The 72089-nt window shown below is 39.0% G+C and overlaps 1 protein-coding gene, 1 long non-coding RNA gene and 1 pseudogene across 3 annotated transcripts; all 3 read left to right on the top strand.

Moving 5' to 3' along the window:
• Positions 1-22677: 22677 nt before the first annotated feature.
• LOC100733665 (granzyme B-like) lies at positions 22678-25852 on the top strand. Of its 2 annotated transcripts, XM_063246136.1 has the most exons (6): positions 22704-22827; positions 22911-22970; positions 23844-23982; positions 24443-24578; positions 24733-24990; positions 25596-25852. In XM_063246136.1, exons 1-6 carry the CDS (start codon positions 22719-22721, stop codon positions 25737-25739), a joined length of 846 nt encoding a protein of 281 aa, XP_063102206.1. In that variant the 5' UTR covers positions 22704-22718; the 3' UTR covers positions 25740-25852. The 2 variants fall into 2 exon arrangements, with proteins under 2 accessions (XP_003464798.2, XP_063102206.1); XM_003464750.5 differs by lacking the exon at positions 22911-22970 and having other exon boundaries at positions 22678-22827.
• Positions 25853-34996: 9144 nt separating this feature from the next.
• LOC100716052 (granzyme B-like) lies at positions 34997-45665 on the top strand (annotated as a pseudogene).
• Positions 45666-53402: 7737 nt separating this feature from the next.
• On the top strand, positions 53403-56790 carry LOC134470858 (uncharacterized). Its single transcript, XR_010040050.1, has 3 exons — positions 53403-54836; positions 55502-55559; positions 56470-56790. It is a non-coding gene; the product is annotated as an uncharacterized LOC134470858 (long non-coding RNA).
• Positions 56791-72089: the final 15299 nt, after the last annotated feature.

Genomic DNA, 72089 nt, shown 5'->3' with positions numbered 1-72089 from the left:
TAGCAAAAATTGCCAAAGAGGATTGCATTGATTTTCGTTCACAAAGGAATCTACAGAGTGAAGAGTAACATTCATCAAATTTTGGGAGAAAATTTTGGTGAGCTAGTCTTATAGCAGAGGGTTGATAGTCAAATGTACAAAACTTCATAAAAGTTAATACCAGGAAAGAATTAAACTGGGTGTGGTGGTTCATCTTTGTAATCTAAGCACTCAGAAAGTTTAGAAAGTGTAGGCAAGAGAATTGCTGTGAGTCTGAGGCCAGTGTAGGCTATATAGTGAGTTCAAAGCTAGCCTGAGCTAGATAGCAGGACCCCCATCTCAAAAAAAAAAAATAATGCAAAACCAAACAAAACAAAAAGCCCGGTGGGTAATTGTGTACAAAATGGATACTTCCCCGAAAAGTACATACAAATGATGAAGAAGCACCAAAATTGGTTTCAATATCTTTAGACATGAGAGAACTAACACAAAACTACATTAAGAGTCCATTTTACTCCAGTCAATGATAATGAAACAATAAATGCTTGTAAGCACTGGGTAAGAATATAAATTGGCACTATCACCATGGAAATACATATTGTAGCTCATCCAAAAAGAAAAGTATAATATACTGTAGAGATAATATAGATCGAGCATACTCTAGAGGTACTTGTGCACTAGGCTTATTTCAGTGCAATTCACAAGAGGTAAGCCACAGAAATAGCCTTGGCCCTCATATGCTGATTAATGGATAAACACAATGTGGCATATATATATATATATATATATATATATATATATATACACACACACACACTGGAATATCACTATATCACTGAGGCACAATGTCATGAGAAATGATTTCCTGAAACTGTAGATCATCATGTTAAGGAAAATAAGTCAGAGTCAGAATGACAAACATAGATGTCTACTCTTAAATGTGGAAAATAAATAAGATGACATAAAAGTAGAGGAGAGATGATTAAAGAAGAATATAGTCAAGAGGAAGGGGAATTAGTGGAGGAGGGAAATATTCAAAGTACTCTACATGTATGTACCCATCAAGATAATACATGCAATAATAAAAAGGTAGGTGTATCTCTGTTCACCATGGTAAGTTGCATGTTGGAGTTAAGGCTGACATGTCTCTTCTTTATCTTTGAATTTATCCTATATTCCTAGCATTATAATTATTAAAGTTCTTAAAAATATTTTGTCAAAAAGATGCATTAAGTAAGATGATACATGGTAATATACTGCTGTGTTCTGTCAGAGATAAATGTTTACAGATAAGATTTAACCCACTTGTTTAAAATATTCCCCCACAGTGTAAAATGAGTGTTTTTGATGAGCAGATTTCCCCTTGCACACTCAATTATCCTGCTTTACACAATAAATTACACAGTAACCCTTAAGGAATGCAGGCTCCATTCCCCAAAAGATGGATTCCAAGTTTCCCAATTTACCTGATAGAGGGCTTGTTGTTTGAGCTGAGTCTGTAGGATCAGGCATGGGAGAATGCAATGGTTCAGGTCTGGAAGGTACCTGCATCTTTTTTACTCGCATGCATTTCCTACATAAGTCTCACAGCATGTCTAACCTCAAAGGAGGCTAGGCAGGGCTGCACCTGCCTGAGAGAGGCTGGACAGTGTAGACATGTAGTTCACCTGTGTCCCTTAGAAAAAAAGGAAATGATTTTTTCTAAGCTTCTAACATTTCTCTGTCACAGTGGTCCATAGTATTTGTCAATTATAAAAGATGATGCCCTTCCTTTTTATTCTTCTGAAGTGAATGCATTCTCATTATAGAAAATTTAAGTAATAAAAAGGTGAAAATGAGACACAAATTCTTGTACATATTTCCCTTTCACCCAACACACACACACGTGCACACACACACACACACACACACACACACACACACACACTTAATATCAACTTATACACATAGTATTGCAGTGTACATATTCCTCCTAACATGAAAGGCTACAAATTTATCCAGGCCTTTAAATAACCTTCTAAAACACCACATTTAGTGACCTGAGAGGGCATTATCGCATGAATGTATCATCATTTGGCTGAATACTACAACAAATTTAGAGAAGATTTAAAGCTAAAAATCCTCAAATGCATTAATGAAACTGAAAGGGAAGCAATCTGCCCTACCTAATTCTGGGAGGCAAGTATTACTCTGATACTAAAACCAGAGAAAAACTCAACCAAAAAGAACTATAGTCCAGTCTCACAAATGAACGTTGATGCAAAGATTCTCAGTAAAATACAGTGCAAATAGAAGGCAGAAAATTATCAAGAAGATTATACATTATGACAAAGTGGGGTTTATCCCAAGAATGCAGGGATGGTTTAACATATGCAAGTCAATTAATGTAATACACCACATCAACAGAGCCAAAAACAAAATTTAAATGATTATCTCTATAGATGCAGAAAAAGCTTTCAATAAAATCCAACACTTGTTCTTGATAAAAAAAAAACTCAGAAGAGATGGTGTCTACCTCAATCTGAAAAAGGACATCTATGACAAACCATCAGCCCACATTTTTCTAAATGGACAAAGACTGAAAGCTTTTACTCTAAAAACAGTAACAAGACAAGGATGTCCATTGTCAGCACTCCTATTCTAAATAGTCATGGAAATACTAGCCACAACAATCAGACAAGAGAGAGAAACTAAAAGGAATAAAGACAGGAAGTGAAGAAGTTAAATTATCACTATTTGCAGAAAACATGATACTCTACATAGAAGACCCAAAGAACTCCATTAAAAGACTACTAGAGGTAATAAATTATTTTAGCAATATGGATGGATACAAAGTCAATGCACAAAAATCAATAGCATTTTTCCACACACAAAAAAACTCAGAGAGATAAACTATGAAAATATTAACTTTCACAATAGCATCTAAAAAAATGGAATACTTAGGAGTCACAAGTGAGAATGTAAAAGACCTATGTGCTGAAAATTATTACCACTCTTAAAAAGGAGATGGAAAAGGGTAATAGAAAATGGAAGAAATTCCTTGGCCTTAGGAAGAACCAACATTGTGAAAATGGCCTTACTCCCTTAGCTATGATACAGATTTATTGCAATCCCAATCAAAATACCATAAACATACTTCATAGATATAGAGAAAACACTCCTAAAATTCATTTGATAATATAAGAAATCTAGAATAGCAATGGCAATTCTGGACAACAAAGGCAAGGCAGGAGGCATCTAAATTGCTGACTTGAATCTATACTACAATGCCACAATGAAAATATTATCATAGTACTGGCAAAGAAATAAACCTGAGGATCAGTAGAACAGATTAGAAGATGCAAACACAACTACCAAAACCCTCAGCCATTTGATGTTTGACCAAGGTACTAAGCATGCTCACTGAAAGGACAGCCTCTTTAATGAGTGTCCTTGAAAAAATTGGCTCTCCACATGCCAAAGACTGAAACTAGACACATGCTTATCATCATGTACAAAACTAAAGTCAAAATGGATAAACTATCTAAATATTAAAACAGAAATAAGAAATCTACTGGAAGACAAGACAGGTAGAAGTCTTGGAGACATAGGGATAAGCAGAGTATTCATGAACAAAATAAACCTACATAGGAAATACTTCAAAAAATCAACAACTGGGATCTCATATTATTGAAAAGTTGCTGCACTTTGAAAGAAATCACCAACAGGGTGAAAAGAAAACCCACAGAATGGGGAAGAATTTTATCCAGCAACTCCTCAGACAAATGACTTATATCCAGAACATATAAAGAATTATATTAAGGCTCTAAATTCAAAGCTCCTCTAAAAATGGGCTTCTGAGATGAACACACAGTTCTCAAATGAAGATACACAAGTGGCACATAAATACATGCAGAAATGTTCACTATCACTGGTCATTCAAGACATGCACATTAAAACAGCACTGAGATCTCATCTCACTCCATAAAGAATAGCTGCCATCCACAAAGCAACTGATAATAAATGTTGGCTAGGATGTGGGGAAAAATGAACACTGCTCCACTGTAGGTGGGCGTGTAGATTGGTGTAGTCACTGTGGAAATCCATATGGAGATTTCTCAGACGACTAGATTTGGAAGTTCCATTCAATCCAGCTACTGTCCCCGTGGGTATTTTCCCAGAAAAAATGAAAAGTTCATAGCACAGTGATATATGTGCACCATTGTTCATAGCAGCACAGTTTGTAATAGCTAAATCTTGGTAACAACCAAAATGCCCATCAAACACAGAGTGGATGAAAATGATGTGGTATTCATACTAATCAGCTATAAAAAAGGATGATCTCGAGACATTCACAGGTAAATGGAGACAACTTGACTCTATCCTTATAAGTGAAATAAATAAAAATCATATTTATAAAAAACACATTGTGTCTCTAGTGTGAAATGTATTTAAAAAAGTAGGAGTAATAAAACCCCAAATGTGTAATTGCTACTGTAAAGCAGACAGGAAAAGAAAATGCTCTAAGTGATATGACTGCAGGTATGGTTAAGTGTGTAGGATTGATAACCATATTACTAAGTTTTTCTTGGATCATTGGGCAGAAAAATTTGCAGTCTGATTTTTTAATGTCTACTTTGAACGTTTTAATTTTGTAACTTAAACAACTATTTCTAAGACAATGAACTGTAATTTATCAACTAGTATTTAATGTTTAGTTTTTTTTTTTCTGAAATTCTGTATTTTTACCCTTTGATTGGTTCTTTAATTTTCTCTTCAAATAAAATTTTAAATAAATAAACAAAAAAATTTTACTAGCAAAGAAATGCCTAGAAAAGCCCACTGCAGAATTCCACCAAAATGGAAAGGAGACTTAATGCCGACATTCCTCAAACTCTTCAATGAACTTGAAAGGGAAGCGATTCTCCCTAACTCATTTGTGGAAGTGAGTATTACTCTAAAACCAAAACCACAGAAAGACCACCCCAAAAAAGAGAACTACAGGTCAACCTTCTTAATGAACATACATGCAAAAATTTCTCAATGAAATACTGAGAAACAGAATAAAGGTAGACCCATGCTTATTACCATGTACTAAAGTCAAAATGGAAAACATATCTAAATATTAAAATAAAAAAATAAAACTGAATTTTCTGAAAGACAAAGTAGGTAGAAATCTTGAAGAGTTAAGTGGTAGGGTAGATAGAGAATTCATGAACAAAAATCAAACTGCACGGGATGCTTCCCAGAATCAAAAACTGGATTTGTGTCTTATTAAAAAGTTTTTTGTGTTGAAAGAAATCTTCAGCAGAGTAAAGAGGAAACCCATGAGTTTTAGAAATTCTTAGTCAACTCTCTCTCAAAGAACATCAGTCCAGGACATATAAAGAATTTTAAAATTTCTGTCCCCTGACATTCAAATTCCCTATCCAAAAATGGGCATCTGAGATGAATACACAGTTGTCTGATAAAGAAATGCAAATGGCAAATAAATACATGAAAAAATGTTCATCATCATTTTTGTTAGACTAATGAACATTCAAACCACATTGAGGTTGCATATCACTCCAGAAACAATGGCCAGGATCAAGAAAACTACAAACAACAAATCCTGGAGAGTCTGTGGGTAAAAGGTGTAGGAGAGTGGGACACCCATTATGGGTTTCAGTCTAGAGGTCCCCCTAAAAGCTGTGGTTAGAAGTCCCATTTTACCCAAATATTCCACATCTGGGCACCTTTCCAGAAGAAGTGAAAACATCAGGTCGCACTGATATGTGTGCACCCATGTTTATAGCAGCACAATCTGTGTTAGCCAGATCTTGGAAACAACCTAAATGCCGATCAACTGAGGAATGGATAAAAAAGATGTGGTACTTTTATATGAGGAATACTACTCAGCTGTAAAGAATGATCACACTGAGATATTTATAGGTAAACGAATGCAATTTGACACAATACTCACATGAAACAAATCAAACTCACATGTGTAAATACTGTACTATCTCTCTAGTGTAAGAGATGATTAGAGTATAAGAGATACAAAATCCTCAATAAATACAGTGATGGAGAAAGTATCTGCTCTAAGGAGAAAAAAGAGTATCTCAGAGAAAAGGAGGAAAAAGAAATGGGAAGGTAAAGTAAAAAATATCTAAATTTGTATAAACACACAGGATAGCTAAGATGATTGTGATAAAAATTCTAGTAGTTCTTTGAACAAAACAGTTAACATTAGTAGGAATGGAACAATTAGGCATGTTTGGGTCTGGTGATCTGAGGAACTCTTGTGAAGATCACAATACAAAGTAACAACCCTGATTATGCTCCTGTCACTTTGATATGCAGGCCTATATCATCATTGTTTTGGGCACTTAGCTATCATCATTTAATTGCATTTTTGTGTCTTTATATTCTTGTAATTTGTTTTGTTTTGTTTTTCCTGCTAACACAGAAAGAATAGTTGTACATCTAGAGGCTGATGGATGTCTAGAATTTCTCCTAAACTGTTTAAGAGAATCAATTATAATATGCAAGAAAGGATGAACAGATACTGCAGAAAAATAGACATGATGAAATCCAATGCTGACACCATACCATCATGCTGTGAAATCCAGTAAAGCTTTTGTTCTTTGTTCAGAGTGCTTTTAGTCTGTTTTTTGTTATTGAATTTCAACATAGGTGAAGGGATGGACAGCTCTATTTTGAAGAGAACAAGAGACATTATGGCAGTTATTGTTGATTTTCTGTTGTCTGGTTTTGAAGGCCTGTAATGCCTAGATTACTCTTTTTCTATACGATTTATACTACATTATTTTGTATGAATACATTGTGATTGAAGATCTGGACAACAATTTATAATGAAACAAGAGACATGCTAGCCATGGTAGATCTCCTACTGTCTTGCATTGAAATCTATTTCACTTACATTGTTTTCTTCTGATCTGCTTTGTTCTGTTTTGTTATGTTTTCTATTTCCATTTTCAAAGAAAAGAACAATAATAATAATAATAATAATAATAATAATAATAAATTGTGGTGTATATGTACAATGGTATATTATTTGGCCATTAAGAGAACCAAATCACGTTTTTGAAAAATGATGAAACTGAAGGTGATCAAGTTAAATGAAAGTATACATTTCAGAAAGACAAATATTGTATGTTTTCCCTAATATATGGAATGTAAAACATGACATGAAAGGAGTGGGAAGACTATTATTTGACCACAGACAAGAAAGAAAGAGGAGGAAGAGAAAGTTTTAATCGAGGCACTATTTTGAATGGAAAAAGTTATTAAGTGTGTCATTAAGTTATTATGATGCTCACATGAATTTATTGAGGTAACAATGTATCCAGTACACTTCATTAAGTGAAAAATCAGCATGCAAAATCCTATACAGGAACATGATAAATTGTTTTATTTTCAAAAATGTATTAATATAGAAATATGAAATCTTTGAGAATGGTATTCACTAACTGTTTAATGACTCTGAAAAGGAGATGCCTAACACATTTTCTTTTTGGTTAAAAGTAGTTCTGACCTGTGCTATTATAAAATGTTTTAAGCAGAAGGAGACAAAATGTGATGTTTTTTGATGTGCTTGTAGCAATGTTTCATAGAGCATAGCTATCGCAAAACATGATGCTGTGCAACTTAAGTAAATTTGATTTTGTCAATTATACTCAACAAAATGAATTAAAGTGAGTATATCTTCCAAAGGGACTAAATGGATATTCCTCATGGAAGGACTGTACATGTCCTTCAAATGCTATTTTCTTAAAAATCCGTACTATCTGTTACTTTTCCACCAATACTCGTATTCTGTGTGTATTTGTATTTTCATTCTACTTTTAACTTTTGCAATGTATTAAACATAGCATGTGTTTATATTTTGCTTTTATCCCCACTCTGATTATCTGGACTTTCACTGATTTATGAATTATTCTGGATTATGATTTATATAGTTATTGATATGATTATTTTTACATGCACTCTTACTTTACTTATATCAACTGTTCTATAAATTTTGACTGGCTTGTTTATTCCTTGGGGCTTATGTTTGTTTAAAAGAGCCTTTTTAATATTACAGCAAACACTTCAATATTTAAAAGCAATTTTAAGTTTATAGAAAACTGGAGAGGTAAATACAGAGATTTCCCTCAAATCCCTGTTCCCACCCATGTGCAATCTCCCTCATTACCAACATTTTCCCCTGGTGCAACATTAGTGACAATTGACAGTAATACAGTACAGTAATTCTACTATTGGGAGAACATCCTGCAAACTGAAATGAAAGTGCAGGCACAGGAGCACACACACACACAACAATACACACAGCATACACTGAGCTCTCAGCATAAAGATTATAGTTTTAATACTGCTTAATATTATCAGAAATTAGAAACAGTTTGAATAATAACAAATTAGGAAGCTAGAGCCATGATGTATCAACATAATATAATATTAAAAACGCCAGGCAGTATTTTTAGGAGCCCTAGGGAAAATGAGGCTAAAAACACTAAGCCGTTATTTCCTACCTCACTCTTCCCAAAGAAAATCACTAATTATAAAGAAAATAATTTAACTTCATAGGCTGGCAGTGATTTATCAAAAATCACGTAATTAAACAGCTTGCATGTGAATAAACATCTATCCAGACTTATCAGATACCAATGAGAAATACATACAGTAAGTGCAAATTAAAAGGACACAATAAGATAGCAAACCTATTTCAATTGCATTTTCTCAGAAGACTGAGACAACTATTAATTGATATTCCTGAGAGCATTGTATGCACTAGGGCAAAACTGAGCAACCCACCAAGACACAAAAGCGAAATCACTGAAGTAAATGTGTTCAAAGGCTACCTGTAAGGGACAAAAGGAAAGCAGTCACCTGAAATGATGATAGAAGTTACTACATCATGATACCCATTTATGGGTAAACAAGAAAAGAGCTTAAAAACTCTTGTGTGAAACAGGACCTCCTTTATTTTTTTTTCTGTCTCCTCTGCAATGAGGATAAATAAAAGCCCAGGCAGGGTGCACATGGTTTCCCCTGATAAGGACAGTTAGGAATGCTGGAGAGCTAGGAAGCTAACGCACTGCTTATTTCCCCCATGCCCAACTGTCTTTTAAGTCCATGGTCTTTCCTAAACCAGTATGAAAATTTGGACCATTTACAGCAAAGCATTTTGTTTTTACTTTTTGGTCTACAGTATGTAAAGAGAAATGGCCATGTGTTACACTTTAAAACTACAATGTAGCTAATGTATATGAATATCCAAACATTTATATTTTTCTTTTCACTGTTTTAAGGGGGAAAATGCAAACAAAAATCTAATGGTATCTTTGGCCTGATTCGTGAAACTAATACATCAATTAATGGTTCACTGAAAGAGGTTACAATTTTTAGTGAGTTTTCAGGAGGCTTCTCAGAAAATTTTGACATATTTTTATGCTATCTGTTCTTCATCCTTGTAAATAGCAGTTCATGAATGCACTGTGTGTGGTGAGCATGGAGGGTAGAGTTAACAGTGCTCTGTGCACAGGCCAAGAGAGTTCCACTGTCACACAGTCTGTGCAAGGGCACTGTACAGTCAAATTGTAAAAAAATAGTGCTGAAAATCACAGGAAATTTCTAAAAGTGTGTGATCTTGTGGGGCTGCTTTTGAGTGACATGTACAGCCCTCAGGCAATGTGTGGAAGACACCTGCTTTACAAGCTCTCTCAGCATAGTACTTCAGTTTCAAATGACCTTGACCTGACCCAGTGTCTATATTCATTAGCGTGTCTTTGTCTAATGAGATTTTCAAATGGACTAACAGGGACTTTTATTCAGGTAGGTCTTCTTCCTGTCTCAAATTTTCTGAGAGTGATTCTAATAAATCGGTATTTGCTGGTCCCAGGATAGTCTTAGAGAAAAATCAGGCAAGAACTCTCCACAGAGCACTCAGTTACATTTTGTGGTTATGCAAACAAAACTCTCATACCTGGTCCAACAACCTTCATGAACTCAGGATGCACTGAGAAAGAACTAGTTCAATAGCTTCAGCCCTGCTTCACCAATACCAACATAGCCTCTGCTCTCAGACCTTAGGTGCTTCCCCAGGTTGTAGCTATCTTTAGAATACCTACAAGATTTTTCTTCAGAAGGACTGAAAGCACCCATTTGTTATTCATCAGCAAACAGATGTAAAGCAGGTGACAGGTGCTGGAGGTTCAAAAGCAAGCTTGTTGGGAGACCTCCAAACCTTCACAAACTTCAGCCATATGAACTTGTACCAATGCCTTGTTTCTTCACTCAGGTTAATTTGATGAGCCTTAATCTGTCTGAGAAATAGACATGTTTCTTATACTAAAAATCTTCATGAGTGTAATAACTCACACGCTGGTATAAAGTCCAAGGAAGCAAGAGACTGAAATTAGGGAAACCAAGGCTTTATTTCCAGGCCTGCTGATGGGTCTTTGGGAGCCAATTTCGAGACTGTGTGCCAGAAGCTGAAGGAAGGATTTTAAAAAGAGGCTGGAGGAAATGGTGAGAGGGGGAGATACAAAGAAACCTGCAGAGCCATCAAACTTGTTGACTCAAATCTGGTAACTGGAACTAACTGGTATAAAGTTCACTTAGTTCTGACAGCCTTGGGAGCTTCTGGTGCCTTCTGAGTTACTCCCATCCTGCAGATAAGAATTATTGGCAATAACATTTGCAGAAGCAAGTATAAAGCCAATTATCTCAGGACAGCTCGTTAACACTAACAGAAGGGGAAGGGGTTGAAAGTTATAAGAAACTGAAATGTAATCCTTCACAATTATTTGGAACTTAACCCTTTTGGTGCATTAAGGTTAAGCCACAACATTTTCTTGTAATTTCCTTGAAGCTAAGGCATATTTTATGACAGACCACCACCAGGTCGGGAAGAGGTCACCAGAAACCCAAAATCTTTATGGCCTAGCCTAGATAGATAGGTAAGGGAAGAGGGGAGGCAATAAGGCACCATACAGAGGAGAAAATGGTGACTATGTTTTTCTTTCTTTCTGGGGAGGGGGATCAAGGTCAGGTAAAGGGTTATGCTAATAAGCAAATCTCCCTGCACACAGGCAAGTAAGTTCAAACAAGGGTAAATTAGAGGGCCATCCTAGTTTTCTTTAGCTCTTTAGGGGAGAATAAAGGCACCTAACAGTGATTAATAACCTTTGTTAGCTTGTTTTAGCACAACGTCTGTTGTTTTTAGAGGGCAACAATGGTTAACATATCAATTAGGTAAGGTTTTACAATTCTTTACAGAGAAGAGCATTGAATAACATATCAATTAGGTAATCCAAAGACATAAGAAGAAAAACACATACAGTAAGCCCGTGTTACAGGTTTTGTTATAATACACATATAATGAAGCTATATTCTTAGAGTACAACATTCCCCACTGATTTTAGTCAGTGAGTCAAATCATTGACTCATTGGCATCTGTTTATAACCATGCATGTGTCTTTAAAATCATAAGCTTTTAAGATCTTTGACATAGTTTATCAAATTTTTTATAATACAAGGCCCAGTAGGAGGATTAAAAAAGGTCTTGCAGCTGTCTTTAAAGCTGTTAATCAAAAGGAGAAAGAAAACAAACATTTAAATTTACTCTGTTTTATCATACAAGTAACAATTTTTAAGTCAGACAGAGGCCTCCTCGGGGCCTCTACAAAGGAGAACAAAGATTATCAGTTACATTAGGCATTCTTAAGTTTTAAAGAGTCCTTGGAAGAAATGACAGTTCACTTATCTGCAGGGTGATTGTCTTTTGAAGCTTGGACCTGCTTGCAGTAGGAACAATGAATCCAGGTAGGCTTTCAGATACTTTGACAGTCCACTGTGGCTCAAGAGATTTACGGTGAGGTCACTTGTCCAGATGCCTAGGCTCTCCAGCTTGCAGTGGGCAGCAGTGAAATAACCAGTGGATGGAAGTCAGAGCTAGCTGAAAAGTCTGGGGGGACTTAATAAGATCAGCTAATTTTTAGAAAACTATAAGGATAAGAGGATGGTCTCTCACATAAAACCTCAAAAGAGGAAATACCTGCAACATACGGGGTGCATCATGCATGCAAAGGGGCAAAAGTTAAAGAGACTCACCCCGTATTTGCCAGTTTTTAAGGCCATTAGTAATTATGGTCTTTAAAATCTGACTTATCTTTCTACCTCTCCTGAACTCTGAGGCCGGTAAGCCCAATGGAGTTTTTAATTGATCTTCAAAGCTTAGGTTAATTTGAGTAACTAAGCTATAAAAGCCAGGCCATTGTCGGACCCCACGGATATAAAGGGAGACCAAATCAGGGAAACTGCTATCAGAGCTGACTAAGACTAAGTAGAAAATGCTTTTGCCCATCTAGTGAAAAAATCAACCATCATAAGTAAACACTTATATCCTTGAAATTCAGGCCTTTTATTTTTGTAAAATCTATTTTCCAGTGTTTTCTAGACATAGTCCCACAATAACAAGTGGTTTCTATTTGTTGCAGTACTTTTGGATTTACCAATTGGCACTGAGGGCATCTGAAGCTCACGGACTAGGCTAGCTTGATATTATCCCCCAAGGATCTCTCCAAAGTTGACCTACCAGATGCTGGCCTTTTCAAGGGCAAATGGGCTCTGACTAAGAAAGTAGGTGGGATCAGCAGTAATGTCAAGCTTATCTCAGTCCCCACTGATTTTGGGGCTTTCTTGCTGACTTTTGGAAGGTGGCATTTGCCAAATTATTTTCCCGTATAACAAGATCATCTTCTGCCCAATGGCTTATACAGAAGATAGTAGCCACTCTACTTGGCATCTAGATGGCAAACAACAAGTCAAAATTTGGGGAGCATTTTTAACCTTTTGACCCCAGAAGACAATAAACACCATTTTTGATAAAGACAACTTGGGACCTCAGTGTGGGCAATGAGTTTAGCCCACTATTCTGACATCTCTGGCTCTAAGATTTGTTCCCATAGAATTTGAAAGTGTATAACAGCAGTTCCTGTGACCCGCTTACCTTGATAGACAGGTAACTGCTTCTATTGCAGAAGTACGATGGAACTCCAGATAGTGACTTATTTGCTAGATCAGGTCGAAGTCCCATGAAGTGATCAATGACCTCAGTACAATTGTGGTGAGGCAATGAGGGGTCATCCTCAGGCAGAAAAGTAGCCGAGTTTGAAGCCGATGTTTCCAGAAATAGTGCCTGACAATGTATGGCTCAGGAGTTAGACATCCATCGGTCTGGTGGTCCCTTGATGAGATTCTCCAGTGAATAGGGGAAACAATTAAGAGTTTTTGTGTAAAATTCAATTTTTAAGCCTCCTTTATGATGGGGCTACCGAGGAAATCATTGCAGACAGGGTGGCCATTAGGCTGCCACAGAATTAAGTCTCTTGGAAAGATAGGCAACAGGCTTCTGCCAGGGTCCCAGACTCTGGACCGGTCCTGTGGCTCCTAGAAATTTTGCACTTGCCTTTTAGTCACAGGAACTGGAATCTGTTGGATGGCTTGCAACAACCAGTGCAGTTTTTCTTTGTATAGACAGGTTCTGACAAGGTTGGAGGGACTAGCATCAGAGCAGTTACTTTTTCGGTTCGCACCTCTGATATGGTTGCTACTTTTTGAGCAGCCTGATCTGCCAAATTGTTTCCTAGGTTGAATAACAGCAACCTGCTGAGCAACCCAGACTGCTGCCAGAAAATCTATGAGCTGTGGAGCATTTTTTTTTATCTTAGTCCCAACTGAGTTTAAGAGACCTTGCTCCTAATAGATGGCTCCATGTACATGTATAGTAGCAAAAGCATATCTTCTATCAGTATAGATGTTTACCCTTTTTCCCTTGGCTAGTTTTAGCACCTCAGTCAAAGCAATGAGCTCCACCTTTTGGGCAGAGATGCTTAACCCAGAGTACCTCCTTTTCGGTGGTCACTGCTTCCCCGGCCTCTCATCTGCCGATCTGGATGAAGCTGCTTCCATCTGTGAAATTCCACCATTGGTCATCAGGCAAAGGGTGGCTGGGTTTAAAGCTGAAGAAGTCTTGAAAACTACCAACCCTGGGTCTAGGAGCAGGGCCTAATAGTGTGGAAATCTGGCATTCTAAAGCCATTTTTCAGGAGGGGTTTTGATAACAGTCTCTAAACTGTTGGAGTTCACTACAGAAATCTTATGTTCAAAAGTGAGTTTCTGAGCCTCTTTTAGTAGCATTGCCACAGTGGCCAGAATTTTTAGGCATGGAGGCCACCCTCCTGTTACTGGATTGAGACTTTTGGAAAGACAGGCTATAGGTCTCTTCCGAGGGCCAATGTCCTGAGTTAGGACTCCTTTGGCAATGCCCCTGAGTTTATCGATGAACAAGGTGAATGGCTTGGTAACATCAGGGAGTCCCAGGGCTGGGGCCTCTGTCAAGGCCCACTTGAGCTGCTATAAGGTCCATTCACATTTATCAGTCCAGTTCAGTGAGTTTTTACCTTAAGGGAGTCATATAGGGGGTAAGCTGTTTCAGTAAAATTTAGAATCAACAGCCTGGAGTATCTGACAGCTCCCAGAAATTCGTGTACCTGTTTCTTAGTTTCTGGGAATGAGATCTGCAACATAGCCTGGACTCTTTCTTTAGACAAACCACCCCCCCCCTTTTTTCCTGCAATTTGTAGCCCAGATGAGTCACAGCCTGACTGCAAATTTGGGCGTTTTTAACCGAGAATTTATAGCCCATTTGCTCCAAACTCCTTAACAGTTCCTCAGTTGCCTCTCAACAAGCTTACAAGCTTCTAGGTGGGTTGAGGCTATTTACAAGTCACCCACGAACTGGAGGAGCACTATCTCACAGTGTTCTTTCCAAAATTCCAAAAGATCTCTTGCTAATGCCTCATCAAAAAGAGGGGAAGGGTTCTTGTAACCTATAGGTAAATGTGTCCAGATCAGCTGTTCTTTTACCCCTGTATCTGGGTCAGTACATTCGAAGGCAAAAATGGGTTGACCCACCAGAGTAAGAGGCAAAGTGAAGAAATCATCTTTCAGGTCCAGAACAGAGTACCAGGTGTTTTTAGAATTTGGCACTGTTGGGTATAGACTCAGAATTCGTCTATTAACCTCTCTGAGATCCTGTACAGGGTGATAGTCATTTGTCCCTGGCTTCCGAACTGGAAGCAAGGGCATGTTCCAGGGAGAGACACAAGGAATGTGAATATCATTGTCTCTTAGCCTCTGTATATGGACTTTAATCCCTTTCCGGGCCTCCAGGCTTATTGGGTATTGCCACAAGCAGATGGGGCATGCTTGGGGTAAGAGTTCCACCACAAGGGGACCCTGGGTAATTGCTAGCCCTGGAAGATTGTTTTTTGCCCAGACTTTTGGAAATTCTTGTTTCTATTTACTTAACAGTTTTAACTTTAAGTCAGTTTGTGACAACTCAGGTACATGGGACAAATTTCCCAGTAGACAGTAATTATTTCCTGTTTTAAAAGACCTTTTGTGCTATATCTATTAACTGGATGAGGGGCATTTTCTCAAAACTCTCAAACCTTTGTAATTTTTGTCTAACATGTGGGGCCGGCTGAGTTGCAAAGAGAACAACTGACAATACTAGGGTAACCTCCTTACCTCTGTTTGTCCAATCGGGGTGGGACAAAAGGAAAGCATGGTTTTGGCATTCCAGATCAGGGAGGAGGCTTCATCTAGATGGCAAACCACCATTTGTCCCAGGGTGCCACGTGGCAGGCCATCATTTTACTGAAATTACACACTTAACAAAAAGAGGCTTTTTCATAGGTAACAAAATTATGCCATATAATCTCCCAGATGTTCATAGCACATGCAAGAACTTATATCTTATCTCTATTATCACCTATAATCTCATTTTAATGGAAACATTTTGCAACAAAGTTTTACCAATCTTATAAATAAATCTACCAAAACTGATCTAATACTGTCAAATTTTGAACACATTTACTTCTTGTCAAACCTGTTATTTTCATTACTATAAACCAAGACAAATAAAATTCACATCATCTCAAGCTTTCTATAACTTACAAAATACTCCCAAGTTTTATCTTCTTTCACATTCTGGCACAGCCAGATATTTTTACTTGAAGACAAACCACTTTCTTTGTCCCTTTTTTTTACTATTACCAGTCAATTATCTTTCCTCTTGCTTCTCAGACAACATTAAACCTCTCAACAAAACACTTGAAGTCACCTTTTAGTAGTTTAAAACATATTTAATTATTTTATGTCTTTCTACCACATTAAAATGCTGTATTTTTTTTAAAAAAATGAAACCTTTTAACTGGCTCAATTACAGTATGACCTGGTTTTTACATGGTAAAGGTGATATGATCCTTAAAAACCATAAATATACACATATATGTGCACATATGTTTACATTTTAACCAGAAAGAGAAATACTCCTTTTAAAAGGCATGCCACTGTTGCAAGCAATCAATTGAGGACTACAATATTAAACAAGGCACCACAACATTAAAGACGCAAACAAGGGGCTGGGAATTTAGCTCAACGGCATTAGCACCTGCCTTTAAGCAGGCAGTCGTGAGTTCGATCCTTGGTACCAATAAAAAAGGACAAAAATGAAAAGATTAAAAAAAAAGACACAAACGAAGGATGCTTTTTGCACAGTTTGGTGAGTTAAAGAAAATAATGTATTTTTAATATGAACCTTGCATCTAATAAGCCATTCAGATCCTACAACAGAAATGGGTAGCAAGCTCCTAAGTTAGTAACAAATTTAAAGAAGCAAACAATTCTAACGTACAAAAACACTGCACATCAATATCTAAATCCCTTTGTCCATTATGGGCTCATAGAAGTGGTTCCTAGGAGAGAATGTTCTGTTAGATTTGGGGTAACCAAAATGAGAACAATTAGAACAAATGGACACACAAACAGACATACAAGACAAGACAAGCTGCAGCAAAATGGCCTTTGCTTAAAAATTAGTCAAATTTTGGGATGTGGAGGAATTAACAAATTAACGAACAGAGAGGTTCCCCACCATGGGGAAGAGTCAGAAATGGAAGAAAGTTCTTCCCAAAACCAAAAAACAATTGACTCTGTCTTCGCCCCCCAAATGGAGGGCATCCCCTTCCCAATGGAGTGATTCCGCACCCGAGGCAGAGTCACAAAGGGATGGAATTCATTCGAATAACCAATTGACTCTGTCCTTGGGAGGTTCTCACTCCCAAATTGAGGGCATCCCCTCAACATTACAAATTGACCACAGCCCAAACAAACCCTCCAGAGTACTTACTTTCAAATGTTCAGAAATGAATCTAGGGTCTTGCTCCCATCCAGGGCGGCCCCCAAATGTAATAACTCAGACAGCAGTGTATAATAAAAGGAAGCAAGAGACTGAAATGTGGGAAACAAAGGCTTTATTTCCAGGTCAGGTAATGAGTCTCCAGGAGCTAATTTGGAGACTGCGTGCCAGAGACTGAAGGGAGGACTTTAAAAAGAGGCTGGAGGAAAAGGGCGGGGGGACAAAGAAACCTGCAGAGCCATTAAACTTGTTGACCCAAATTTGGAAACTGTATAGTTGTCCACTTAGTTCTGACAACCTTGGGAGCTTCTGGCGCCTTCTGAGTTACTCCCATCCTGCAGATAAGAATTACCTGCAAAAACATATGCAGAAGCAAGTATAAAGCTAATTATCTCAGGACAGCTAGTTAACACTAACAGGGGGGAAGGGGTCAAATGTTATAAGAAGCTAAAACTTAATCCTTCACAATGATTTGGAACTTAACCCTTTTGGTGCATTAGTGTTAAGCCACAACATTTTCCTGTAATTTCCTGCAAGCTAAGGCACATTTTATGACAGACCACCACTGGGTCAGGAAGAGGTCACCAGAAACCCAAAATCTTTATGGCCTAGCCTAGATAGATAGGTAAGGGAAGAGGGGAGGCAATAAGGTGCCATACAGAATGGAAAAAATGGCAGTTATGTTTTTCTCTCTCTCTGTGGAGGGGCATCAAGGTCAGGTAAAGGGTTATGCTAATAAGCATATCTCCCTGCACATAGGCAAGTTACTTCAAAGAAGTTTTAATTAGAGCGCCATCCTAGTTTTCTTTATCTCTTTAGGGGAGAATAGAGGCACCAAACAGTGATTAACAACACTTGTTAGGTTGTTTTAGCACAACTTCTGTTGTTTTTAGAGGGCAACAATGGTTAAAATATCAATTCGTTAAGGTTTTACAATTCCGTACAGAGAAGAGCATTGATTGATATATCAATTAGGTAATCCAAAGACATAAGAAGGAAAACACATACAGTAAGCCCATGTTACAGGTTTTGTTATAATACACATATAACAAAGCTATTTTCTTAGAGTACAGCAAGGAGCATTGTCACATTTTAAGTTAGTACAGCAAATAGGAAATTAGAAAGACTGGGTAGAACTTCTAGGCAACAGGTTTCCAAATGCATACGCACTGTGAGATGCAGGCATACAGGGAGTAAAACCAAAAAAAGAGCAGTCACATTTTATGGTTTACCTAAAAGTGTAGTGTAAACTCAAACACGGAAGTCACACCATGTACCATACATATTTAAAAGAACATTAGATTCAAAGAATCTCACGTAGCACCAGAAAATTGAACAACAGCCCGAACCCACAAACCATAATGGTTAATGCTACATATTTGCTTTCCAAGCCCACAGTTACCCATCAAATTCAGACAGCGTTTAATGTACAGACCACACTTGTGCTATGAGACAAACTGTTGACACTGTATCCATGTTTTTAGGCTGTTCTTGGCTCAAGTATAGTGAGCAATCTTTCTCTGTCATCCTAATGCCAACTGGAGGGTTGTCTAGTTACGCTTGTCCACAAGGACCCCTCATCCAATATACTCACAAACAACCAGTATAAAACTCATTTTCACATTGGGATAATGTCATCTTTTAGGTACCTGCCACCTGCCTTCTTTTTGTTCATGGAGAATATGGTAGCAGAATATCTTAATGATCCAGGTCATCTTCATAATCAGGGTGAAGCAGCTGACTTCAAAAATTCTGAGTGAAAAAATGTCTCCTGCAACACAGGTGTTCTAGGCTATGATTGAAAAGGTAAAAATGAAGACATACAAGAAACAAAACCATATAGAATGATGTACATGAACACACAGAAAAAAAATCTAGATGTACTTTCTGCATAAGTAACCACACACAAAAACATATATTTAATATGCATATAGGTATGGCAATGTATATGAAAATGTATAGAAACACAGAGAGAAGTATTGCATATAGAAAGTTAGAGATAGATAGAGATTCACATAGCCGTGATGAGAATCACATTTCCCATTGTAACTGACATTATAGTTAAAAATAATTTAAAGGCCTTTTATGTAGCCTATATTGTCTCTGTCAAATTAGATCATAAAATCCAGAAATAGGCAACTGAGCCATGTAACTGAAACAAAGTCCAGAATTCTAAACCTCAGACTCTTTCAACTGACAGATAAACTCAGAGCCCCATTGAAACCTTTCTAGTGATCTTTCTCCCCAAAACCCACTGGAAACTGCCAGCATTCTAAGATATACTCCTGCCTCTATTGCAAGAACTTCCTGAAAAGAAAATATCTAGACTTACTAGAGTGACCATTCGAAACACAATTCTAATTATGAAATCACTTCCTTTTGCTGACCTGAAATCTGTACAGTGTTGTTTTGACGACTTCTAAGAGTGATAGACAGTTTTCAGAATAGTAAGCATGCATCTTCGGTGTGTGTTTTGTGTTTGTGTGAGGTTTTTTTTTTTTTTTTTTTTTTTTTGTGTGTGTGTGTGTGTGTGTGTGCATGAAACTCTCAGCAACCATTTGACTATTGGTACATCACTTAATATCTCTGACTGCTTCATCTTAGAATGTTTAAATGTAAGTCCAGTGCAGGATATGAAAACTGCAGTTGGATAAACTAAATAAATCCCTGTTAAAACACGGTAAAGTATGTATTAATAATGATGCCTTTTATATTTTTGGTTGTTTCATACATTCTGCTACTAAGTAATAGTCACACATTATTTCAGGATTGCTATGATGTACCTTTACCTTACTTCTTCAGATTTTTATGGTTGAGCTAGCAGTTGACAGTGCCATAAATATCCTTCCTTCAGAAACATTTTACAGCACCCAGGCTGGGAAACCTCTCACAACTAACTAATTCCTGTTCATTTAACCCATTATAAAATATAGGGAAAAATGAAGCCCTTGTCTTACTGATTCTGTGATGACTAGAGCAACAGTGAGATTTCTGGAGAGAAAGAACCTAACACAACCATTTGAACTGATACCAGTCCCTCTAATTCCAGTTCCCATTATGTCCTCAGGAGATCTTAAGGACCACTTACGATCTGTGCGTATGTAGTTAAGAACTCATACCTGCAAATTCAGAGTCTTAACATGACACAAAAAGCAAGTAGCACATTGTCATAAAAAACCCTTCATTATAAGTAATCCTTTTAAATGTAAATAGTTTAAACTTTCCAAAGATTTAAAGAATGATTTTAGAAACATGATCCAGCCATGCAATATTCAAAATAGACAAGTGCAGAGAGAAAAAAATTAGCATTGCAGTGAGCAGGACGAAGAGGTAAAGGTTAATGGGGAGCAGTCATTTTCTATTTATACAACGTTCAAGGTGCTAGAAATATTTTGAATTTTGAAATGCACATTTTGAATGCCATAAATTCTACTGAATTGTATGCTTGGAAATAGTTACACATGTAACTTGTTAACTTCCCCTCAGTTTTAAAAATGAGACAAAAATGTGTTTATCATCATCCCTTGTTAAATTTTTCAATGCAAATATAACATGACAAAAGTATTAGATCATACTTCAAAACGTTAAAGCTAAGTATTAATCAGTGAAGAAAATCAGGTAATTTTTTTATGTAACTGAGCCAAGTTCTGGAAGAGTTTAATAATTTAAACTTTATGTTTATTTTTTAGTGTAAAACTTTAGACATTTATTGTATATTAAATTTTTTTAATAAGACTATGAAAAATTATTAAGGTAATACTGAGTAATTGGATATTTTAAATGTGTTTAAAATGTTTACATTGTAAGATTAATTATGAATGAGTACAATAGGAAGTAAATTGCAGTGTATATGCAGCATTGCACTGAGTTAACGTGCTCACAGCATAAGTTTAATGGGCTGTATATGTGACTATAGAAATCAGTACAGTGATTCCTCAGAAAACTAAAACTTCTATTCAGCCCAGTCGCCTCCCTTCTAAAGATAGCAGTTTCCCTATCTTCCTAAAAGAATGAGAAACGTTATTACTGTAATATACTCATATCCATGTTCATAGTAGCACAATTCATAGCAGCTATAACTTAGAAGCACACTGTTTGTCTATCCAGGATTAGATGAATTTTTAAAAACATGGCATTGAACACAAAGGAGTACTTCTCTTCTATAAGCAGGACAAACATGAGTCATTTGTAAAAATGGTTGTACTTAGGACCATGATGTTAAGTAATCAATCAACACAACATTAAAGATCACATGGTTTCTCTTTTATAAGAAACCTAAAGTATAAATAAAGAGCCAAATAAAAGATACATAACAAGAAACAGTGATAGATTTTTTTCAGATAAGAAGAGGACTAAGAGTTGTAAGGAGGGGAAAGAGAAGAGACAAGAGGACAAGAAGAAATAAAATGCATTACACAAAAAATTCTCACAATAAGTATGATCATTATGTAACACAAATATGTATAATAAAATTTTCAATTGTCTGGGGGAATGCTATGCTATTTTTCCTTCCTGCTCTCTAAATATTCTTAATGAATATGTATTATAATTACAGTAAGAAAGAAAATTTTGCCTTCTAATTGCTTACTACTGGGAAAGTTCAGTTAAAAACAAGCTGAACTTTGATAAATTGTGATGGTCCTCTATTGAGAAGGAAGATACACCAGAATGTTTTCTTCTCAAGTGTAATACTCCTAATAGAAAAACATGTAAAACATGAACAGGAAACTTAAATTACTAAATCAAATTTTTCTACTGGGATCCACAACAGCACAACCAATGCAAAGGGAGTAACCTATGTCAAGACACAGACTGAATTGCAAGGACCCACAGCAATTTGCTAATTTAGACTAAAAATGCCAAGTGCAGACATTTTGTTGAAAAAATATTGAGAAGAGAGGCCTACTCTGTCACACTCAATGTTTACAATTAAATAAGAAATGTTTAGGATTCCCATAGAAGGAGGCAATGATGATATCAGAGGCACCAGATTGATTGAGTGGATGCTGGCCACACTTTGGTATTCCTAAGTACATTGCTCCACTGTGGCCTTCCTGAAATTGTGTTACTGGGTTTCTGTCTCTTTCATCAGATGGGCAGCTCACTCTCCAGCATGCTTGCTCCTAGCACAAGAGATGGTCATAATACTCAAATGCTTCTAAAACTACCCTGATGAAACCTGGCATTGATAATTCTGTCACTGGGAACCCAGGTTTATGAGAATGTCCTGGCCAATAACACATCCTGCAGACCCACCTTGCTCGCCTGGGTTTCTGGTGAGGACAGGAACATATGATTTGATCTGACTCATCAGCTGTGGTCATTGTATGGGTCTCATACACTTGAAAGGTGTCATGATGACCGGAGACAGTGGCAGCAGTGTGTTGTTTTAGAAAGCTTCTCAGGGTAAAGCACCACAAAACCAGTGTTAAACATGTGGTCACTGTGCAAACTCCTCCCCTTTCCTCTGTTGGGGATAAAAGACAACATGGAAAAATCTTCAGAAGCTCTGACTTGGAGTCGCTTCTTGCTTCTTGGGAAGATGCAGCTGCTCCTGCTCCTGTTGGCCTTTTTTCTGCTCCCCAGAGCAGAGGCAGGTGAGTAACCATCTCCACCCTCCAGAGGTCCAATCTTATTGCACAGAGACTGTAAATCTCCTGTCCCTATGCAATACCCCCAGAGTCTTCTGTCTGCCAGCATTGCTCTGAAACTGAACTCCAATCCCGCCAGAAGGAACCAGGTAGGACACTGCATAAGCTACTGGAGTTTGTTTTCAAGAAGAGCCAGTGGATACTGTACCCTCAGTAAGGCTCAGCTTGCACATCTAGAGAGTCTTTCTTCAAAGTTCGTGCAGATGAGAAGTAAAAAGAAGAAAATATCAAGCACTCCTAAACAGGGCAGAATAAGCCGGTCTTCCAGGTCAGGGGAGGGGAAAGGCTTTGTATTCATCTGCCTAGCAGAGATGCCCAGAGTTCCCCAGAATGCATGGAGTCTCTCTCCTCAGAACACTCTTTGTGCCTCTCCTCACTGTTACTAACTTTCTCCTGCTCTACTTACCTCCTCTGGACTTCAGTGGCTCCTCTGCTTTCCAGTAGGAGCCACAGAGGCAGAGTCACACTTCTTTGCTTTCCAGAATTCCATCTGCACTGCTCTACTCACCGGACACTAACTGCAGCTCTTTCTTCATGCTGCCAGGGAACAGATCTGAGACACCCTCTAAATGTCAGGCCTTAGGAAAGAGGATAAGACCACATCTACAGTACACCTAGAGGGCTGCCAGAAGTAAGCATCACCCTCCTAGACATCACAGGACTCAGAAAGGTTTTATTTACTCAAGGGATGTAAAAATTTAGCAGAGCAATGATGAAAAGCTTCAGAGATTTTATTTTCTCCTGATACATATAGTCATCTCCAATCAAACAAAAGAAAAGGACAAGTAGAACAAGACTCAATTTCCTGCACTTTGGAGAACAAGTTGAGTCATTTTCCTGTAGGTTCCTGTCCACTTCAAGAAATTGCAGGCTCCCAAATGCCCAATTGCAGGTTCACAGACTGTGAGTAGATACTTGTTCAAGGACTCAGTGGCTGCACCCAGTCTTCTCCTTGTTTTCAGGAGAGATCATCGGGGGACATGAAGCCAAACCCCACTCCCACCCCTACATGGCTTACCTTAAGATTAATTCTAGTGAAATATGTGGTGGCTTCCTGATTCAAGAGGACTTTGTGCTGACAGCTGCTCACTGTTTGGGGAGGTGAGAAAGGAAAAACTGTCCACAGTCTACAGGAAACACTTTCAGAGCCCTTTTTCTAGGGAGCTCGCTGAGCTCATGGACATAACCATGAGGAGGTCTGGTAAGACTGAGAAAAGTTCATCATATACCAAGGGGAGAGAAGCAAGGTGGCACCAAAGAATTCCTGATATAAGGAAAACCAGGGCAGTCAAACCTGATTACATGTAGACCCAGGACCATACTTTTGCATAACCATGCAAGGAAAAGCAGTTTCATGTCCTTTCCTGGAGGCACTGACCACTGAGAACCTCTGGTGCCCAAGGTGTCCACCCTCAGTACTAAGAAGGAGGCACAGCCATTGAGGCAGGTTGCCCTCTGTGCTCTACAGCTATGCCCTGTTTCAGCTGTGGCCTGCTTTTACAGATCCTGGGTTGTGTCTTTTGTCCCTCCCCATCCACCAATCCACTTGTCTCTTGTACAGCCAAATAGAGGTCACCTTGGGGGCCCACAACATAGAGGAACAAGAGGATACCCAGCAGGTCTTCCGTGTACAAAACGCATTTCCCCACCCAGACTATAATCGGAAAAAACACATCAACGACATCATGCTGCTGAAGGTAAGGCACATGTCCTTGTCACTCTTGCTCTCCTCAAGAATGGTTGCCACTTCCACTGTCACCCTGCCCCTGCCCTCTTTGCCATCATGTCCATCACACTGTGCATACCCAGGAGCATACACTGAACTGGACTTCCTTACTTATTTTCCACCAGCTGGAGAAAAGGGCCAAGCTGACTAAAGCTGTGCAGCTCCTCCACCTGCCCGAGCGCAGGACAGAGGTGAATCCAGGTGCCCGGTGCCAGGTGGCTGGATGGGGAAATTTTACTCCAGAGGAAACACATTCAAGAACACTGCAGGAAGTGGAGATGATAGTGCAGAAGGACCAGATGTGTGAGGAGCGCTTTAAAATGTATAATCGTGCTACTCAGATTTGTGTGGGAGACCCAAATATTAAAAATACTTCGAATAAGGTAAGAGGAGCCATATGTCACAATTGGCTTTGTGGGAAAGAGTGTTTGGGACAGATCTAATACCATGAGACTCAAGCATCATGGATTCCTTCATCCCATAGGCTGTTATGTTTCTCCCAGAAAAGAGAAGAAGGGAGCAGTCTGAGCTGGGAGGTTCTAAGCTGATACCTTTTTACTAATGGGCCTCTGATGAAGGAAACCCCACTGGAAGCTTCAGTTTGCAACACATGACATGAGCTCATGGCACAGGCATGAGAATAACTTTTCCCTGGTATGCAGGAAATATAACCTCCTAGGAGACTGAAGCCCTCGTTGTCAATGAGCTCATCATCTGTGCTCATTGTCAGACTTGGTCATCAGCCACCCTGGCCAGTAATGAATGGTCCTCACAACTCTACAGGGGTGAGGTCCAGACCTGGGGATGAAGACAAAGGCTGGATCCAAGAGTGAAAAGGTCCATAGTCAGAGCTCAGCAGCTAAGAGCCTATAGTTCCCTCTAACCTCTCACAAGCACACCTTACAATCAATACTGCATGAGACAGTTTGGGATAATGGAAGTGAGAAGTGAAGTGGTGCCATGGTTCACAGACTCTCTCTATTTACAGGGTGACGCCGGAGCCCCCCTGGTGTGTAATAATGTGGCAATTGGCATTGTCTGCTATGGACGTAAAAATGGAATGACACCAAGTATCTTTACCAAAGTCTCATGTTTTCTACACTGGATAAAGAAAACCATGAAACAGAGCTGACAACTCACAGCAAAGTAAATCCCCTCTATCAGCAATTGTCTTACCTGAATCTGCGTCTAGAATCACTCTAGAACAGATACCAGCAACTAAATAAATGTTTCATCTCAGTGGAAGGCTAGTTTTTGTTTGCTCACTTACATTGGTTCATGGGGACCAACTCTGTGGTAAGCAGGACAGTGACACAGTTCTGATGATTTCTGCCTTCTCCACTCCTTCTCCACTCAATACCTTTCCAAATCCCCTCTCAAAACTCTTAGCAATCTCCTCCTTATACACTTTAGCTTCTCTACAGCCTCTCTTTTTGCAAGGGCTAAAGTTAAGCACCAACTGAAGAAAAAGGGAACATCTTTCTTCCTAGGGCTCCAGTGGAACATGTGACTTCCTTTGTGTCACATGTAGAGGGTAAGGGTATGATTTCATGGGTCCTGGAGTTCAGCCAGGAACCACAGAGGTCACAACTGGACCCCATCAGGCTTGGTAGAGGAATGGTATTCCTGAGCAGGACATTTCTCTCCCACAGCTTTAGGGATGCACATGGAGTGCAGGGTAACCTGACTGACTCTTCACCTTCACCTGAAATTTTCTTCTCCATTCTGCTCTAAGATCAAGGCTTATCTTAGCTTACAGCCACCTGGCTGCCCATTTTTATTCCCCCAAGAGTTGTCACTGTTGACCAACTACTCTCCTTAGGAGGCCACACTGATTTGATAATGTAACCTCTTCAAACCTCCCAATCCAGGACCTGTCTCTCCTCACAAGTTAATAAAACCTTGGTTCAGAACTGGGTGGTGGCCTTTATTCTGCTTAGCTATTGTTCTGACTGGAATTAGGATAACCTTCATGCGCCACAACTACATATACTGGTTTAACACTTTATTCATGACATGAGTTTCACTGGAGTTGGTAGACTGAAATTTCTTTATTAGAATTCCAAGAGCCTTTCCTGGCTTTAAAAATATAATCTCCTCCTGACTGTGACAAGACTGGAATGGTTTCTGTAGTAGTGTGTACAATGTGCTAGGCCAGAGCCTGGGATTATCTCATCTGGCAAGGGACTTGCCAGGCAATCACAAGGTACTGAGTTCAGTCCTAAGTACAAAACAAAAAATAGTTCTAGGTTTTAGGTTCTATGATGAACATAATCATAGATCCCAGTGAAGATGGAATGGTCACAGGCTTTCCAAATAAACTCCCTCTCCATCCTCCAGATTGCCCCATGAGGCCTGTGTGGAAAATCTGTGAAATAAAATATCTTCTTTATATTTCTTCTTACAGTTTCTATCAACATTATCACATGATACATCAAAATTGTATGAGATTTAAAAATGACCTTAGTCACACACTTTTCAGATAGGAAGTTGCTAATTGATTCAAAAGAGGACTCCTAGGTGATAAGATAATGAGGCAGGCTTATTTTCATTTGTTTGAAAAGAATCAGATATACATGTTATCATACAAAATCCAATTACAGGAAACACACATACCCAGTAAACCTGCTGGGAACCATAATCCCTGACAGTACTACAGTGCCCTCCTCTTAAGAATCAAACTTGAGTCTGGGAGGCCACCACAGAAGAAAATGGGGAAATATCTATAATATTTAAGTCATCATGGTTATTGATACATCCATTATATCTAATATTATCCAAGCTTCACTTTGTTGAGAAGTGCATAGCTTAGAGAACACAAAGTGCATGGCATTTTGTCCTTTGGGTGCTGGGTTTACCTTTCTGAACATTCTCTTCACCTGGAACTGCCAGTCAGGTCACTAATACTCCACAGTGCCTGGCAGAATTCGGCTCAATCTTAATGCCTCTATGTCCCAAATACACAAAATACTACATTCTTTTGTGGCACAGAGTTAAATTTCACTCTGACACCATGTAATTCTCAAAGGCATGCCTTCTCCCATCTTGTTTAGAAAGCATGCTACATCATAGTCTCATAATTGTCTTGTGTAGTTTACAAGGAAAAATCAGCTTCTGACTTGAGCCTGAAAACCAAAATTCCTGCCCCTAATACCTACTGATGTTCTGGCTCCTTCCTCAGGAAAAAAAAATGAAAATCCACAAAGCAAAAAATAAATAAATAAATAAATAAACAAACAAACAATATTTAAAATGTTTCCCAGTCATATACATGAATACTTCTGGGTTTTATTTACTTTGGGGAAATGGGTTTGTAGTTTAAACTCCTTTGAAATGGATTAATGTAGATTGGTCCCAATGCTACTCTAAAAGAAGAGAAAGAAACAGAGTCCCAGGAAAAGATAGTGATGACCAAATGTAATGCAAAAGTTAGGAGAGAGCTTGGACTGAAGCAGGTTCCCCAACCATCTGCCTACCAGCAGCCCTGGTCTTCTAACTCTCAGTCCATGTTTTGGCTCCATCTCCACAATCTTGAACTTTGCTGGTCTATTGGTCTTACCTCCTCAATAACAAGGACACTGTCATCTGTTTATATCCGCCATGATGATGGGTAGATTATTGATCCTGATATCTAAGGGAAGATAGGATTCCCTGAATTGACCCTTAGTAACAGTGAATGAAAGTCAATGTAAGGCCATCACTGGGGTATCCTGACTTCACCAGTTTACCTTACCAGGACAACTGAGTTGAGATCTACCAATTTGTGACTTTTATTATCTGCAAGGAAAAGGAATGTAAGTTTGCATTTTGACATAGATGTGAACTGTTACCTCCATTTTCCTTGACATACTATCTAAGGTTTCTCATCTTCCTGTATCTACACATGTAGTTTAGTAATAGCTATCTCCCACAATGGAGTTTTATATAACATATCTAAAGTAGCTGGTATATCCTCTCAAGCACACTAAGATACAAATCCATATAAATTCCCATGGCTTTCACCAAGTACTATATTTTTCCATGCCAGGATTTACTTAATCAAATGATACTTAAAAATAATTTCAAAAATTCTGTTCTTGAAGCTATTTATGGTGTTTTAAGAGATGATATATATATATATATATATATATATATATATATATATAATTTGGAATGATTTAGTAAGGCTTATCAACATAACAATTTAATAATTCTGATACTTTGTACTCAGAGCATCTGAAATTTCCACTTAGGAATTCTGAAATATACACTACTAATTGAGATCAGTGTGATGTATACACACTACTAATTATGTATACACACTACTGAGATTTCCAGAAACACAAGCATCTCTTCACTTTTGTGACTCAAAAAATTACATGAAGGCATAGGAAATTTCTCCAGCAGAGACCAGCAAGAGAGCAGCCTCAACCCTAAAACAGAGGAACAGTTAATAGATTCACAGACAACACTGAACAATACCCAATGAGAATCAGGAGTGGAATGATCTAGGCTCCTGAACTGCAAAACCTGAGTGCCAACATTCATTCCACACATATCCTCAGAGAGTTTGAAGCCAGGACTAAGCTCCAGTTGAATGGCATCCCCTGAAAAAAAGGGAAATTGGGACATAAAGACACACAGAGTCTCACCTCGTGATGATAGATACAGATGGGAGGTATGTATTCACAAGCCAAGAAGTGAGAACTACTGCTGATGGAATGGCCTTAGATCAAGAATACCTACCCAAAAGCTCTTGCATTCAGAGGTGGGCATTTGGAAGACTATTTTCTGGGATCATGAAATGCTAAATAATGAACATCTAAGCAAATACGTTACTCATTGCAACAGAGTAAACAATGATTTAATATGATTCAGTGAATTTTGATTCCCAAACTTTTCTTCTTAAGAAAAAATCTAGACCATTTGACATGGCTTATGTCTGTGGCCCCCAGGCCTCATAAGTTTGCACTGTGCACTAGCTTTGGTCTGGAATTTTCTCCTTTGTCTCACCCAGGAGTTTTCTAACCACAGATCCAATCCCATACCCAGACTCACAAATTCAAAGCTGGCTGGACACATCCCAGGGTTTCAAAAGGAGGGTGTTCTCAAATGATTTTATACATGTTAGACTCTCCACAGAATTTCTTGCATTATCCAGAAATGAGTTGTCCTCAGAAAAATATTAAAAAACCAAATCAAGATCACATAAAGCAGTGAATGTGAAGCAACAAAAGTAAGTATTTAAATCGTGTTACTCAATACCAGAACAGGGCGGCTTAGACCAACAGCCTGTGTGGGGCCAGTGTCACAGACCCAGTTGTACTATCCAGTGCCCAACCACCCCAATCCCTGCCCTTAAGAGAATCTCAGGGTGCAGCTAGACTCAGAGGTGTTTTGATGACTGTATCCACTTTTCAATTACCCTGGCTCCACCTTAGGACTTTGCAGCTTCACTCTAATGATCTTTTCTACCTCTGCCTTGCTGGCTTCCCTTGTGGACCCTGCCTTGGGGACCACTCCCTCCTCCTAAAATTGTATGGCCCTTCCATGCCACCACAATACACTGGCCCATCAAGCACTGATGAAATGTTGATTACACATCAGATATATACCCTAAAACAACTCTTGGGAACATAGAAATTGTTAGACCTATGTCATTAGGATTTTGGAGAATTGAACCTCATAATCATATAGGAAGATTGTTAGAAAGTGCCACCAATCCAGAAATTAACAGATGTTCAAACAGACTTGTAACATTCAGTGAGAAAACAGGAATGAAGGCAGCTGCCCAGTGTCTTCTGAAACTGTACAGTCAGTCATCCCAATTCCAGGCATGTGTCCAAGGTAGGAAGTAGAAGACCAGCACTACCCTGACTTTCTGAGAACATTTGAGATTTAGAAAAGGTCTGGCTCCAAAGCATGCAGCTTGCACACATAAAATGAGTACGCCCTGCAGGGTATAGAGCACCCCAGATCCTACCCTCAACCTTCACTTTCCCCAGTCTTCTCTTTTGACCACACTGCTCCCAGACACCCCATCTTCAGCTTTTCTTTCAGAGGAGATCATTGGGGATTATGAGGCAAAGCCCCATTCCCATCCCTAGATGGCCTTTGTCCAGGTTCTACATGGTCAGAGGATGAAGAGATGTGGTGGTGTCCTGGTGTGAAAGAAATTTGGACTGACAGCTGCACACTGCAAGGGAAGTTGAGGAGGAACAACCAGCCCACATTTGCCAAAAACCAGTGGGGACTTCTGTCTTCTACAGGAACTGCAGTCTTAGGAACGCCTGGCTTTCACAAACCCGTAAGAGCTCATCAGAAAACAGGAAAGGAAGCAAGATCAAAAGTTTCAGCACAGTATTTGAATGTATGATAATTAACTATATCAAGCATTCTAAGATAAATAAATGATTCTGAGGCTGGAAAAATAAAAGGGAGATGAAGGAAGAAGAGAAAATAAAGAAACTGAATGTGTGGGGGTTGGGGATTTAGCTCAGTGGCATAAGAACCTGCCTTGCAAGCAGGTGGTTTTGAGTTCGATCCTCAGTAATGATAAAAAAAGAAAGAAAGACAAAAAGAAAGAAAGAAACAAACAAACAAACAAACTAATTGTGTTATACACCTGTACTAATCTCTTACAGTGGATGTAGTCCTTGTGTATTGCAAACATGTAGGAATAAAAGTATAAAACAAATGTTTCTGCCTATTCTTGGCAAGTTAACTAGTTGGTGAGATAATGTTTCAAAAATAAAAATAAATTCAAAAGGACTGAATGCTTTACCTCAGAGCAAGAAAACATGTCCCATCCCAATTGCCTTAAAGAAGGAAAGAAGACTTGGAAAATGAAAGGCTTAGAAATAAAAGAGGTAAGTTTTGGAATCAGACCGTGAGTGTTCAGAACAAGTGATACAGGTGACAAGACATAGCAATAATACTGCCAAGCAAAGCAGGTGTAAGCCTGCTCTGACTAGGTCCTCTGTGGTTTCACAACCTAAATCCGTGCTCTTCTGTGTGAAGCTCAATAAGTGTCATTCTGGGGGCCCACAACATCCAGAAACAAGAAAAGACCTAGCAGGTAGTTCGTTTGAAGAGAGCCATTACATACCTAGAACAAACTACTAGAACCTTCTCCAATGACATCATACTGCTGCAAGTGGGGAAAAACTTTCTGCTGCTATATCTCTTCTCTTACAGGGATGTTGCTCCCCGTGGGTTCCTGCTCTTTTCCTCCTTGCCCTCATGTCGATCACAGTATGTAGGTCCAGAAGGTATAGGGTCTAAGCTAGAGGCTAATTAAACGATCATGCTTGTTCACAATCAGCTGGAGAGAAAGGCCAAGCAGGCTAAATCTGTGCAGCTCCTCAGACTGCTTGAGGCCATGAGCCAGGAGAATTCGGAGACACATGCCTGGTGGCAGGCAAGAGAAAAATCAACCTAATGGGTCCCCTAGCAAGCACACTGCAAGAGGTGGAGCTATCATTATAAGACAAACCAAAATGCCAATCTTCCATCCATGCCTACTCCACTCTCACTGAGATTTATGTGGCAGACCCAAGGAAAACAAAGACTGCTTCCAAGGTAAAATTTCCACTGCCTATAAACACAGAACCCTGGGAAACAGAAACTTGGTGGGGGAGATGACAGCGTCGATATCTCATGCTCTGAGCCCAGAGTTTGAAGGCCTGTCCTCTACAGCAATGCAGTGTTTAATTCATCCCCTGCATAGATAGGAGCAGAGGGTGGGGAAATAGCAGTAAACCGAATTCAGTGTAATCACTTGAGTATCTCAAGGATTGCGCAGAAAGGTTCAGGTAGGTTAATACTGGAAAGTAAAGTCAGGGTGAGGGTAGAGCCTCTGGTCTGAAGGAGGCAGCCAGACATACCCTTCCCTGATTGCATGCTCACAGCCCCCTGACAGAGGTCATCAACTGTGGTGAGGTTCAAAGAGCAGCAACAGGAGGAGGTGTATTCCATGCTTTCCTTCTCTGTCCAGGAGGACTCTGGGGTCCCCTTGTCTGTAAGGACATGATCCAAGGCTTTTCTCCTATGGAAAAAAGGCTGGGAATCACCCAGGAGACTTCATGAAGGTCTCCCACTTCCTGCCTTGGATAAAGAAGACCATGGAGCAGTTCTAATAGCAGGCACAAAATGGGCCTCCTCTGTGCCTCATCATCTTTACTGAGCCATTAGAAATACTCCCATGGGCCCAGGCCACTGCACAGTGACAATAGATTGATCTGAAGAATGACTGTCCCTGAAGTCCTATTTATTCCTTGATCCCCAATTAGTGTGAAGCTGCACTGCTGGCCATTCCTACTGTGGCTTCCTCTTTTCTCCCCAGGCCTCCCTCCTTCCTTACCTTCATTCCATATTATTCCTCATGGATTGCTCCAACCCATAATGTTTAATGCTCAGCTCTCCAATATTGCTTGCTGGACACACAGTAGTGAATCTCAGCATTAGGAGGTGTCATCATTCACAGGGTTCCACAAACTTGTACTTCACCTTTCAAATGTAAATCTCTGTGCTTTAGGAATCTCTAGCCATCTCTAAGCCAAGAACCTTCATGAGATGCCCAACAATTTGTCAGAGAATAGATCAGGGCAGTGGAGAGGGATAATCCTAGAGATGCAGGAGTCAGCACTCTCACTTTCCTGTTTCAGTCCTTCTCCCCAGAGGGACAGGATTCTCCCCTTTCAGTGCTGTCTGCTGCTTAGGAGGCTGAGATGGCTCTCACGAGGACCAGGTCTCACTTCGTGCCCTGCCCTGAGCCAGGAGAAAGTTCAGTCCACCTCTGACCTCACTGCTTGGCTTTTCCACACCAGTCCCTCCCTCTACCTGAGTGCCTCTGGCCACCAGCTCCTTTCCTTTCCAGCTCCCTGAAGAGTTTCCAACTCTATGTGGATTCACTGCTATCAGTCAGTTCCAGAAAACTTGCAACTCTTCACTTCACCTGGACAGGCCTGGCTGCACCCTGTTCCAGTCCAGCATTCTCCAAGACTCAGGCATCACCTCTTGTGAAGTTAAGGCAATCTCAGGTCTTTCAGTGTGGCCTGGTTTTGGAGTCCAGCATCCCCCTCCTGGCAGGCATGGATTATTCCATTCTTTGAGTCAGCCCAGTGAAGCTGGGCAGGAAGAATCACTTATCCATTTATCAGCAAACACTTTTCTATTTATCTTTTTGTAGCAGGTATATAATAGACTCTGGTCTTACCTTTGGAAAACTCTTAGGAGTGAGAAATTTCCTCTAAATATCTCTAACTTCTCTCCTTCCACCATCACAAGTCAATTTACCCAAATAGACTTATATGAGAATCCACTAAAAATCTTACTTTGAAAAACATTAAATTCTTTGTATTCTGTCTTGGTTGTGCATTACAGTATCACATGTGAGATATTTGTGGTTCCATAATTGTGTGATACTGAAGAAGGCATATAGGTGCTCATAGCCAGAAGTAGCCCATGTGTGGCCTCTGGAGACTAGATTCAGAGGTATGGAGGGGATGAGAGGCAGCCCAACAAGGCTAAATTTCAACCCACAAACCTCCAAGCTGCTGCACTTCAGATGTGAGACACTTGTGACCTGCATGATTTTATTTATTTTATTTTATTTTTTAAGAGAAAAAGGGAGCTGCCTGAGCTGGGAGGTACTAAAACTGCTACCACTTTACCAAGGGGCCTCTGGTGAAGGAAACACCATTGGAAGCTTCAGTTTGTAATGGTTCAGGTAGGTTAATACTGGAAAGTAAAGTCAGGGTGAGCTTAGAGCCTCTGGTCTGAAGGAGACAGCCAGATGTGCCCTGCCCTGATTTCATGCTCCCAGCCCCCTGACACAGTTCATCCACTGTGGTGAGGTTCAAGGAGCAGCAACAGGAGGAGGTGTATTCCATGCTTTCCTTTCTGTCCACAGGAGGACTCTGGGGTTCCCGTCATGTGTAACCACATGATCCAAGGCATTTTCTCCTATGGAAAAAAGGATGGGAATCCCCCAGGATTCTTTATGAGTTTTCAAGATGCTTCTCAGAAAATTATTGATATAGTTTTATGCTTTCTGTTCTTCATCCTTGTAAACAGCAGTTCATGATGCACTGCGTGTGGTGAGCATGGAGGGTAGAGTTAACACTGCTCTGTCCCCATGCATACAGAGTTTCACTGTCACCCAGTCTGAGCAAGGGCACTGTACAGTCCAATCATAAAAAATAGTGCTAAAAATCACAGAAAATTGCGAAAAGTGTGAGATCTTGTGAGGTTGCCTTTGAGAGACATTTACAGCCTTTGGGCAATGGGTTGAACACACCTGCTTTACAAGATCTGTCAGCCTAGCACTTCACCTTGAACTGAACTTGACCTGACCCTGTGTCTCTATTCATTTCTTCACACTGTACTCCCTGAGCATGTCTTTGTGTGATGCGACTTTTCCAGTGGACTAATGGGGACTTTTATGCAGGTAGGTCTTTTTCCTGTGTCTTAACTTCTCTGAGAGTGATTCTAAGAAGTCAGTATTTGCTGGTCCCAGGATAGTCGTAGAGGAAAATCAGGCAAGAACTCTCCCAGAGCTCTCAGTTCCATTTTGAGGCTATGCAAACAACACTCTCATACCCTGGTCCAACAACCCTCATGAGCTCAGGATGCACTGAGAAAGGAACTAATTCAATAGCTTCAGCCCTGCTTCACCAATCCCAACATAGCCTCTGCTCTAAGATCATAGGTGCCTCTCCAGGTTGTACCTACCTTTAGAATACCTGCAAAATTTTTCTTCAGAAGGACTGAAATCACCCATTTGTTATTCATCAGCAAACAGATATAAAGCAGGTGCCAGGTGCTGGAGGTTCAAAAGCAAGCTTGATGGGAGACCTCCAAACCTTCACAAACTTCAGCCATATAACCTTGTACCAATGCCTTGTTTCTTCACCCAGGTTAATTTGCTTAGCATGATTCTGTCTGAGAAATCCACATAAATGAAAAATTTTTAGGATAACAGCATTTATGTTTCTTACACTAAAAATGTTCATGAGCATTGTCACATTTTAAGTTAGTACAGCAAATAGGGAATTAGAAAGACTGGGTAGATCTTCTGGTCTGAAGGTTTCCAAATGTGTACGCACTGTGAGATGCAGGCATGCAGGGAGAAAAACCAAGAAAACAGCAGTCACATTTTATGGTTTACCTCAAAGTGTAGTGTAAACTCAAACACGGAAGTCACACCATGTACCATTACATTTTTAAAAGAACATTAGATTCAAAGAAGCTCACGTAGCACCAGAAAATTGAGTAACAGCCTGAACCCACAAACCATAATGGTTGATGCTACATGTTTCCTTTGCAAGCCCACAGTGACCCCTCAAATTCAGACAGCGTTTAATGTACAGACCACACTTGTGCTATGAGAACAATTTTGACACTGTGTCCACCTTTTTGGCTGGTGTTGGCTCAAGTATAGTGAGCCAACATTCCCTGTCATCCTGATGCCACTCCAACTGGAGTGTTGTCTAGTTATGCTTGTGCACAAGGACCCCTCATCCAATATACTCACAAACAACCAGTATAAAATTCATTTTCACATTGCCATAATATCCTCTTCTATGTATGTGCCACCTGCATTCTTTTTGTTCATGGAGAATATGGTAGCAGAATATCTTAAAGACTCGGGTCACCTTCATAATAAGGGTGAAGCACCTGATTTCAAAAATTCTAACTGAGTCAAAAAATGTCTCCTGTGACACAGGTGTTCCAGGCTATGCTTGATAAGGTAAAAATGAAGACATACAAAGAAACAAAATCATAAAATGATGTACATGAAAACACACAAATATAAATCTAGATGTATGTTCTGCATATGTAATCATACACAAAACCATATATTTAATATGCATACAGGTGTGGCAATGTATATGAAAACGTACATAAACACAGAGAGAAGTATAGCATATAGAAAGTTAGAGATATATGGAGATTCAAAAAGCCAGGTTGACACTCACATTTCCCATTCTAACTGATATTATAGTTAAAAACATTTTAAAGGCCTTTTATACAGCCTATAGTGTCTCTGTCAAATGAGATGATGAAATCCAGAAATAGGCAACTGAGCCATGTAACTGAAACGAAGGCCAGAATTCTAAATCTCAGACTCTTCCAAATGACAGATAAACTCAGAGCCGCATTGAAATCTTTCTAGTGATCTTTCCCCCAAAACCCTCTGTAACCTGCTAGCGTGCTAAGATATCCTCCTGCCTCTATTGCAAGAACTGTCTGAAAAAAAATATCTAGACTTACCTGAGTGACCATTCAAAAGACATCTCTAAATATGAGATCACTTCCTTTTGATGACGTGAAATCTGTTCAGTGTTGTTTTGACGACTTGTAAGAGTAATAGATAGTTTTCAGTATAGTAAGCATGCAACTTTTGTGTGTTTGTGTGTACCAAACTTTCATAAACCATGTGACTATTGGTACATCACTTAATATCTCTGACTGTTTCATCTTAGAATGTGTAAATGTAATTCCAGTGCAGGATATATAAACTGCAGTGTGATAAGCTAAATAAATGTCTCTGAAAACATGGTAAGGTATGGATTAATAATGATGCCCTTTATCTTCCCTTTTATTGTGTTTGTTTCATACATTCTGATAGTAAGTAATAGTCACAAATTATTTCAGGATAGCTATGATGTGCCTTACCCTACTTCTTCAGATTTTTATGACTGAGCTAGCAGTTCACTGCACCATAAAGATCCTTCCTTCAGAAACATTTCACAGCACCCAGGCTGGGAAACCTCTCACAACTAACTAATTCCTGTTCATTTCACCCATTATAAAATATAGGGAAAAATACAGCCCTGGTCTTACTGATTCTGTGATGACTAGAACAACAGTGAGATTTCTGGAGAGAAAGAACCTAAAGCAACAATTTGAACTGATACCAGTCCCACTAATTCCAGTTCCTATTATGTCCTAGGAGTTCTTAAGTACCACTTATGATCTGTGCATAAGTTAAGAACTCATAACTGCAAATTCAGGATCTTAATGTGTAAGGCCAAAGAGACCTGGAGAACAGACACCTGGGAGCCTGAAGGAGAGAACCAATGTTTTGCAGAATTTAGTGTAGTCCAGAAAGACATTTGAGTGTGCCAGCCTACACTGTAAAGTCTCATCTTGGAAGTTTGGGCAAATGATTCAGCATACAGAATTAATGACAATAAGGAAGCAATGGTTGCTCAGTAATCACACTAGCACTGTGCCACCAATACAACTCTCAGGACTAATTTTCTTTCATGAATAAGACAAAATGCCCAACACAAAAACTTCAAGGGAAACAGGTTTATTTAACTCACAATTTGCACAGCTTTCAGTCCATAACTGACCGATTTCCAGACAGCATGTATGGCAGAGAGGCATTGGTGAGGGAAAACGGTTCATGGCAGGGCGAAAACAACAAAACTTGACAAGGGACAATGGTGGCACTTTCTATCCCTTGTATTTTATCCAGGTTACACAGAACAGGACTCACTCACACCCTTAATCCCAAAGCCTTTCCTCTAAGCATTGCACTTTGAATCAATGTCAGTGTCACATATTCTAGATCCAGCCTCCTCTGAAAAAGCCACATTTAAGACTGCATGACGCTTTTGGGAATATTTAGACACGTACAATGACAACAATGTTCTCAGTTTTGTGTGATACCTCATTTCAAATAGAGCACACTTTGAAGGGCAGGCTGGAATGGTCTAAGCTGCCTACACTTTTTACATGTATGCATTAGGTTGTTCTTAATTTTTTAGTTGGGAACAGAAGCCCAATATATTAGGGGTTTCTATTCCTGGTCTGTCACACAAATGCAAGATAATAGAAGATACACCACAATAATTAGCAAGCAGAAGTTAGAGATTCAAAGATTTATTTAACATCAATTTTACAATCATACACTTAATGTTTCAGTAAAGGATTCAACACATCTGTTACCTACCACAAAATACACATCTGCCACATCCTCCATAGATGTGGTAAAAATGTTCACAGCATGAGAACCATGGGAAAAATTAGAAGAGAAAGAATCCATCGCTCTAGAAAGACAAAGTATAAACTTTGGGCCATGTGTAAACAGAATGTTATGGAAAGGAAAATAAAATTTACAGGGTGAGGAACTTTCACCTTTACAATACACCCAATGAGTAGTCTTGAGCAAAGAATTACAGAGAATAAAAAGGAGCAATAAAGTATCACCCACTTACAAAAAATGAAATTTATGTTAAACATTTTTGAATATCTTAGGCATTGGATAGACTCAACAAAGGTTTTAAATCTGCCAAATGTAACATGCTCAAAACACTGAAGTGAACTGACAAATAACTAAATGAAACCAGACATGATGTACAAAAAAGGAAAAATACTGAAAAATCCAAAAGTTTTTTATTTCTGGAGCTTAAAATCATTATCATTGAACTGAAAATTTCACTAACAAAGTCCAACTACAGATCCCAACAAAGAGAAGAAAAGAAATTTTCATAAATATGAAATAACTCAGTCTGGGAAACAAAAGAAATAAAGAAATATGAACAATGCCTAAGGGTCCTATAGGTCACATACAATATCATATATATCATATATATATATATATATATATATATATGTATATATCGTATGATTTTTATATATCATATATATGTAAACAGAGAGAGAATGGAAGTTCAAGATACTGAAGAAAGAAAGATAATTTCAAAATCAAAAACAGTTCCAATAAACGATGGCCTCACACTTCCCAAATATGATGAAGTATAAGAATACACAAACCCAACAAGATCAAAATTTCTTAGCAGGTTAAACACAAAACTCAAAAGGGCACTTACTACAAGGAAACTGTTACAACACAAAGAGAAATCTTTCAAAACATCAAAATAAAAGTGACTCATCCCAGAAAATGATTCTCAATGAGATTAACAGTTGATCTAACATCAGAAAACTTAAGGGCCAAAGACACTGGGACCATTTCCTTACAGTGCAGAAAGAAAGTCCTGTTGGGCAGGATATACAGTTAGTGGAACAGGACCTGACTGGCAAGTGCAGGGTGTAAATTCAACACTCGGTATCAAGAGAAAAAAAAAAAAGAAAGAAAGAAAGAAAGAAAGAAAGAAAGAAAGAAAGAAAGAAAGAAAGCCATTAACCAAGGATTCTACATCTAGAGAATCTAGTCTTCATCACTCAGCAGTAAGTGAGGGGTGGTGGTAGATGCCTGCAGTCCCAAGACTCTGGAAGGCTGCTGCAGGAGAAATCTAAGGTCTAGTCAAAGCAATTTAATGAAATCTTATTCCAAATTAAAAACTAAAGAGAAAGGTAGGATTTAGCTCACTCCAAAGACCCTGGGTTCAACCTCTAGTACCACCAGAAACAAACCAAAAAAAGACAATATCCTGATTTTTTAAATGTGCCAGTCTGTAAGAAATGCTAAAGCAATATGGAGAGAACTGATTAGTGGAAAACACATGACATGAAAAACAAGTAGCACAATGCCAGAAATAAGCCCTTCATTATAAGTAATCATTTTAAATATAAATAGTTTAAACTTGCCAAAGATTTAAAGAATGATTTTAGAAACATGATCCAACCACACAATATTCAAAATAGACAAGTGCATAGAGAAAAACCATTAGTGGTGCAGTGAGGAGGACGATGAGGAAAAGCTAAATGGGGAGCAATCATTTAATATTTATATAACGTTCTGAGGTGCTAGAAATATTTTGCAATTCCAAATGCACGTTTTGCATGCTATAAATTCTACTGAATTATATGCATGAAAATAGTTACACATGTAATATGTTAACTTCCCCTCAGTGTTAAAAATGAGTCATAAATGTGTTTAACATCATACCTTGTTAAATTTATAAATGCAAATAATACATAAAAAATATATAAGATCATACTTCAAAACATTAAAACTAAGTATGAATGAGTGAAAATAATCAGGTAATTTTAATTGTTTATGCCACTGAGCAAAAGATCTGGCACAGTTTAATTATCTACACTTTGATTATGTTGCTTTTTAAATTTACTTTAGAAATTTATTGCATATTAAATTTTTAATAACACTATGAAACCAATATTAAGGTAATACTGACTAATTCTATATTTTAAATGTGGTTTAAATGTTTTAATGTTTAAATTGTAAGATTAATTAAGAATGAGTAAAATAGGAATAAATTGCAGTACATATACAGCATTGCCTTGAGTTGAAATTCTCATTGCATAAGTTTAATGGGCAGTAATAAGACCATGAAAATCAGTACCGTGATTCCTCAGAAAAATTAAGTAAACTTCATGTCAGCCCAGTCATCTCCCTTCTAAAGACAGAAGTTTCCCTATCTTCCTAAAAGAGCAAGAAACGTTATTACAGTGATATATTCATATCCATGTTCACAGTAGCACAGTTCACAACAGCTATAAATTAGAAGCACACTGTTTGTCTGTCCAGCAATAGATGCGTTTTTAAAAATGTGGCTTGGTAGACAATAGAGTACTACTCTTCTATATGAAGAAAAAAACTGAGTCATTGGTATAAAATGATTTCACTTAGGACCACAATGCTAAGTAAAATAAACTATCAACACAACATTAAATATCACATGGTTTCTCTTTTATAAGAAACCTAAAGTATAAATAAATTAAAGAGCCAAATAAAAGATACATACAAATAAACAGTGATAGATTTTTTTCAGATAAGAAGAAGACTAAGAGTTGTAAGGAGGGAAAAGAGGAGAGACAAGAAGAGCACAAGAAGAAAAAAATATGCATTACATACAATATTCCCACAATAAGTATAATCATTATGTAACACAAATATGTATAATAAAATTTTCAAATGTATGGGGGAGATAGACAAATGCATGCTATTTTTCCTTCCTGCTCTCTGAATTTTCTTAATGAATATGCTATATAATTACTGTGAGAAGAAAATTTTGCCTTCTAATTATTTACTACTGGGAAAGTTCAGTTAAAAACAAGCTCAGCTTTGATAAATGTTGATGGTTCTCTATTGAAAAGGAAGATACACTGGAATTTTTTCTTCTCAAGAGAGATACTCCTCATAGGAAAACATGTAAAACAGGAAGAGGAAGCTTAAATCACCAAATCAAATTGTTCAGACCTACAGTTGGCCCTTGAGCAACAGAGTTGCAGTGGATTCAGGGAGGCAGGCTTCAAAACAGGAACACTATGGCAGAAGGATTTCATGGAGCAAGGCAACTCTCAATTCCTATAGAATGGGAAGAAGAGAAAAGAAAAAGAGCCCTAAAAACAAGGGATCACTATCCTGATATACACCCCAAGACACCTCCATATTTAGTTCAGGTGGTTCTACTGGGATCCCCACAACACCACAACCAAATCAAAGGCAATAACCTGTGTCAAGACATAGATTGAATTGCAAGGACCCACAGCAATTTACTAATTTAGACCAAAAATGCCAAGTGCAGACATTTTGTTACAAATACTGAGAATAGAGGCCTACTCCATCACACTCAATGTTTATAATTCAATAAGAGATGATTAGGATTCCCTTGGAAGGAGCTATGATGATATCCGAGTCACCAGGTAGATTGAGTGGATGCTGGCCAGGCTTTGTTATTCTTAAGGACATTGCAACACTCTGGCTGTCCTGAAATTGGGTTACTGGGTTTCTATCTCTTTCACCAGATGGTCAGCTCACTCTCCAGCATGCTTGCTCCTAGCACAAGAGATGGTCCTAATACTCAAATGCTTCTAAAACTACCCTGATGAAACCTGGCATTGATAATTCTGTCACTGGGAACACAGGTTTCTGAGAATGTACTGGCCAGTGCCACATCCTACAGACCCACCTTGCACACCTGGGTTTCTGGTGAGGACAGGAACACATTATTTGCTCAGACTCATCTGCTGTGGTCATTGTACTATTCTCACACACTTAAAAGATGTGATGATGAGAGGAGACAGTGGCAGTAGCGTGTTGTTTTGGAAAGCCTCTCAGGGTAAAGCACCACAAAACCAGTGGCAAACATGAGGTCACTGAGCCAGCTCCTGCCCTTTCCTCTGCTGGGGGCTAAAAGACAACATGGACAAATCTTCAGAAGCTCTGACTTGGAGACTCTTCTTGCTTCTTGGGAAGATGCAGCTGCTCCTGCTCCTTTGGCCTTCTTTCCCTGCTCAGAGCAGAAGCAGCTGAGTGACCATCTCCACCCTCTGGAGGCCCAATCTTATTGCACAGAGCACATGAATCTCCTGTCCTTATGCAACAACCCCAGAGCCTTCTGTCTGCCAGCATTTCTCTGAACCTGAACTCCAATCCCACCAGAGAGAATGTGGTAGGACACTGCATAAGCTTCCAGAGTTTGTTCTCAAGAAGAGCCAGTGGGTACTGTACCCTCAGTAAGCCTCAGCTTGCACATCTAGAAAGAGTCTTTCTTCAAAGTTCATGCAGGTGATAAGTAAAAAGGAGAAAATATCAAATACTCCTAAACAGGGCAGAATAGGTCTGTCATCCCGGTCAGCAGAAGGGAAAGTCTTTGCATTCATCAAAGCCTAGCAGAGATGCCCAGAGCTCAGTGACCCCTGAATGGTTGGAATCTTTGTCCTTGGAACACTGTTTTTGCCTCTCCTCACTCCTACTAACTTTCTCCAGTTCTGCATTCCTCCTCCAGACTTGACTCCTCTGTTTTCCATAGGCAGACTCACACTTCTCTGCTTTCCAGAATTCCAGCTGCACTGCTCTACTAACCAGACACTAACTGCAGCTATTCCTTCATGATGCATGGAAAAATTCTGAGATACCCTTTATACATCAGGCCCCAGGAAAGAGGATAAGACCACATCTACAGTACAACTAGAGCCTGGCCAGGAGGAAGCATCACCATCCTAGATGCCACAGGAATCAGAAGGGTTTTATTTACTCAAGGGAAGTAAAAAGTTAGCAGAGGAATGATGAAAAAGCTCAGTTTTATTTTCCCGATACAAACAGAGTAAATTGATGTGTAGAACAAGATTCAATTTCCTGCACTTTGGAAAACAAATTCAGGCATCTTCCTCTAGGTTCCTGTGCACTTTAGGCAACTGCAGGCTCCCAAATACCCAACCTTTAAGAGACTGTAAGTAGATGCTTCTTCAGGGACACAGTGGTTGCACGCAGTCTTCTTCTTGTTTTCAGGAGAGATCATCAGAGGACATGAAGCCAAATGCCACTCCCGCTCCTACATGGATTACCTCAAGATCAAGTCTAGAAACAGATGTGGTGGCTTCCTGATTCAAGAGGACTTTGTCCTGACAACTGCTCACTGTTTAGAGAGGTGAGAAAGGAGAAACAGTCCACAGTCTACAGGAAACACTTCTCAGAGCCCTTTTTCTGGGGAGCTCGCTGAGCTCATGGACATAAACATGAGCAGGATTGGTGAGGGTGAGAAAGGGTCATCCTCTTGGGATACCAAGGAGAGAGAAGCAAGGTGGTGCCAAAGAATTCCTGTTATAAGGAAAACCAGGGCAATCGAACCTGATTACATGTAGACCCAGGACCGTGCTTTGGCATAACCATGCAAAGTAAAGCAGTTTCATGCCCTTTCCTGGAGGCACTGACTGCTGAGAACCTCTGGTGCCCAAGGTGCCCTCCCTTGGTACTAAGAAGGAGGCAGTCATTCAGACAGGTTGCTCTCTGTCATCTACAGCTGTACCCTGTATCAGCTGTGGCCTGCTTTTACAGATCCTGGGTTGTGTCTTTTGTAGCTCCCCATCCACCAATCCACATCCCTCTGTGTATGGCCAATAGAGGTCACTTTGGGAGCCCACAACATCGAGGAACAAGAGGACACCCAGCAGGTTATCTGTGTACAAAAAGCGTTTCCCCACCAAGACTATAATCTGAAAATTGACATCCATGACATCATGCTGCTAAAGGTAAGGCACATAAACAGTTGCCACTTCCACTGTCACCCTGCCCCTGCCCTCTTTACCATCATGTCCATCACACTGTGCATACACAGGAGCATACACTGAACTGGACTTCCTTACTTATTTTCCACCAGCAGGAGAAAAAGGCCAAGCTGACTAAAGCTGTGCAGCTCCTCAGGCTGCCCAAGGGCAAGACTCAGGTGAAGCCAGGTACCCCGTGCCAGGTGGCTGGATGGGGAAAATTGGCTCCAGAGGGAAGATCTTCCAGCACACTGCATGAAGTGGAGACGGTAGTGCAGGAGGAAGAGAAGTGTGTGGACCGCTTTCCATAGTATTATGATCCTGCTACTGAGATTTGTGTGGGAGACCCAAAGATTAAAAAATACTTCATTTATCACAAGACTAGGCATCTGTCACACCTGGCTTTGTGGGAAAGAGTGTTTGGGACAGATCTAGTACCAGGAGACCCAAGCATCATGGATTCCTGCACCTAGTAGGCTGTTATGTTTCTCCCAGGAAAGAGAAAAAGGGAGCTGCCTGAGTTGGGAGGTACTAAAACTGCTACCACTTTACCAAGGGGCCTCTGGTGAAGGAAACACCACTGGAAGCTTCAGTTTGTAACACATTGCCTGAGCTGAGGGCACAGGAACCACAAAACTGTTTCCTTGGTGTGCAGGAATTGTAACCTCCTCTGAGACGGCAGCCCTCTTGGTCAATGAGCTCATCATCTGTGCTCAGTGTAGAACCTGTTCATCAGCCTCCATGGCTTGAAATCAATGGTCCTCACTACTCTACAGTGGTGAGGTTTAGACCTGGGGATGAAGACAAAGGCTGACTCCAAGAGTGAAAATGTCCATACTCAGAGCTCAGTGACTAAGAGCCTGTAGGTCCCTCTAATTTGTCACAGGCAAACCTTACAATCAGTACTGCATGAGAGGGTTTGGAATAATGGAAGTGAGAACTTACGCAGTGCACTGGTTCCCAGACTCACTCTCTATTTACTGGGTGACTCTGGAGGCCCCCTGGTGTGTAGTAATGTGGTAGAGGGCATTGTGTCCTATGGATTAGATAATGGAGCAACACCACGTGTCCTCACCAAAGTCTCATGGTTTCTACGCTGGATAAAGAAAACCATGAAACAGAGATGACAGCACACAGCAAACTGAATCCCCTCTATTAGCAACCATCTTATCTGGAGGTGAGTCTAGAATCACTCTAGAGCAGATGCCAGCAACTAAATAAATGTTTTATCTCAGTAGGACAGCCAGTGTCTTGTTTGCTCACTTACTTTGGTTCATGGGGACCAACTCCATTCTAAGCAGGCCAGTGACACAGTTCTGATGATTTCTGCCTCCTCTGCTCCTCCACTCAATACCTCTCCAAATCCCCTCTCAAAACTGCTACCCAGCTCCTCCTTATACACTTTAAACTCTTCAAAGCCTCTCTTTTTCAAGGGCTACAGTTAAGCACCAACTGAAGAAAAAGTGGACATCTTTCTTCCTAGGACTCCAGGGGAATGTGGGACTTCTTTTGTGTCACATGTAGAAGGGAAGGGGATGATTTCATGTGTCCTGGCGATCAGTCAGGCACCACTGAGGTCACCACTGGGCCCCATCAGACTAGGTATGGGAAGGGTATTCCTGAGCAGGATGTTTCTCTCTTTAGGGATACACATGGAGTGCAGGGTAACCTGACTGACTCTTCACCTTCACCTGAAATTTGTTCCCTTCTCTATTCTCCCCTAAGACAAAGGCTAACCTTGGCTTATAGCCACCTGGCTGCCCATTTTTCTCCCTCCAAGAGTTGTCACTGTCTACGAACTACTCACCTTACGAGGCCAAACTGATTTGATATTGTAACCTCCTGAAATCTCCCATGCAAGACCAAAGTCTGTGGCTTATCAAAAGTTAATGAAACCTGGGTTCAGCACTGGGTAGTGGCCTTCATTCAACTTAGCTATTGTTCTGACTGGACTTAGGACCCCCTTGGTTCCCCACAACTACAGATACTGGTTTAACTCTTTATTCATGGCACGAGTTTCACTGGACTTGGTAGATTGAAATTTATTTATTAAAATTCCTATAACATTTCCTGGAATTACAAATATAATCTCCTCCTGACTGTGACAAGACTGCAAAGTTTTCTTTATAAGTGCGTACAAAGTGCTAGGCCAGAGGCCATCATCTGCAAAGACACCTGCCAGACAATCACAAGGTACTGAGTTCAATCCTAGGTACAAATTAAAAAATAGTGCCAGGCCTTAGGGTCAATGACAAACGTAATTATAGATCCCAGTGAAACTGTCATGGTCACAGAATTTCTAAATTAACTCCCTCTCCATTCCTCCAGATTGCCCCATGAGGCCTGTGTAGCAAATCTGTGAAATAAAATATCCTATTTATATTTCTGCTTAGAGTTCCTATCAACATTATCACATGATACATCAAAACTGTATGAGATATAGAAATGACTTAGTCACACACTTTTCAGATATGAAGTTGCTAAGTGATTCAAAAGAGGATCTTTCACATGGGGAGAAAGGGCCCATAGGTGATAAGATAATGAGGCAGGCTTATTTTCATTTGTTTGAAAACAAACAGATATAAATGCTATGATACAAAATCCAATTAGAGGAATCACACATATCCAGTCAACCTGCTGGGAACCATAATCCCTGTCAGCACTACAGGGCCCTCCTCTGAAGAATCAAGCTTCAATCAGGGAGGCCACCACAGAAGAAAATGGGGAAATATCTGCAATATTTAGGTCATCATGGTAAGAGATACATCCATTATATCTAATATTATCCAAGCTTCTCTTTGTTGACAAGTGCCTAGCTTAGAGAACACAAAGTATATGGCATCTTGTCCTGTGAGTGCTGGGTTTACCTTGCTGAACATTCCCTCCACCTTGGGCTGCAGGGTCAGGTCACTAATGCTCCACACTGCCTGGCAGAATTTGGATCAAACTTAATGCCTCTATGTCCCAAATACACACAATACTACATTCTTTTGTGCAAAAGAGTTAAATCTCACTCTGAGATCATGTAATTCTCAAAGGCATGCCTTCTCCCATCTTGTTTACAAAGTATGCTACATCAGAGTCTCATAATTGTCTTGTGTAGCTTTACAAGGGAAAATAAGCTTCTGATTTGAGCCTGAAAACCAAAATTACTACACCTAACACCTACTGAAGATCTTGCTCTTTACTCAGGAAAAAAAAAATGAAAATCCACAAAGCAAAAAACCAAAAAATAATATTTTAGAAAGTTTCCCAGGCATATACATGAGTGCTCCTGGGTTTTATTTACTTTGGGGAAATGGGTTTATAGTTTAAAACTGCTTTGAAAAGCATTACTGTAGGTTGGTCCCAATACTTCTCTAAAAGAATAAAAATAAACAGATTCCCAGGAAAAGAATGTGACGACCAAAAGTAATGCATAAGTTAGGAGAGATTTGGACTGAGCAGGTTCCCTTACCACCAGCAGCCCTGGTCATCTAACTCTGAGTCCATATTTTGGCTCCATCTTCACAATCTTGAACTTTGCTGGTCTATTGATCTTACTTCCGGAATAACAAAGCAGCTGTTATCTGCTTAAGTGGGCCACGATGATAGGTAGATGATTGATCCTGATGTCTAAGGGAAGATAGAATTTGCTGAATTGACCCTCAGTGACAGTGAATGAAAGTCAATGAAAGGCCATCACAGGGTATCTTGACTGCACTAGGTTACCTTGCTAGGATAGCTGAGTTGACATCTACCAATTTATGACTTTTATCATCTACAAGGAAAGGTAATGGAAGTTTGCATTTTGACATAGATGTGAACTGTTACCTCCATTACGCTTGACATGCTATCTAAGGTTTCTTATCCCCTTTTATCAGCACATGTAGTTAGTAACAGGTATCTCCCACGCTGGAGTTTTATATAACATATCTATAATAGCTGGTATATCCTCTAATGCACAGTAAGAAATGAATATATATTAATTCCCATTGCTTTCATCAAGTACTATTTTTCCCATGCCAGGATTTACTCAATCAAATGATACTTAAAAATTATTTCAAAAAAACTTCTTTTCTTGAAGCTATTTATAGTGTTCTAAGAGATGTTATGGTATTTATATACAATTTGGAATGATTAACTAAGGCTGATCAACATAGCCAATAGTTTAATAATTATGATTTTTTATGCTCAGAGCATCTGAAATTTGCTCTTAGCAATTCTGAAATATACAGTACTATATGATTAGTGTGATGTATACACACTACTAAGTATGATCAGTGTCATGTACAATAGATATCAAATATCTTATTTCTCTTGTCTAGCTAAAACTTTGCACCCTCTGACCAACATCTCCAAATGCTCCTAAATCCCTAGCCTGTGATAACTACTGTTATACTCTATATCTACAACTACAGTGGTTTTTAATTTCCCACATAAGTAACAATTTATATTTGTTCTTCTGTGCCTGGCTAATTTCGCTTGACACAATAGACCCTGGTTCATCCAGGCTGCTGCAAATGACAAGATCTCTTTTTTTATTTGGTTTAGCTAAAAAAAAAATTATATATATATATATATATATATATATATATATATATATAGTACTAAAATACATATCACATTTTCTTTATTCAAACATTGATAGACGCAAGTTGGCACTAGACTATTATTAATAATGCAGCAATAAAAATGGAAATTCAAGCAACTACTTAGCACCCTGAACTCTAGTCCTTTGGAGAAACACTAGCATAGGATTCGTAGACAGAGTTTAAGTGCCAATGACAGCCTGTTCTATTCAGGTCCAAAGCATGGAGAATGCTCTCCTCTCCTAGCAGCACATCCTCTTGAAGCCAGGGACCGTTGGCCTCAGGCAGAAGATTCAGTCTTGGTCTTGCCTGGGATATTGTTCTTCCATCTTTCACTGTCCACAACCTCAAAGGTTTCATGAGATTCCTAACAGACTTATTTCAGTATTATTTTTCTTAGGTCACTTTGGCTACTGGTTATTTTCTACCCTATCTATAGAGGACAAAACTGGCAGGACATATCCAAAGAAAGCTAGGCCAGAGCATTCCACTAGGCAAGGCACTGTCTGTTCTCAGAAACACAGGTGTTGCTCCTAAGCTCAGAGCCCACCCTCTGAGAGGACACTCAGCATCCTGATTCATTTCAGCCTGTCCTTTTTAGTCATTGCTAACAGCAAGGTCTCTGAGTTGGAACTCCATGATTGATTATCCAGCCTGTAATGACCACTTAAGTGAGAGTGACCACATCTACAACAGGACTAGAAAGCAGCATTCTCTCATCCACTAAAAAATGAATTATCTTCAGGTGAATACTGTGTGTTAGGCAGTAGATGCACAGAAAAACAGCCTGTTATGTAATGTCTGTGGGTTCTCTCATTTTATATGCCACTTTCCTTGTGTGAGATTGTTGGTTTATATCTGGGCTTGAAAGCCACAAACACCAAACTAGTCTTGCTCTGAAAATAATATTTACTTGAAGTGTACGTGCCACAAATACTGCCATGTGCCACAGGTTTCAAGTCCATTAGCAGAGCAGACCTAACAACAGCAGCTTAGGGGTCTATAATGAACAAGTCAGAGCTCAGCAGGGACAGGTGGAAGATGACGAGGACAGACAGCATAAGCAAGGAGGTTTTGATCTGACACGTATGCCTTGGTGCACAAACTTGGACATGAAAAGTTGGAGCAATCTCTTGGATCGATTACTAGTCCTGGGCTGGTGTCAAATTTAATGCATGTTACACTAGTAACAAGCCTGGCCACATCCAATAGTGAACAAAATTAGGGAAGTTTGCACAAACCGAAAACATCCTCTAATCTCAAGGTATAGTGCTCAGCCTGATTAGATCACAGTGTGCTGCCCTGGCCTCTTTAGGTAGCCAAAGAGCCATTACTCCTCAGAGGTCTTAGCCAATCTGGGCTTTGCTGCAGAAAACGTGTGGGTTTCAGTCATGAGTCAACATGTATCTCTTCCTCATCATTGCATTATTTAAGGCTGGTCAAATTATTTATCTCTGTAATTATGGTCCCCAAAGAAATATCCCTTCATACCTTGGCTTCGAAAGAACTCTGTGGTGAGTATATAAACAAGGAAAACAGATTGCCAGTCAGCACACAGCTCTGCTTCCGCTTCTGAAAACAAACTGATGAGGCACAAGCATAAGAATAACTCTACTTTTTGTATAACACCTAAGAACAGAATGACAAGAGAAAAAAATATGCATTTCAAAAATACACAAAACTAATATGCAAATTTTTCATTGTATTTATTTATATGCATACCTTTTATGGCTAGCATACATGAGCATAGAAAGTGTCATAAGTCTGTTGTGATTAATCAAAATATAAAAAGCTAATTTAAATTACTTTCACACAACCAGTTAGCCCCACAAACCAGAGATGGGCCCTGACCTCCTAATATTTGATTCCGTTGTCTTTCAGCCAGGAGAAAAGGTCTGCATCAGAACCTCAGGACCTTCTGACAACCACCCAAGGAAAAGTTTTGAATCTCCCAACCAAGGTGTTTTTCTAACTCTGTTCAGTAAACTCTGTGGAAAGAGAATTCCCAAGCAGCCAGCCATCTCCAAAGCATCTTCCTTCACGGGGAGTGTAGGAAAGTTCTCAGCTCCCACTTCCCACAACTATAGGTCATTTTGGTAAATTACTTAATGCGTTCTCTAACCTACAGCCAAGGACCATTGTCCAACTCCTAGAGATTATTATTCCAAAACCTATGATCTGGATAACTGTGCACCACTGACCCTATGATCTCAAACCTGGCCTTAGTCAGATCCCCTCATTCAACCCAGTATGAAGGACTGTACGGTGCTACCTGTGCCTGCTTGCTATCTTCAGAGATGCAGAATGAGCTTGCCTAGGTGCTATGCTCTAACTACCACACATACTTGCATGCAACCCAAAAAGGGTGACCTTAGGATGCTGTTTCCAGCATAGTAGGTAATGCAGACTAGAAACAAAAGCACCCAGCTTAGGTGGATGCACAGTCCCTAAATCAGATGAATGAGGATCATAACCATCAATAACATAACAAATAAGTCATATATACTTTGGGGAATGTAATTTATGAAGTAAAGAATCAAAAAGAAACAAAGGTTTCAAAGAAATTTGCCTTTCACTTTCTTCAGTGTCAGTGAGCAAAATGTTCAATATTTAATGAGCTTGAAATACGTAACAAGGCAAGCACTCAGGAAGGAGTGATGGGTCATGGAATTGACCACACAAAAAAAAGAAAAGTCTTCACTGAGTTGATTAAAAAAAGTTTACCTAATGCAAACATGACTGAGTTGGATTAAAAGGGTCATCAAAGACATTACTTTGAGTAGAGGCTATTTCCCTTAGAACTCATCCCTGCAGACACCTATGACTTAAAATTCACCTTAGATTTCCAGACACACAAGCATCTTTTCACTTTTGTGACTCAACACATTACCTGAAGCCATAAGAATTTTCTCCAGCAGAGACCAGCAAGAGAGCAGGCTCAACCCTAAAAAGAGGAAAAGGTAATAGATTCACAGACAACACTGAACCAGTCCCAATGAGAATCAGCAGTGGAATGATCTAGGCTCCTGAAGTGCAAAACCTGAGTGCCAACATTCATTCCACACAGATCCTCTGAGAGTCTCAAGCAAGACTAAGCTCCTGTTGACTGGCATCCACTGAAAAAAAGGGAAATTGGGACATAAAGACACATAGAGCCTCACCATGTGATGATAGATACAGATGGGAGGTATGTATTCACAAGCCAAGAAGTGAAAACAACTGCTGACGGAATGGCCTTAGATCAAGAATGTCTACCCAAAAGCTCTTGCATTCAGAGGTGGTCATTAGGAAGACTATTTTCTGGGATCACAATATGCTAAATAATGAACATCTAAGCAAATACCTTACTCATTGCAACAGAGTAAACAATGATTTATTATGATACAGTGAATTTTGTTTCCTAAACTTTTCTTCTTAAGAAAAATCCCAGACTATTTGTCATGGTATATGTCTGTGGCCCCCAGGCCTCATGAGTTTTCCTTGTGCACTTCTGATGGTTCACTGTCTAGTGCTTTGATTGATGGTGTCAGTGCTTCACTCATATAGGGGTGGAGCCAGGTTGTGATGTAATGGCTGGAAGAAGGTGTTCTTTTCTGGTTCCTGCTTGCTGTTTGCAGATTCCATGAACTGCAGCCCAGCCATGCCTGCTTGCCTTGGAGCCAACTGAGTGTGGACTGAAACCTCCAAAAAATGTAAAAAATAAACCTTTCCTTTCCCAACTTGGGCTTCAAGTATTTTGTCACCACAACAAGTAATAAGTAGCTAAGATTTATTCATATTTAAAGAAGGTATTCTAGTCATTTCAAAAATCTGAGGCTATGATTGTGGCCAAGTAAGAAACTGTTACTGTTTAACAGAATAACATACTGTCCATTTTCATATGTGCTTAGGAGGAGTCTGGTTTTATCCCATATTACTAAGTCAGCTTTACCACTACATTTGCCACCTTGTTCTCTAAGCACAGATTTTAAGTCCACTTTAGCCAACTATCAGCCTTTGATGGAAGGACACATCTACCTTTCCTCCTTGGCTCTAGCCTGCTAAGTAATTGTTCACAATCTTCACAGAATGAGAAAAGACAAAAGAGCTGTGAAAAGGAGCCATGCTTGGTTCAGTTCAGACTCTAGACAGGTTCTGTATTCTCTGCCCTTCTACTAGCTGCATGCACCACTACCCCTACCTCTTGAGCTTTCTTCTTGCTGTGCCTTGTGAGTCAGCCACAGAGCAGTTAGAGGTGACAGTGTCATATTCACCTAAACCAATTCAGATAATGTTCATAACGCTCCCTAGAAAGATGACACCCACTGAAACCAGAGGAGCACATATGTAAGATATCAGCAAGGTCACAGGGCTTGTGGCTCATTCAAGGTGCTGCAGGGGCTCTGTCTGCTCTGACCTGGGCAGCCTTCCTGGCAAAATGACACCACTTCTACTCCTGCTGGCCTTTCTGCTGCCTTTGAGGATGGAAAAGGTGAGTGGCCATCCTTATTCCAGAGGTCTGAGCTCATCCCACAAAATCTTCTCCACTACTGACTTTTTGTTAGCTTTGGTCTGGAACCTTCACCTTGCTTTCACCCAGGAGTTTTCTAACCACAGATCCAATTCAAACCCAGACTTACAATTCCAAAGCTGGCTGGACACATTCCAGGGTTTCAAAAGAGGGTGTTCTCAAATGATTTAGTATGTGTTAGCCTCTCCACAGAATTTCCTGCATTATCCAGAAATGAGTTGTCCTCAGAAAAACATTTAAAAAACAAAAATCAAGAACACATAAAGCAGTGAATGTGAAGCAACAAAAGTAAGTAATTAAACTATGTTACTCAAAACCAGAACAAGGCAGCTTAGATCAACAGCTCATGGGAGGTGGGTTTCACAGACCCAGTTGCACTATCCAGTGACTACCACCCAGTCCCAGCTCTGAAGAGAATCTAAGGGTTCAGCTAGACTCAGAGGTGGTATGATGATTGCATCCACTTTTCCATTACCCTGGCTCCACCTTAGGTCTTTGCAGCTTCACTCTAATGATCTTTCCTACATCTGCCTTGCTGGCTTTCCATGTGGCCCCTGCCTTGGGTACTATTCCCTCCTCCTAAAGTTTTATTGCCCTCTATGCCACCACACTACACTGGCCCATCAAGCACTGAGGAACTTTGATTAGACATCAGATATACAGCCTAAAACAATTCTTGAGAACACAAAATATTTTAGGCCTAGATCATCATTTGAACGTGGGTTCATAATTCTATAGGTAGATTGTTAGAAAGTGCCACCAATCCAGAAAATAACAAAAGTTTAAACAGATTTGTAAGTTTCAGTAAGAAAACAACAATGAAGTCAGCTGCCCAGTGTCCTATGAAACTCAACCATCAGTCATCCCACTTCCACGCATTTGTTCCAGGTAGGAAGGAGAAGGCCAGAACTATCCTGACTTTCTCAGAACATTTGAGATTTAGAAAAAGTCTGGCTTTGATCATGCAGCCTGCAGAAATAAGATAAGTACCCCCTGCAGGGTACAGAGCACTCCAGGTCTCACCATCACCCCTCATTTCCCCAAGTCTTCTTTCGTGACCACACTGCTCCCAGCCACCCCATCTTAAGCTTTTCTTTCAGAGGAGGTCATCGGGGGTCAGGAGGGTAAGCCCCATTCCCATCCCTATACGGCCTTTGTCCAGTTCCTGGATGGAGAGAAGATGAAGAGGTGTGGTGGTGTCTTGGTGCAAAAGAGATTTGTACTGACAGCTGCATACTGCAAGGTAAGGTGAGGAGGGACAACCAGCCCACATTTGCCAAAAACCAACAGGGACTTCTGTCTCCCACAGTAACTGCAGTCTTAGGAACTCCTGGGGTTCACAAACCCATAAGAGGTCATTAGAAAGCAGGAAAGGGAGGAAGATCAAAAGTTTCAGCACAGTATCTGAATGTATGGTAATTAACTATATCAAGCTTTCTAAGATAAATAAACGATTCTGAAAGTGGAAAAATGAAAGGGAGATGAAGGAAGAGGAGAAAAGAAAGAAACTGAATGTGTTATTAACATGTACTAAACTCTTACAGTGGATGTACTCCTTGTGTACTGCACATATGTAGGAATAAAATTCAAAAAATGTTACTCTCTAGTCGTGATAAGTTAAATAGTTAGTGAGATCCTGTTTCAAAAATAAAAATAAATTTAAAAGGACTGAAATATTTAGCTCAGTGAAAGAAAAAGTGTTCCATCTCAATCGCCTTCAAGAAGGAAAGAAGACTTGGAAAAGGAAAGGCTGAGAAATAAAAGAGGTAAGTTTGAAATCAGACAGTGAGAGTACAGAACAAATGACACAGGTGACAAGACATAGCAACCACACATAGCAGGTTTAATCCTTCTTTGCATAGCTCCTCTGTGGTCTCACAACCTAAATCCATGCTCCTCTCTGTGCAGCTCAATAAGTGTCATCCTGGTGGCCCACAATATCCAGAAGCAAGAGAAGACCCAGCAGGTAATCTGTGTGAAGAGAGCCAATCCACACCCAGAATAAACTCCTAAAACCTTCTCCAATGACAGTATGCTGCTGCAAGTGAGGCAAATCTTCCTGCTGCTCTTTCTCTTCTCCTACAGGGTTGTCGATCCCAGAGGGTCCCTGCTCTTTTCCACCTTGCCCTCATTGTGATCTCAGTATGTAGGTACAGAAGGCATAGGGTCTATGCTAGAGGCTAATTTAGACTATCCTGATTATTCACCATCAGCTGGAAAGAAAGGCCAAGCAGACTAAAGCTGTGCAGCCCCTCAGGGGGCCATGAGCCAAGAGAATTCAGGAGACAAATGCCTGGTGGCAGGCTGGAGAAAATCAACCCACTGGGTCTCTTAGCAAGCACACTGCAAGAGGTGGAGCTAACAGTATAAGACAAACAAAAATGTCAATCTTTCATGCACGCCTACTCTACTCTCACTGACATTTGTGTGGGAGATCCAAGGAAAACAAAGACTGGTTTCAAGGTAAGGTTTCCATTGCCTATAGTTAGAGAACCCAGGGAAACAGGAACTTGGTGGGGAGATCATAGTGTCTGTATCTCATGCTCTGAGTCCAGAGCTTGAAGGCCTGTCCTCTACAGCAATGCAGTGTGTAATCCATTCCCTGGATAGAAAGGAGTAGAGGGTGGAGAAATAGCAGTACACCGAATTCAGTGTCATCACTTGAGTATCTCTAGGATTGCACAAAAAGGTTCAGGTAGGTTAATACAGGAAAGTAAAGTCAGAGTGATTGTAGAGCCTCTGTTCTGAAGGAGGGAGCCAGAGGTACCCTGCCCTGATTGCATCCTCAGAGTCCCTTGACAGAGATCATCCACTTTGGTTGGCTTCAAAAAACAGCAACAGGAGGTATATTCCATGCGTTCATTCTCTGTCCACAGGAGGACTCTGGGCTTCCCCTTGTGTGTAATCACATGATCCAAGTCATTTTCTGCCATGCAAAAAATGATGGCAATCTCCCAGGAGTCTTCATGAAGGTCTCCCACTTTCTGCTTTGGATAAAGAAGACCATGGAGCAGTTCTAACAGCAGGCACAAGATTGGCCTCCTCTGTGCCTCATCATCCTTACTGAGCCATTAGAAAGACTGCCATGAGCCCAGGCCACTGCACAGTGACAATAAATGGATCTGAAGAATGACTGTCCCTGAAGTCCTATTTATTCCCTGAACCCCAATTAGCATGAAGCTGCACTTCTGGCCATTCTGGCTATGGTTTCCTATTTTTCCCCAACCCTCTCTCTTTCCTTACCTTCATTCCATACTCTTACTCATGGATTGCTACAGCCCATTGTGTTTAATGATCAGCTCTCCAATGTTGCTTGCAGGCCACACAGCAGAGAATCTCAGCATTAGGAGGTGTCACATTTCAAGCTGTCCCACAAATTTGTACTTCACCTTTCAATGGTAAGTCTCTGTGCTTTAGGAATTTCTGGCCATCTCCAAGCCAAGAACCTTCATGAGATGCCCAACAATTTGGCAGAGAATAGAGCAGGGCAGTGGAGAGGGATAATCCTAGAGATTCAGGAGTCAGGGCACTCACTTTCCTGTTTCAGTCCTATTCCCCAGTGGGACTAGATTCTCCCCTTTCAGTGCTGTCTGCTGCTTAGGAGGCTGAGATGGTTCTCAGGAGGACCTTGTGCCCTGCCCCAACACAGCAGAGAGTTCAGGCCACCTCCTACCTCTCTGCCTGGCTTTTCCACACCAGCCCCTGCCTCTACCTGAGTGCCTCTGGCCACCAGCTCCTTTCATTTCCAGCTCCCTGCAGAGTTCCCAACTCTATGTGGATTCACTGCTATCAGTCAGTTCCAGAAAACCTGCAACTCTCCACTTTACCTGGACAGGGCTGGCTGCACCCTGTTACAATCCAGTATTCTCCAAGGCTCAGGAATCACCTCTTGTGAAGTCAAGGCAGTCTCAGGTCTTTCAGTCTAGCCCAGCTTTGGAATCCAGTGTCCCTCTCCTGGCAGGCATGGATTGTTGCATCCTGTGAGTCAGCCCAGAGAAGCTTGACAGGAAGGATCACTTATGCCTCTATCAGCAAACACTCTTCTGATTTGTCTTTTGGTAGCAGGTATGTAATAGGCTTTGGTCTCAACTTTGGAAAACTCTCAGGCATGAGAAATTTCCTCTAAATATCTCAAACTTCTCTCCTTTCACCATGGCAAGACAATTTACCCAAATAGACTTATTTTGGGAAGCCACTAGAAATCTTACTTTGAAAAACATTAAATTCTCTGCATTCTACCGTGGTTGTTCATTACAGGGTCACATGTGTGATATTTTTGGTTCCTGAAGTGTGTGATACTGGAAGAGCTATGCAGGTGCTCATAGCCAGAGATAGCCCACGTGTGGCCACTGGAGTCTGGGTTCAGAGGTGTGGGGGGGGACAGGAGGCAGCCCAACCAGGCTAAGTTTCATCCCACAAACCTTCAAGTTGTTGTACTTCAGATGTGAGACACTTGTGACCTGCATGATCTTATTTAGGATCCCATATCACTGAAATTGCACTACTCCTGTGTGTATGTAACAAAAAATAACTCATAATAGTTATGCATCATCTAGTGATACCAACATCAAAAAAGATCTCCTCTTCTATGAGTTGAATGTGTTAAGGCAATAGTAGCAAAAAATCCCAAGGAAGATTGCATTGATTTCAAAACCTTTGAGTAACGTTCAACTAAACTTGGGAGAAAATTTTGGTGAGCTACTCTTATCACAGAAGGTTAATATTCAAATGTATAAAAATTCAAAAAAAGATAATACCGAGAAAGAATCAAACTGGGTGTGGTGGTGCATGCCTGTAATCCAAGCACTCAGAAAGCCGAGACAAGAGAATTGCTGTGAGTCTGAGGCTAGTGTAGGCTACATAGTGAGTTGAAAGCTAGCCTGAGCTATATAGCAAGACCCCATCTAAAAAAAATAAAGCAATTCAAAACAAAACAGAACAAAACACCCAGTTGGTAAGTGTGTACAGAACAGATACTTCCCCAAAAAGTACATACAAATGATGAAGAAGCACATAAAAGTGGGTTCAAAATCTTTAGAGATGAAAGAACTAAAATAAAACTACATTGAGTCCATTTCACTCCAGTTATAATGATAATGAAACCATAAATGCTTGTAAGCACTGGGTAAGAATGTAATTAGCACTGTCACCATGGAAATACATATTGTAGCTCATCCAAAAAGAAAAGTATAATATAGTGTAAAGATAATATAGGTCGAGCGTACTCTAGATGTACTTGTGCACCTATGCTTATTTCAATGCAATTCACAAGAGCTAAGCCAGAGAAATAGCCTTGGACCTCATCTGCAGATTAATGGATAAACACAATGTGGCATATATATATATATATATATATATATATATATATATACACACTGGAGTGTCACTGAGGTACAATGCCATTAGAAATGATTTCCTGAAACTGGAGAGCATCATGTAAAGGAAAATAAGTCAAAGTCAGAATGACAAATATAAATATCTTAAATGTGTAAAATAAATAAGATGACATGAAAGTAGAGGAGAGATGATTAAAGAAGAATATAGATGAGGGGAAGGGGATTTAGTGGAGGAGGGAAATATTCAAAGTATTCTACATGCATGTGCCCATGCAAGATAATACATGCAATAATAAAATGATAGGTGTATCTCTGTTCATAGTGATAAGTTGCAGGGTGGGATTAAGGCTGACATGTCTCTTCTTTATCTTTGAATTTATCCTATATTGCTAACTTTATAATTATTAAACTTCTTAAAAATACTTTGTCAAAAAATGCATTAAGTAAGATGATACGTGTTAATATACTGCTACATTCTGTCAGCGATCAATGTTTACAGATGAAATTTAAATCACTAGTTTATAATGTTCCCCCATATTCTAAAATGAGTGTTTCTGATGAGATTTCCCCTTTCACTCTCAATTATTCTGCTTTATGCAATAAATTACACAGTAATCCATGATTAAGGGATGGAGGCTCAGTTCCCCAAAAGATGGTTTCCAAGTTTCCCAATTTATCTGCTACAGGGCTTGTTGGGTTGAGGTGAGTCTGTAAGATCTGCCATGGGAGAATGCCATAGTTAAAGTCTGGAAGGTACCTGTATCCTTTCTACTGGCAGCCATGACCTACAAGTGTCTCACAACACACCCAACCTCAAAGGAGGCCTGACAGGGCTGCACCTGCCTGAGAGAGTTTGGACACTGTAGACATGTAGTTTACCTGTGCCCCTTGGAAGAAAAGGAAATGATTTTTCTAAACTTCTAGCTTTTCTCTGTCACAATGGTGCATAGTATTTGTCATTTATAAAGATGATGGGCCCTCCTTTTTTTTTTTTATGAAGTGAATGCATTTCCGTTTTAGAAAATTTAGATAATGTAAAGGTTAAAATGAGACACAAATTCTTGTATATGTTTCCCATTCACCCGACACACACACACACACACACACACACACACACACACACACACAATGAAGTTATACACATTGTATTGCAGTGTACATTTTCCTCCCAACATGAAAGGTTACAAATTTCTCCAGGCCTTTAAATAGCCTTCTAAAACACCACTTTTACATTATCACATGAATGTATCATCATCTATATTTCTCTTCTAATGTTGAGTTTTTGGATTATCTAAGCATTTTGACAAGAAGGTCTCAGGGTATAAGTTCACCTCATCTTCCTTTTTCATGATACAGCAAGGCTTTCTCTAGGGCGCAAATGATGAGCAGGCAGAACTAGTGGTTTGGAAAATTCCAAAGCAGCAGTGAGAATAAAAGCCAAGCAATTGGACTATGGACTTGAACCAATGAGAGCAGAGGCTTATTGGACCTCAGAACTCGGACCTCAGAAATTTGACCTCCACTTTGGAACTCTGCCTTAGAGGGCAGTCACTTCTGCACCTGCCCTCATATCCTCAGACCTCAGACCTCCACCTCAGACCCCGAACACTTTTGTGCCTGTCCTCCGACCCTGAGAACCTGGACCTACATTTCGGAGAATTGTCACCTCTGTGCCTGTCCTCCCACCCTCAGAACCTGGAACTACATCTCGGAGAGCAGTCACCTCTGTGCCTCTCCTCCCACCTTTGAGAACACCTTCTGATCCCAGGGTGGCTGTTGACCTTTAGCTGCATTTCCTCCTCCCAGAACCTTGGACTTCAGTGGATTAGCCTTGCTGAGTTAATGAGAGACTCAGTAATCAAAAAGAGGACCTCATCAGGTTTGCACCAGTATGGTAACTTTGCCTCTGAATTAGAGGCCTTCAGATCTTCCATGGAAAAGATCATGAATACCTACTTTGAAAATCTTTACTCATATAGTATTGAAAATACAGAGGAAATGGGATGGTTTAAAGAAACAAATGAACTAAAAAAGCTCAATCAAGATTTCAATAACCCAATATCCGCTTTTGAATTTGAAAATGTGATTAAAAACTTACCAACAAAAAAGTCTATGTCCTGATTGATTCATGGCTCAATTCTACAAGAAATTTAGAGAAGATTTAAGGCTAAAAATCCTCAAATGCTTTAATAAAATTGAAAGGGAAGCAATTCTCACTACCTAATTCTGGGAGGTAATTATTACTCTGACACCAAAACTAGAGAAAGAGTCAACCAAAAAGAACTATAGTCAAGTCTCTCTAATAAACATTGATGCAACAATTTTCAATAAAACACAGGGCAAATAGAATGAAGCAAATCATCAAGAAGAGTATACATCCTGACCAAGAGGGGTTTGTCCTAGGAATGCAGGGATGGTTTAACATATGCAAGTCAATAAATGTAATACACCACATCAACAGAGCCAAAAACAAAATTAAATGACTATCTCAATAGAGGCAGAAAAACCTTTCAATAATTCCAACACTTGTTCATGATTTAAAAAAAAAAAAAAAAAAACAGAAACTCAGAAGGGATGGTGTCTTCATCAATCTGAAAAGGGCCATCTATGAAAAACCAGCAGCCAACATTATTCTAAATGGAGAAAAACTGAAAGCTTTTACTCTAAAAATAGGAACAAGACAAGGCTGTCCATTGTCACCACTCCTATTCAAAATAGTAATGGAAATACTAGTCAGGACCATCACACAATTGAGAGAAACTAAAAGGAATATAGATAGGAAGTGAAGAAGTTAAATTATCACTATTTGCAGAAAACATGATACTCTACATAGAAGACCCAAAGAACTCCATTAAAAGACTACTAGAGGTAATAAATAATTTCAGCAATATAGCTGCATACAAAGTAAACACTCAAAAATCAGTATCATTTCTGCACACAAACAAAAAACTCAGAGAGAGAAATTTTGAAAATATCACCTTTCAAAATAGCATCTAAAAACGAAATATCTGGAATCAACATAAGGAAGAATGTAAAAGACCTATGTGCTGAAAAGTATTACTACTCTTAAAAAGGAGATGGAAAAGGATAATACAAAATGGAAGGAAATTCTTTCCTCTTAGGAACAACCAACATTGTGAAAATAGCTTTACTCCTGAAACTATGATACAGATTTATTGCAATCTCAATCAAAATACCATTAACATACTTCACAGATCTAGAGAAAACACTCCTAAAATTCATTTGGAAATAGAAAAAATGTGGAATAGCAATGGCAGTTCTGGGCAACAAAGGCAAGGCAGGAGGCATCTAAATTCCTGACTTGAAAACGTACTGCAATGCACCAGAGAAAAAATTATCATAATACTGGCAAAGAAATAGACCTGAGCATGAATAGAACAGATGAGAAGATGCAAACACAACTACCAAGATTCTCAACCGTTTGATATTTGACCAAGGTTCTAAGCATGCTCACTCAAAGGATAGCCTCTTTAATAAATGGTGTTGAAAAAATGGGCTCTCCACATGCCAAAGACTGAAACTAGACACATACCTATCACCATGCAGAAAACTAAAGTCAAAATGGATAAACTATCTAAATATTAAAACAGAATAAGAAATCTACTGGAAGCCAAGGTAGGTAGAATTATTGGAGACATAGGGGTAAGCAGAGTATTCATGAACAAAATACAAACTTCCTAGGAAAAACTTCAAAAATCAACAACTAGGATCTCAAATATTAAAATTTTCTACACTTTGAAAGAAATCACAAACAGGGTGAAAATAAAACCCAGAGAATGGGGAAGCATTATAGCCAGCAACTCCTCAGACAAAGGGCTTATATACAGAACATATAGAGATTTGAAAAATATTAAGGCCCCAAATTCAAAGACCTTCTAAAAACGGGCTTCTGAGATGAACACACAGTTCTCAAATGAAGATACACAAATGGCAAATAAATACATGCAGAAATGTTCACAATCACTGGTCATTGAAGACATGCAAATTAAAACGGCATTGAGATTTCATCTCATTCCAGAAAGAAGAGCTGCCATCCACAAATCTACTGATAACAAATGTTGGCAAGGATGTGGGGGAAAAGGAACACTGCCCCACTGTTGGTGGGCGTGTAGACTGGTGCAGTCACTATGGAAATCAGTATGGAGATTTCTCAGAAGACTAGAATTGGAAGTTCCTTTCAATCCAGTTATTCTCCGCCTGGGTATTTTCCCAGAAAAAATAAAAATTCATACTACAGTGATGTTCACCCATGTTCATAGCAGCACAATTTGTAATAGCTAAATTTTGGAAACAACCAAAATGCCTATCGAACACAGAGTGGATGAAAATGATGTGGTATTCTTATTATTCAACTATAGAAAACTGATGATCAGGAGACATTCATAGGTAAATAGAGACAACTTGACTCTAATCTTATAAGTGAAATAAATAAGGATCATATTTATAAATATCACATTGTGTCTCTAATGTGAAATGTATTAAGAAATGTAGGAGTAATAAAACCCAAAATGTGTAATTGCTTCTGTAAAGCAGACAGGAAAATAAAGTGCGCTAAACAATATAACTGCAGGTATGTTTAAGTGTGTAGGATTGATAACCATATTACTAAGTTTTTCTTGGATCATTGAGCAGAACTGTTTGCAGTCTCATGTTTGAATATCTATTTTGTACCTTTTAATTTTGTAAGTTAAACAGCAATTTCTAAGAGAAAAAATGTAATTTATCAACTAGTGATTACTATTTAGGTTTTTTTTCTGAAATTCTGTATTATATTTACCCTTTTATCTCTTCTTTTATTTTCTCTTCAACTAAAATTTTAAAGAAATAAATAAAAAACTTTACTAACAAAGAAAAGCCCAGATCGAGATGGATTCACTGCAGAATTCTGCAAAAAATTCAAAGAAGACTTAATGCCAACATTCTTCAAACTATTCAATGAACTTGAAAGGGAAGCAATTCTCCCTAACTCATTCGTGGAAGCAAGTATTACTCTAATACCAAAACCACAGGAAGCCCCAAACAAAAAAGAGAACTACAGGTCAATCTCCCCAATGAATATACATGCAAAAATTTCTCAATAAAATACTGAGAAACAGAATTAAACAAATCATCAAGAAAGTTTTCCACCATGACCTAGTGGGATTCATCCCAGGAATGCAGCAATGATTCAACAAACACAAATCAATAAATGTAATCCACCATATCAATAGACCCAAAAATAAGAATCATATGATCATTTATATAGATACAGAAAAAGCTTTTGATAAGGCCCAACACTCATTCATGATAAGAACCTTACAGAAAATTGGAATAGATGGTTTTATCTCAATCTGATAAAAGCCATCTATGATAATCCAACAGCTAGTATCATATTAAAAGGCGAAAACCTGAAAGCCTTTACTCTAAAATCAGGAGCCAGAGAAGGATATCCATGGTCACCACTCTTATTCAATACAGTGCTAGGTATACTAGCCTAAGCAATTAGACAAGAGAGAGAGAGAAATAAAAGAAGTATGGATGGGAAAAGAAATTCAATTATCATTATTTTCACATGACCTGAGAATCTACATAGAAGACCTCCAAAACTCCATTGAAGGACTCCTAGTTATAATAACTACAGTAATGTAGCCTGATACAAAGTTAACACACAGAAATGAATAGCATTCCTATATATAAACAACAAACTCATTGAAACAGAAATAAGAGAAGCAACACCTTTCACAATAGCATCCAAAATGAAATACTTAGGAATCAATCTAACAAAAGAAGTAAAAGAACTATCTATTTTGGAAAAATTATCATACTCCACCCCCCAAAAAAAAAGAAATTAAAGAGGATCTCAGCAAATGGAAAGACAATTTCTTGTTCATGTATAGGGAGAATAAACATTGTGAAAATGGCCATTCTTCCAAAATTGTTATACAGATTTAATGTAATTCCAATCAAAGTACCCCTAGATACCCCACAGATCTAGAGCATTCATTCCTGAAATTCATCTGAACCCTAAATAGACTTAGAGTAGCAAAGAAAATTCTCAGCAACACAGGCAAGGTTGGAAGCATAACAATTCCTTATTTGGAGTAATACAACATATCCACTGCAATAAAGTCAGTATGATACTGAAATAAAAATAGACTTGAACATCAATGGGATAGATTAGAAGACACAACTACAATTACAAACGCACTAACTCACCTTATCTTTGATAAAGGAGCCAAACACATTCACTGGAAGAAGTGTTGTCTTTTTGAAAGTGCTGCCAGAAAAACTGGCTCTCCACCTGCCAAAAAGTAAAAGTAGACCCATGCTTATTACCATGTACTCAAGTCAAAATGGAAAAAAGACCTGAATATTTAACAAAATACTAAATTTTCTGGAAGAATATGTAGGTAGAAATCTTGAAGAGCTAAGTAGTAGGGTAAGTAGAGAATTCATGAACAAAAATCAAACTGAACAGGATGCTTCCTAGAATCAATAACTGGGTTCTTGTCTTATTCCAAAGGATTTGCATGTGGAAAGAAATCTTCAGCAGAGTAAAAAGGAAACCCATGAGTTTTGAAAAAATCTTAGTCAACTGTCTCTCAAAGAACTTCAGTCCAGGACATACAAAGAATTTTAAAATTTCAGTCCCCTGATATTCAAATACCCAATCCAAAAATGGGTATCTGAGATGAATACACAGTTCTCTGATAAAGAAATACAAATGGAAAATAAATACATGAAAAAATGTTTGTCACCATTTTTTGTTAGACAAATGCTCATTGAATCACACTGAAGTTGCATCTCACTCCAGAAAGAATGGCCAGGATCAAGAAAACTACAAACAACAAACGATGGAGAGTCTGTGGGCATAACGGAACCCTGCTGCACTGTTGGTGCAAGAGACTGGTACACCCACTCTGGGGTTCAGTCAAGAGGTTCCCCTAAAAGCTGGAATTAGACGTCCTATTTTACCCAGCTATTCCACTTCTGGGCACATATCCAGAAAAGTTGAAAACATCAGGTCGCACTGATATGTGTGCACCTATGTTTATAGCAGCACAATGTGTGTCAGCCAAATCTTGGAAACAAAATAAATGCCCATCAAAAGCGGAATGGATAAAAAAAGATGTGGTACTTTTATACAATGAGTACTACTCAGCTATAAAGAATGATCACATTGAGATATTTATAGGTAAACAAATGCAATTTGACACAATGCTCACATGAAACAAATCAAACTCACATGTGTAAATATTGTACTGTCTCCCTAGTGTAAGAGATGATTAGAGTATAAAAGATACAAAATCCTCAATAAATACAGTGATAGGGAAAGTATCTGCTCTAAGGAGAAAAAAAGAGTATCTCAGAGAAAAAGAAATAGGAATGGAAAGTAAAATTATCTAAATTTGTATAAGCACACAGGATAGCTAAGATGATTGTAATAAAAAATTTAGTAGTTCTTGGAACAAAACAGTTAACATTAATGGGAATGGAACAATTTGGCATGTTTGGGTCTGGTGATCTGAGGAACTCTTGTGAAGATCACGATACAAAGTAACAACCCTGATTATGCTCCTGTCACCTTGTTTTACAGGCCTATATCATCATTGTTTTGGGCACTTAGCTATCGTCATTTATTTACATTTTTTTCTTTCTTGTTTTTCTAGTAATCTGTTTTGTTATGTTTTTTTTCCTGCTAATACAGAAAGGATCGGTATACATGTAGAGGCTTATGCATGCCTAGAACTTCTCCTAAACAGTTTAATAGAATCAATTATATTATGCATGATAGGATGAACAGATACTTTGAAGAAAAAGGGACATTCTGGTGTCCATTGCTGATACCATATCATCATGCTGTGAAATCCAGTAATGCTTTGCTTCTTTGTCCAGATTGGTTTTTGTATCTTTCCTATTATTGAATTTCAACATACATGAAGTGATGGACAGCTCTGTTTTGAAGAGAACAAGAGACATCATGGGAGTCATTTTTGATTTTCCTATAGTCTGGTTTTGAAGGCCTGTAATGCCCAGATTACTCTGTTTCTATCCATTTTATACTACGTTGTTTTGTATGAAATAATTGTGTTTGAAGATCTAGACAACAATTTAAAAGAAAACAAGAGATATGCTAGCCATGGTGAATCTCCTATTGTCTTGCATTGAAATCTATGTCACTTACATTGTTTTCTTCTGATCTGCTTTGTTCTCCTTTGTTATGGTTTCTGTTTCCCATTTTAAAAGAAAATAATAATAATAATAATAGTAATAAATTTTGGTGTATACGTACAATGGAATATTATTAGGCCATCAAGAGAATCAAATCACCTTTTGGCAAAACAAGGATGAAACTGAAGTTGGTCAAGTTAAATGAAAATATACGTTTCAGAAAGATAAATATTGTATGTTTTCCCTAATGTGTGGAATGTAAAACATGACATGAAAGTAGTAGAAAGACTATTATTTGACCACAGACAGGAAATAAAGAGGAGGAAGAGAAAGTTGTAATCAAGGCACTATAATGAATGGAAAAAGTTATTAAGTATGTCATTAAGTTATTATGATGCTGACATGAATTTACTGAGGTAACAATGTGTCCATGCACTTCATTAGGTGAAAAATCATGATACAAAATCCTATACAGGAGCATGATAGATTGTTTTATTTTCTTTTTTTTTTTTTTTTTTCTTTTTTTTTTTTTCTTTAAGAGGAAAAAGAGAAAAACACAAAACAAAACAAAGCAGTGTAAGGTTACATATAATACAGAACTACAAAAAAAAGCATAACAGTAAGAAATCACCTGTTAATAGATTACATATTATCATCTTGGATTGTTTTATTTTCAAAAATGCATTACTATAGAAATATGAAATCTTTGATAATGGTATTCACTAATTGTTTAATGACTCTGAGAATGAGATGCTGAACACATTTTCTTTTTGGTTAAAAGTATTTTTGACTTGTGCTATTATAAAACATTTTAAGCAGAATGAGTCAAAATTTACTGAGTATGAGATGATTGTAGCAATGGTTCATAGTGCACAGCTATCCCAAAACATGATGCTGTGCGACTGAAGTAAATTTGATTTTGTCAATTATATTCAATCAAATGAATTAAAATTAATATATCTTCCCAAGGAGTTCAACTGATAGTCCTCATGGAAGGACTGTACATGTCCTTCACAATACTATTTTCTTAAAAATCAAGATTTTCTTTTACTTTTCCACCTATTCTGGTATTCTGTTGTACGTCTATTTTCATTTTCCTTTTAATTTTTGCAATGTATTACACATAACCTGTGTTTATATTTTGCTTTTATCTCCAATCTGATTATCTTGTGCTTTTACAGATTTATGAATTATTCTAAATTTTGTTTTATTTAGATATTTAAATGATTATTTTACATACACTCTTACTTTACTTCTATCAACTGTTCTATCAATCTTGACTGGCTTTTTTTTTCCTTTGGGCTTATGTTTGTTTTAAGGAACCTTTTTCATATTACAGCAAACTCTTCAATTTTTAAACAGCAATTTAGGTTTATAGAAACCTGGAGAGGTAAATGCAGAGATTTCCCCCAAATCCATGATCTCACACATGTGCAATCTCCCTCATTACCAACATTTTCCCCTGGTGCAACATTTGTGACAACTGACAATAATACAGTACAGTAATTGTACTATTGGGAGAACATCCTGCAAACAGAAATGAAAGTGTGGGCACAGGAGCACACACACACACAACACTACACACAGCATACACTGAGCTCTCTGCATAAAGATTCTAGTTTTCATACTCCTTTAAATTATCAGAAATTAGAAATATTTTGCATAATAACATATTAGGAAGATGTAGCGATGATGTATTCACATAATATAGTATTATAAACATGAGGCAGGATTTTTAGGAGCCCTAGGGAAAATGATGCTAAAAACACTAAGCGTTTATTTGCATCCCTCACTCTCCCAAAAGAAAATCACTAATTATAAAGAAAATAATTTATCTTCATAGGCTGACAATGATTTATCAAAAAACCAAGTACTTTAAACAGCGTACATGTGAATAAACATCTATCCAACCTTATCAGATACCATTGAGAAATACATATGATAAGTGCAAAATGAAAGAACACAATAAGCTAGCAAACCTATTTCACTTGCATATCCTCAGAAGACTGAGACAAATATATAAATGATATTCCTGAGAGCATTGTATGCACTAAGGAGAAAGTGAGTAACCTGCCAGGAGACAAAAGGGAAATTACTGAAGTAAATGTGTTCAAAAGCTACCTGTAAGGGACAAGCTACCTGAAATGATGATAGAAGTTACTACAACATGACACCCGTTTATGATTAAGCAAAAAAACGACTTAAAAACTCTTGTATGAAACATGACCACCTTTATATTTTTCTGTCACCTCTGCAATGAGTATAAATAAAAGCCCAGGCAGGGTGCACATGATTTCACCTGGTCGGGACAGCCAGGAATGCTGGGGAGCTAGGAAGCTGACACACTGCTTATTTCCCCCATGCCCAACTGTCTCTTACGTCCATGGTCTTTCCTAACCCAGTATGAAAATTTGGACCATTTACACCACATGTATTCAAACATTTGTTTACTTTTTGGTCTACAGTATGTAAAGAGAAATGGTCATGGATTAGACTTTAAAACTACAATATAGCTAATGTATATGAGTATCCAAACATTTATATTTTTCTTTTCACTGTTTTAAGGGGGAAAATGCAAACATAAATCTAATGGCATCTGTGGCCTGATTCGTGAAACTAATACATCCATAAATCGTTCACTGAAAGAGGTTACAATTTTCAGTGAGTTTTCAAGATGCTTCTCAGAAAATTTTGACATATTTTTATGCTATCTGCTCTTCATCCTTGTAAATAGCAGTTCATGAATGCACTGTGTGTGGTGAGCATGGAGGGTAGAGTTAACACTGCTCTGTGCCCAGGCCAACAGAGTTCCACTGTCACCCAGTCTGTGCAAGGGCACTGTACAGTCAAATCGTAAAAAAATAGTGCTGAAAATCACAGGAAATTTCTAAAAGTGTGTGATCTTGTGGGGCTGCTTTTGAGTGACATTTACAGCCTTGAGGCAATGTGTGGAAGACACCTGCTTTACAAACTCTCTCAGCCTAGTACTTCACTTTCAAATGACCTTGACCTGGCCCAGTGTCTCTATTCATTAGCATGTCTTTGTCTAATGAGAATTTCCAATGGACTAACAGGGACTTTTATTCAGGTAGGTCTTCTTCCTGTCTCAAAGTGTCTGAGAGTGATTCTAAGAAATAAGTATTTGCTGGTCCCAAGATAGTTGTAGAGAAAAATCAGGCAAGAACTCTCCACAGAGCTCTCAGTTTCATTTCATGGCTATGCAAACAAAACTCTCATACCTGTTTGAACAACCTTCATGAGCTCAGGATTCACTGAGAAAGGAACTAATTCAATAGCTTCAGCACTGCTTCACCAATACCAACATAGCCTCTACTCCAAGACCATAGGTGCCTCCCCAGTTTGTAGCTATCTTTAGAATAGCTACAAGATTTTTCTTCAGAAGGACTGAAAGCACCCATTTGTTATTCATCAGCAAACAGATGTAAAGCAAGTGACAGATGCTGGAGGTTCAAAAGGAAGTTTGTTGGGAGACCTCCAAACCTTCACAAACTTCAGCCATATGACCTTGTACCAATGCCTTGTTTCTTCATCCCGGTTAATTTGGTTAGCCTTCATCTGTCTGAGAAATCCACATAAATGAAAATGTTTTAGAATAACAGCATTTATGTTTCTTATACTAAAAATATTCATGAGTGCAATAACTCACACACCCCCCATAAAATCCAAGGAAGCAAGAGAATATTTGGGAAGCAAAGGCTTTATTTCTAGGCCTGCTGATGAGTCTTCAGGAGCCAATTTGGAGACTGCGAGCCAGAAGCTGAAGGAAAGACTTTAAAAAGAGGCTGGAGGAAATGTGGGGGGGGGGGGGAGAAACAAAGAAACCTGCAGAGCCATCAAACTTGTTGACCCAAATCTGGAAACTGTATAGCTGTCCACTTAGTTCTGACAACCTTGGGAGCTTCTGGCACCTTCTGAGTGACTCCCATCCTGCAGATAAGAATTATCGGCAATAACATTTGCAGAAGCAAGTATAAAGCTAATTATCTCAGGACAGCTCGTTAACACTAACAGGTGGGAAGGGGTTGAAAGTTATAAGAAGCTAAATCTTAAGACTTCACAAGGATTTGGAACTTAACCCTTTTGGTGCATTAGCGTTAAGCCACAACATTTTCCTGTAATTTCCTCGAAGCTAAGGCACATTTTATGACAGACCACCACCGGGTCGGGAAGAGGTCACCAGAAACCCAAAACTTTTATGGCCTAGCCTAGATAGATAGGTAAGGGAAGAGGGGAGGCAATAAGGTGCCATACAGAACAGGAAAAGGCAGTTATGTTTTTCTTTCTTTCTGGGGAGGGGGATCAAGGTCAGGTAAAGGGTTATGCTAATAAGCAAATCTCCCTGCACACAGGCAAGTTAGTTCAAACAAGGGTAAATTAGAGGGCCATCCTAGTTTTCTTTAGCTCTTTGGCTGATTATAGAGGCGCCTAACAGTTATTAACAACACTTGTTAGCTTGTTTTAGCACAACTTCTGTTGTTTGTAGAGGGCAACAATGGTTAACATATTAATTAGGTAAGGTTTTACAATTCTTTACAGAGAAGAGCATTGATTAACATATCAATTAGGTAATCCAAAGACATAAGAAGTAAAACACATACAGTAAACCAGTGTTACAGGTTTTGTTATAATACACATATAAGGAAGCTATTTTCTTAGAGTACAACATTCCGCACTGATTTTAGTCAGTGAATCAGATCATTGACTCATTGGCATATGTTTATAACCTTGCATGCGTCTTTAAAATTATAAGCTTTTAAGATCTTTGACATAGTTTATCAAATTTTTTATAATACAAGGCCCAGTAGGAGGATTAACAAAGTTCTTGCAGCTGTCATTAAAGCTGTTAACCAAAAGGAGAAAGAAAACAAACATTTAAATTTACTCTGTTTCATCATACAAGTAACAATTTTTAAGTCAGACAGAGGCCTCCTCGAGGCCTCTACAAAGGAGGAGAACACAAGATTATC

Source organism: Cavia porcellus, unplaced genomic scaffold (assembly GCF_034190915.1).
Source record: "Cavia porcellus strain 051 isolate PalLab524CR breed Dunkin Hartley unplaced genomic scaffold, mCavPor4.1 scaffold_1, whole genome shotgun sequence".
In the NCBI taxonomy this organism is placed as follows: Eukaryota; Metazoa; Chordata; class Mammalia; order Rodentia; family Caviidae; genus Cavia; species Cavia porcellus.
This window is presented reverse-complemented; position numbering and strand designations above follow the sequence as displayed.

Bases quoted from the DNA above. Each gene is read 5' to 3' on its own strand.
- LOC100733665 (XM_063246136.1), top strand. From the start codon at position 22,719: ATGGAAAAATCTTCAGAAGCTCTGACTTGGAGTCGCTTCTTGCTTCTT. The intron at 23,983-24,442 runs GTGAGAAAGGAA...TCTCTTGTACAG, and splicing joins GCTGCTCACTGTTTGGGGAG to CCAAATAGAGGTCACCTTGG. The intron at 24,579-24,732 runs GTAAGGCACATG...ATTTTCCACCAG, and splicing joins ACGACATCATGCTGCTGAAG to CTGGAGAAAAGGGCCAAGCT.